This window comes from Malania oleifera, chromosome 4 (assembly GCF_029873635.1).
Source record: "Malania oleifera isolate guangnan ecotype guangnan chromosome 4, ASM2987363v1, whole genome shotgun sequence".
Classification (NCBI taxonomy): Eukaryota; Viridiplantae; Streptophyta; class Magnoliopsida; order Santalales; family Ximeniaceae; genus Malania; species Malania oleifera.
The window spans coordinates 42,165,537-42,217,979 of record NC_080420.1 but is presented as its reverse complement, the minus strand read 5'-3'; the positions used below and the strand labels follow the sequence as shown (position 1 = coordinate 42,217,979).

The 52,443-nt window shown below is 36.9% G+C and overlaps 1 protein-coding gene across 2 annotated transcripts; it reads right to left on the bottom strand.

Moving 5' to 3' along the window:
- Positions 1 to 24,208: 24,208 nt before the first annotated feature.
- LOC131154432 (amino-acid permease BAT1 homolog) lies at positions 24,209 to 30,172 on the bottom strand. Of its 2 annotated transcripts, none has more exons than XM_058107201.1 (8): positions 29,508 to 30,172; positions 29,113 to 29,373; positions 27,136 to 27,154; positions 26,789 to 27,008; positions 26,513 to 26,694; positions 25,784 to 26,073; positions 25,556 to 25,685; positions 24,209 to 24,652 (listed from the first exon to the last, which is right to left on the bottom strand). In XM_058107201.1, exons 1-8 carry the CDS (start codon positions 29,633 to 29,635, stop codon positions 24,305 to 24,307), a joined length of 1,578 nt encoding a protein of 525 aa, XP_057963184.1. In that variant the 5' UTR covers positions 29,636 to 30,172; the 3' UTR covers positions 24,209 to 24,304. The 2 variants fall into 2 exon arrangements, with proteins under 2 accessions (XP_057963184.1, XP_057963185.1); XM_058107202.1 differs by having other exon boundaries at positions 29,113 to 29,299; positions 29,508 to 29,639.
- Positions 30,173 to 52,443: the final 22,271 nt, after the last annotated feature.

Genomic DNA, 52,443 nt, shown 5'->3' with positions numbered 1-52,443 from the left:
ACCAGGGTATTCCACGAGTACTTAGATTAGTTCGTTGTGGTATTCTGTTAGCCTAATAAGGCTTTCACCTCTTGTTTTGATGATAACAAATGATGAATAAGGTTAATGACATTATGTGTTCAAGTAATGATGTTTTCAGGAATCTGAAAAAGCCAAAACTCAACAAAGCTTCGAAAGATCACTATCAAACTTAAATATGTATGGTGTGTCAAGAAGTGATCAAAACAAGAAGCACGAAGACATCTGAAGATGAAATGAACCTAAAGCTTCAAGATGATCATGAAGTTTCAAAGAACAAAAAATGTTCATATTGTTAGGAAATCTTCATGTAAGTACTTCAAAGTTAAAAATGTCATTGTGAATGAAATGAAGCTCAATAGTGGATAAATATGGACTTAGAGGCTTTATTTTAATATCCGAAAAAATGCTTTTCAAAAGTAAGAAAGCAAAGAAACTAAATATCTTTGAAAAAGAAAAAGGAAAGTATTTTTATACTGTCCATGCGACTGAGGATAAATCCTTAGGCAACAGAAGATTTTACTGAAGCAAATAAACAAGATAGTGTACCTTCAGGCGCCTGACCCTATGTCATTAGGCTCTTGAACATACCTCAGGCTACTGAGGTTGCACTTTAGGCAACCGAAGTACGGCAACAGGCAGATTTTTTAAACTTCTCTTTTTCAAATCTAATTGACTTGCGCCCTAATATTTTTGGAGACTTTGAGGGCACTCCAAGTAAACTTGGGGAGCACGAATGAAAGTGTTTTTGAAGCCTATATATACATGGTTTATGAGAATCAAAATATACCAAGCATTGAAAATTCCTTCAAGATATCTTTCACTCAAAGCCTCTTACTATTTGTTTTAAAAGCTCTGAATTGCTGTGAAAATTCTAAGAAATCTCTGAACTTTTACAACTTCTCTCAAGAATCTGATTTAAGTTCTTGATCCTCATCAAAGAGAAGTAATCTGGTGATATTTACATAGAGCTTCTTACTTCATTCTTTTGATATTTTGAATTTGAAGTATATTAGTTTCTAAAGTGTACTAATCAACTCTTTGTGTGAGCATTATTTGTACACATCTATTTGAATTATTTCTTATAGATTGACGATTCCAAGGGTTGTTTGGATCGTTGGCTAAGCAAGGGGATATTGCTTAGAGAGGTGGGCTCTAGCCTAGTTAAGGAGTGACCGGATGAGGGGATATCGTTTGGAGAAGGCAGGCTTTAGCCTTACTCAAGGAGTGTTGTAAAGGTTTGTTCCACCCGTCAACGGAACAGGTTTTTAGTGAATCCTTTGGTGGTTTGCCAAAGGCGAGGATGTAGGCTGGGTATACGCGAACCTCGTAAAAATCCCCGTCTCACTCTCTCTTTCCCTATTCTTTATTTTCAGTACATATACAACTGCGTGGATGTTTTAAATATCTAAATTATACATACTATGTATATTTGGAAATCAAGTAAACTTAAAGTCTAATTTTGATTTGGATTGCGGAAACCGAAAGGGAGTACGTTGGTTACACCATATATTGCGGAAACCATACGAGAGTACGTTACTTGGTTAACATCCCAAAGATAAATTTACCAAGAGTTTATTTGAATTCTAAATATTTGGAAAGAGTGATTGGATTCATTTATACAGGGCTTTATATCAGCAAGCATAAATTCTCATTCACTACAGGGTTTGGTTCAAATTTGGCTAATATCAACAAACAACCATTTTAACTTTTTATATTACATAAGTGTTGTGTATTGGTTTGTTTGTTTGCTTTCTAATTATAGTTGATTGGTTTGGTTGAATGATTGGATGTTTGTATGGTTAAGGATTAAATAAAGAAACTAAGTTCTTGAGTGCTTAACAAATAAAACAAATAAGTCATGAATTGGTTAAAAGAAAAGTTTAAGAATTCTAAAAAGGAATTAAAAGAAATTTTTAAAAGCCAATTCACCCCCCCCCTCTTGGGAAGCTATTCCTATTTTCATATTCATTGATGACATCCTAGTTTATTCGAGGAGTCCCAAGGAGCATGCAACTCATTTGAGATTGGTACTCTAGGTACTTAGAGAAAAGAAGTTGTTTGCGAAGTTCAAGAAATGCGAATTCTGGTTAAAGTAAGTGGCATTTATAGGATATGTAATGTCCAGGGAAGATGTTTTAGTGGAGCCGAGTAAGATAGAAGCAGTAGTTGATTGGGCGAGACTGAAGAATGTGCATAAGGTTAGAAGTTTCTTGGGTCTGACAGGATATAACCTCCAGTTCATAGCAGGTTTTTCTAGATTATCAGGTCCACTGGTACGGCTCACGAGGAAGAACATGAAGTTCAAATGGTCTGATGAGTGCGATATGAGTTTTCAGGAACTGAAGCAGTGGCTAGTTATTGCCCCAGTATTGACCATTCCATTAGAAGATGGTGGATTTTTTTATCTATAGTGACGCATCTCAGAAAAGACTCGGGTGTGTCTTAATGCAGTGGGGAAAGGTTATTACGTACGCTTCTCGCCAACTCAAGGAGTATGGGAAGAACTATTCGACACACGACTTGGAATTGGCAACAGTAGTCTATGCATTAAAGGCTAGAGGCACTACCTGTATGATGAAAGATGCAGGATTTTCATTAATCACAAGAGTCTTAAGTACTTTTTCACTCAAAAGGAGTTAAACATGAGGCAACAGAAATAGCTTAAATTAATAAAGGACTATGACTGTACTATTAGTTACCACCCAGGAAAAGCTAATGTGGTAGCTGATGCTTTGAGTTGGAAGTCAGTGGTTGCGTCAGTTTTAGCAGTTGGAGTTCAGCATCGGATCAGAATGGATCTGAAAAGGTTGGGTCTAGAGTTAGTGGAAGGAAATCACCAGGCATTCATTGCTAGCTTAGTTGTGCAACCGACCTTACGGGAAAGGAACAGGATAGCTTAGATGAAAGATGCAGAGTTGGTAAAGATTGTGAGTGGAATACATGATGGGTTAAATGCAGATTTCAATGTCTCAAATGACGGGGTGTTGAGATTTCACACCAAGATATGCTACCGAATGATGCTGAGAGTAAACGAACCATCCTGGAAAAGGCACATCACTCTTTATATACAACTCTACACTGAAAGCCACATTGACTATCTATCTCTCACCCCCTTTACTAGTAGGGGCGGTTAGCACAAGTTTGAACATAATAATCTGATCTGTACAACTACGGTACCGTACTCCTATAACTGAACTAAACTATCATCCGGGTTCTGATAATATATAATACATGATAATATACAGTTTAACATAAATAGATTGATAACATTTTCTGTAATAACATAATACATACGGCCTTGCGCCGATTACTTTCATATGCGTGGCCTTGCGCCAAATTCATACATATACATACAGCCTTGCGCCGAAATCATACATCGTACATGGCCTTGCGCTGGCTATGAATCATGGCCTTGCGCCGAAAATTTCATAAATATAATTCTAAATAAATAAATCATTTATCATATATTTTGAAATTATAATGTACTGCAGTATTTCATAATCTCTGGAAACATACTTTATTCGTAAAACTTCCATAACATAACACTTTTCATATGAAATAATATTCATACCACACAACGCTGAATAAAACCATACATTTTATTCTAAAATCATATTTTCTGGCATTTCATACTAATATATATACATTTCAACATAATAGCAGTATTTTCCCAAACATGGATTTTCTAAAAAATATTTAAAAATATTACATGCCTTTCTGAACATAACTCTTCTAATAATTTAATAATAAATTTCATGGAAAATAATTGTTTTAGTTTATTCCCTTACCTGATTATTGGAAAGAAACCCCCTCTAAAATATGCTCGTCCTGCATCCACAGGATTCCCCGTTCAACACCCTGAATCCAACAATTTCCAGAACTAAACTTCAGTAATTTTTCATGAATATCATTTTTTATAACTATGGAAAGACCAAATTTTGCATAAAAAGTCTTACCTTAAACCAGAGATGAATTTCAACTCTGCCCCACCAACGATCTGTTCTGGCAGACTTGGAGAGAACTTCCTTAGGAGCGTCGTGGTGGCCTCAGATCGTCGATCCGATGAACGTCGGAGCCAAAATTGATGAGAGAGGAGAGAGAAATCATAGAGAGGAGAGAGAGTGAGGATTTTTCTTATTTTTTGCGTAAAAATCCGATGTTTGGGCTATTTATACTATAGGTTTCATCGACGAGCCACATCACCTCATCGACGAATCGACGAGGTTAAGAGGAAATTCGTCGATGAACTCTTCCCTTCATCGATGAAATTCAGAGTCGCCCAAAACATCCTCTCGATATCTTCTCGTTGACGAAGCATGCCTTTGTCGACGAGCATATGCTGCCACGTCGTCGACGAAGTCTATTGCGCCCTTTTTTCTATTCCCATTTTCCTCTCTCTTTATTATTTAAATACCATTATTCTTTGGGTCATTACAACTACGATTAAAGATGTCCTTTTACCACAAAGGATAAGGCTAAACTTGCTTGTTTTTTCTTCTAAAATATTTTTTTAAGGCTAGATTCTGACAACTCGTAGTGAGGCAATATGCCAATATGTAATGCCTAGGTCAGCATTTCATGTATGCCTTGCTAAGTTTCATTAGTATCATTTAACTTAATTTGGATTATAAATATAATTGCACAAAACAATAAGTGGGACCACATAATCTTCCAAAAGATGAAACAACTTAAAGATGATAAAAAAGAAGCCTACTTTGGAAGTGCACCAAAAGTAGGATAATCCAACATGCTGTGAATCTTTCAGTAGACATACTCAATTTTAGTGAGACTTATATGCAAAAGTTTGTAGCATGTGGAATCTCCGATGAGGCTTGGACATGATGTTAGGCAATATTGGCAGAATTTGATGGGAAAGTGAAGCAATTCTACAAACAAAAAGTTCAATCTTGGAGATGATGTTAGGTAGTGTTGGTCGATCTAACTGAACAACCTTGATGGCAGAGTGAAGCAATCTCAATGGCATAGCACATGACGACCCGAAAAATTTTACTCTAAAATTCTCTGATACCACTTGTAATAACCTGAATATTTCATATTATAATATTCACTGATGCAGACAACGAAAAACCTTAAATACAAATTACCAGAGTACTAAACTATCCCAATATAACAATATCCATCCCATTATCACAAATAAGATTTGAACTCATTTAAAAACATAAATAAAATAATACAATTCTACACACGACCTTCTATCACACCCACACTTCACTGCACTACTCTGATCACTGTTGTACTCCACATGGCATCTGAAACGGAATAAATTATTATCAGTGTGTGACAACATGAGTTTTAGTGTAGTACACATATCTATCAATTTATCAACTTTACTGAGAAATCGTGTAAATTTATGCTCACACACACACACACACATATATATAGAATACATACTGTTCTCAAAACATACTCTGTTATAATAAATTGTTCTGTGTACGTAAATTATCATATATATACTCATGAGGAATTTCCCTGAATGGACAATCACATAACCATCATGTAATAACCCTACATGATCAGGTTATGCGGCCCGAAGGCGGGACTTAGCAATGACCGGCCTACCAAGCTAAGTCAAACTTTACCTAGTCTGTAGTACGATTTGCCTACCCAATTAGTCCAGACTCCTGAGGGTAACTCTGTTCTTCACAGGCCAAATCGACTTCCATTATCAACACTCTCTGAATATTGTGGTTGCATTGACATATTGTACTAGCAACGATACTGTGCTCTCAATTTGAACCAGTCCATTAGGGTTCTATTACCATATAATACATTTCATATAATCAAACTGCAACATTATCACATTTTCATAAATTTGTATAAAATCTGTTATTTCATAACTATTTATAAAACCATTATTTCATAACTCGACACACAACCACCTATAATTGGCACACAACTATCTGTAATCGGCACACAACCATCTGTACTCGGCACACAGTCGTCTATAATCGGGACACGACCATCTATACTCATATCATAATTCCACAATTTTTACAACATTTTCTAAAATTAGTATATACTCATGCCACACAATTTGAGTTAATATTTCATAATATAATAATCATAAAAATCTCAACATGCTTATTTATGCTTTAAATAAATAAAACTCATGCCATACAATTTATACAATAATTAAAATTCATAAATTATTTGGAAAATTCTTATAAATATATACTCGATAAATTCCATAAAAAAAAGAAGTCAAGTACGATCCACTTCCTATATTTAAATTTAATTTCTAACATATTTAAAAACACAAATAGGATCAAATCCCCGCAGTTTAATCTAATTCCAAAATATCCCTAAACCTACACATATATTTAAATCACAAAAATATAATTAAATTCATATATTCAGATTTAATCGAGAATATTTTAAAATATGTCTAACATAATCTATTCCCCTTATCTTAACTCTAGAGTGGTGTCTACGACGTTCCAACGACGAATTCACTCCGATTAACGTGTTCAGGAGCGAAACTGGGGACCTGGATATGGTGTTTGTTTTTCAATCTAGTCAAGCAATGCCAAGAAATTGAAGAGAGAGAGAGAGAGAGAGAGAGAGAGAGAGAGAGAGAAAGACGAGAGAGGCGGTGAGAGAGAGAGTTGAGCGCAGATAGAGAGAGTGGGGGTTTGCTTCTTAGGAAAAGTTTCCTAAAGGATCTTTGACCCTTCATGTTACTTAACATGTATATATATATATAATATTATAATATTATATTATATTAATATATTATTATATAATATTATATTATTTAATTAATAATTAATATTTATTTATTTAATTTTTTTTAGGATTACACTTACACACATATTATTTTTGGGGTCATTCCATGAGTTTTTTTTTACCAAAATATTAATAAAAAAAATAAAAAGCACAATAATGAATGAATTGGGAAAAAATTACAAAATTATACCCAACTGATTTTTGGAAAGTCGGTTTGGACTTAAAAAAAAAAAAAAAAAACAGTCGGGTGAGTTGGAGTCCTCGTTGTCAGCAATAATAATAATAAAATGAGGCTTGTCAGGCCATTGATGAGGGAAAAGAGGAGAGAGAGGGGAGGGGGGGTAGTTCGCAAGGGGGGGTGGGGGGTTCTGATTGCAAGCATAAAAAAAAATAAAGGGGTGAAGGATAGGTGGTGTCAAGAGGGGGAGAGAGGAGAGAGAGAAGATGGGGTAGTCACTCGGGTTAAAGGGAAGATGGGAGAGAGAGAGAGGATGAGATGGATGCAGAAAAAAAAATTTATTTATTATTGTCAGAAAATGTTTTTTTTTTTAAAGATAGGACAGGAGAGAGGAGAGAGAGGGGAGGGGGGCTAGCTCTACATGCATGGCACAACCGTGCGTACGTAGCAGGGGTGTAATATATATATATTTTAAAAAGTGAGCAAACTAACTTTTCAAAAGTCGGTTTGGTAAAACTTTTAAAAATATTTTTTTAAAGGATGAGACGGTTGCATGCGTGGGTGTGTGAATATTGTCCAAACCGACTTTTGAAAAGTCAAATTGGTATTAAAAAATCTCTTTCCATGCATGCATGGACGTACGTGAATAGTGTAACTGACTTTTGGAAAGTCGGTTTGGTATTAAGAAATTAATTCCGTTGTCCAAACTGACTTTTGGAAAGTTGGTTTGGTATTAAAAAAACACGTAAAAAAATCAAAATTGACTTTCCAAAAGTCGGTTTGGTTATGCATGCCCCCTATATATTCGTTCATCATCTCTCGGCCATCACTTAAGCTTTCTCTTTTTTCATTTATTCCTTGATCTTCTAACCTCCTTCACCACCTCTTGCTAATAAATTTTTTTTTTTGAGAAGTCATAATGATGTCAAATTCATCAGCTAACAAAGTGACGGTCTTAGTATACATTGACGGTGAGATTATTCATGGATCGACTGTTATTGAGTACAACACTGGGGCAACGAAAGCCATTCGAGTTCGAAGGAGGATGAAGTTAGGAAGTTTGAAACGCAAAATATATGAATGCTTAGATATTGATACAAATGAGTACATGTTAGAACTGACATCGACATCGAGATATCCACAACGAGGGAGTGGTGGAAATTTTGTGTACATTGACGTCCCAATAAAAATTGATGCAGACGTCTTAATTGCGTTGGACTCGTAGAGTTCTTGTCCGGACGTATATGTAGTTGAGATTTTTGTTAAATGCATTCCTTGTGTTGACCTTACGTGTCACGCCCGGTTTTGATTATGACAAATACTCATTGTATCTAATGGGTAATTGAGTTTTTGTGCAGGAATCAAGAATGACAAGATCAAGATGTGCACAAAGCAAGAAAGGCTTGAAGACAGTTTCATAAACTCTTAATTGAAATATTTTCCAGTGAAATTGTCTGTAATAGTAATTAGGGTTTTTCGGTTTGTAATAAGCTCACACACATCACATGAATGATTTACTTTGTAAGCTCAAACCGAACCATAGAAAGACCTTAGAGTGTACCTTCGGGCGACCGAAGGTCGACCGACACCGGACTTTTTCGGTGTCTTCAAAATTAGACCCCAAGTGACCTTAGGACACACACATATGCACATATGTTTATTAGGCACTTGAAATAGACTTATTTGGGTCAATTTGGGACCGAATTGCACACTTTGTGCACCTTCGGTCGACCGACCATTTCAGTTCAAATTGGTCCGGTCGACCGAAACCGGTCCGGGTCAACTATTTGACCCTGGCCCGGTCGACCGAGCCCTTATAGGTCATTTGACCTCGGTCGACCGAACCACCTGGGAGTCAACCGTTTGACCTCCCGGTCGACCGACCACTCTTGTACTCCAACTACCTGGTCGACCGAAGGGTCTTGGGAGAATTCCCAGCGGTCTGGTCGACCGAGCATTTCAGTTCAAAAGTCCCCCGGTCGACCGAACCTCGGAAGTTTGGGAAATTTCCCTTTCCGGTCGACCGAGCCATGTAGTTCAAAAAGTGCCCGGTCGACCGAACCTCGGAATATTGAAAAATCGCCCCTGCCCGGTCGACCGATCCCTTAGTTCAAAATGCCCCCGGTCGACCGAGCTACTTGAGTCCCGGTCGACCGAACCACTTTTGGTCGACCGGACCTCTCGGGTTGCTCCTATTTTTACCGTGGTTAATACTTTTCTAAACAGGGTTAAAATGCACTAAACTTCATTAAACTTTTCTGATAATACCCTATAGGTCCCCAACGGTTATATTTTCTCCCTTGCCTATATATATGCCTTCATTTGCAAAGATTAAATTTTGATTAGCCACCTTGATTAGGGAAAAATTCTTTGAAAAACCAAAACCCTATAATACTCATTTTATTACTCAAACCACTCATACTTGCCTTCTAGCATTGCCTACATATTTTGTAAGTTGATTGAGTGTTTTGCTTAATAGGTTTGCTCTCCTTGTGTTACTCGTTTGATTTTCTTGAGAGCCAAACCTTAGGATTCTTAGGAGGCTTTTGCTAATAAAGCATTTCCTAAGAAGACCTTGTTAGATCTTCTAAGCTTGCACCTTCATTGCAAGATCTTGAGAAGAGTGTATTTGCTTTTGTCTGCAAAAAGTTTTCAAAACACTTTCAAATATCTATTGTACTTTTATGTTGCAAAATACTTTGAAGAGATATTTGCATGTGTGATTGTAATCTTTGTTGCAACATTCTTTCACTCATATATCATTTGCTGAATACAAAGATTACACGTCTTTTGCAAATTAAGCATATACATCGTTTAATACTTACATGCTTGAAATATCTAAATGATCGAAATATACAAGACTTGACATCTTTGTGTGAACCTATTTATTGAACATATCTTGTGATACAAAGACTGTTAGTTCGACACTCTCACGTACACATTACACTGATAGAATATACTTTGAGAGTTGAACCATATTGACCACATTGAGCTTACAAATTATTTCATATTTGTGGTGTATATTATTGTGCGAATTTGGGTACATATCTGCTTTACTTAAAAGCACAATCACTGTACCAGTTCATTGTAATACACTTTGATTGTATTTCCAGGCACGGGCCTGAAGAGGGAGACTAGCCCTGGAATAGTCCCGGATTGGCTTAGACCCGGTTAGGAAAGCTAGGTGCGTCGTCCTATTAAGGCGTGTAGGTTGAGGTCAGCCCCGCTAATTGACCTGGTTAAGGTTGAGGTCAGCCCTGTGTTAATTTGACCTGGTTGTAAACGGTGCCGCTCCACCCTTAAGTGAGCTCTTAGTGGAATCCTCTAGCTTGCGAGCTTGAGGCGGGGACGTAGGCACGGTTGGCCGAACCCCGATAACATATCGTGTGTTCATTTATATTTCCGCACTTTATATTAGCCGCACATGTATGTTATGGGTGAATGATGCGTATGACTTAAATTTCACATTATACTTATCTACGCATTTGGAAATTGAATAGGCAGACCCTAGGTTGTGTATATACTGCTGTTTATCCGGCTTAACCTAGGTGATAAATTTTAAAATTCCAATTCACCCCCCCTCTTGGGAATACACCAATTCTAACAATTGGTATCAGAGCCTCGTTGCACTTGACTTAAACGTTTTTGTAAAAGATCGCAATGGCTCACATTGGTGTATCCCCATTCGTTGAGGGACAGTCACTTTCCAGCCCTCCAGTATTTTGTGGTGTCAACTATACCATGTGGAAAGTTAAAATGACCATATTCTTGAAATCTATTGACTGAAGGGTCTGGCTTGTAACTGCCAAAGGAAGATGTGCACAAATACATGAAAATGATTTTAATATGATTAGTTCTAATGCCATGAACATGTTACATCTTGCTTTAGATTCTGATATCTTTGTTGAGTTTGTGGCATATCAAAGTGCACAAGAAATCTGGGATAAACTGGAAAAGAAATATGGAAAATCCCAGGAATTAGAAATGGTAACTCCTCCAGATGCTCCAAGCTTAAATGATCAAGAGGAGGTAATTCATGAGTTAGACATCAAAGATGAGGTATATGATTCTTACTCTAGCCCTCCTGATGATTTATGTAATGAATGCTGTATTGGGTCATATACTGAATCATCTGTTGATAATGCTGTGAATGGTTCATGCGATATTTACTATGAAAAATCCTGCGATGAATCATATGGTTGTTTTTGTGACATATCAAATGCTGGACCATCTGTTGAAAATCATGATAATTTTAATAGTGATGTTTGTGATGATTCATATATTGAATGTTGTAGTCTATTAAGGAATGAATCATCTCTTGTGCCTCGTGATAGTCCTATTGAGCATGCATATAGTGATTCATATGAAGACCGTTGTAATTCTCTTGATGAATCATGTATTGATTTGAATATTAAAAGCATGCTATCACATGAAGAACTAGAAAAGACCTTATTGAAAATGCACAAGTTTCTAGTTGGAACTTCTAAGCATGAAATACGCCTAAAGAATGAGAACAAAAGAATAGCAAATCAATTAAAAGGGCTAAAAATTTTTCATGCTATTCTTGAAAAGAAAAAGGTTGAGAAGATACTGAATATTGCATGCTTAGATGAAGAAACAAATGATTATTCGAAAGTTGCTCCTGAGATTAATACGAATAATCATGATAAACCCTTTGGATCTAAAAAGAAAACTCATTTTAAAAGGGGTTCGGGTTGCTCACATAGAACGAATAATCCAGTCTCACCAAAGAAAGATGGAATAAACAAGCACAACCCTTCACATATATGCCATGCTTGTTTATTTTGCAAATTTGTGTGGCATACGTGGCTTAACTGCTTACTAAGCAGCGAGAGAGGACTTGAAAAGGAAATGAGATGGATAATCAGCGAAGCAAATCTTGTAGAACTCAAGGAAAAGCAAATTCAAATCGAGAATACATTCTTGACATATTTCCTTAGTTCCAAGGCTCACATTTAAAATGTTGTGATGACGATAGGATTGAAAAGCGGTCATTGGGTATAGTGATAATCGTGGTACACGCACTCACCTATCCCTTTCATAGGTAGCCCTCACCAAAACCGCGAGTCATACTCGGTGAGTCTTAACTCGTTCTTGGTTCGTATCCCTACTCCTTCATGTCATCATCTCTATAGGACACTATCCAATCACCTTTGAGTCCAAGTTAAGAAAAGCGTCATACTCCGTAGTGCCCGGTATCTAAAATAGATTGATAGAGTCATTTCTTGGTACACACCTCACTTGAGCGATATTTCTTCACCAAGAACCCCTAAGAATCATGGTTATGCTATTACACATCAAATCTGGACCTTAGGGAGAACTCTGGATCAAAAATCAAGAAAAACTGGGAAATTTAACTGTGCTCGGTCGACCGAACACTGTAGTTATAAAATGCCTCGGTCGACCGGACCATGTTGACTTTGACCCTTCACGGTCGACCGAACCTTCATGAACAAAATGTCTCGGTCGACCGAAAGTCTCGGTTTCCCCCTGGTCGACCGAAACCTGGCACAATACACCCTTACGGTCGACCGACCATTCTAGTTCATTTTTGCCTCGGTCGACCGAAAGGTGTCGGTACCTGGGGAATTTCAAGCGTCGGTCGACCGTATCTACTCCTGGTCGACCGAGCTGCGATATATATGTTGAATCTCTTCATTTTCACCTCATTTGCACGAGAAATCTTGAGAGATCCTTCCCCATTTCCTAGCAAACCTAGTACACTAGCCTCACATCATCATTCCCATGGCTCACATTGAAGCTCACGATCTTGCACATGCCGAGGATGAGTACTTTCTCTCAGACAGATGCAAGATACGGTACATACGGGAGTTCCGTCCCAAGGAGGCTATACTTGGTAAGATACTCGACTTAGTTTTTATGGGTCAATATTTTCAGAATATATTGGATATGTTCGAGTATCAGGGGTGGAGATCCTTTATCTCCTACCAGCCTGGGGGACATTACCCGACGTTCGTTAGGATGTTCTATGCCAACCTTGGCAATGATGAGAACGGGTATTTCTCTCGTGTTCTGAGGACAGATGTGCGTTTTGATGCACAATATATCTTTGAAGTCCTCGACATTGGCCGTGGTGATTTTCAGTGCCCCGAGGTGGGTAACTCTTGGATCCTTGATCAGGGATTTACCGTAGCCACATTCGCCAATCTGACCATGTCTGACCCTGGCACAGCTAGCCAGATCCATCCTCCCCAGTACAGACAGTTTAGCCTAGAGGCTAAGATCGTGCACCATCTGATCACATATAATATCCTGCCCAAGGCGGGATCTAGAGTGCACGTCTCCTTTTTGGATTGCTTCGTCATGTGGTGCCTCTTTGCTCGGAAGAAATTGGACCTGCCGAGTTTGATTATCCGGTGGATGATGGCCAAGACGATTGGCCACCGAGTGATCATGCCATATGGGGGAATCCTGAACAAGCTGTTTAGGAATATTGGAGTCACAAGGACGAATGTGGCTTCACTAAAGAGGAAACGACCAGCGGACATCTTCTCTGGAGTGACCCTTAGACTGATGGGGTATGAGCTCGTAGGGAACGTTTGGGCGTCCTCTAGAGTAGCACATGTTGGGGCCCCACAGGAGCCACCACAGCCTCCACAGCCATCGATGGTGGATCTCATGGCTGCTATCTCCGGCTTGTCAGACATGTTCATACAGTTTCGAGGATCAGTACAGTCTGACTTGCAGGATCTTGCATCGTCATCTACTGCACTTCGGCAGGAGTTCCAACAGCACTCCATCTCCACTGATAGCCGCCTTACAGACTTGGAGCGGACTATGACAGCTGGCTTCAGTGAGCTGAGTGATCGCATTCAGGAGATGCAGGAGGAGAGAGATCGGATGACGATGGATTTTGATTTTGATGCCGCCGATGGTGGTGATGGAGGAGAGGATGGAGGAGAAGATGGAGGAGATGATGGAGGGGAGATCTAGACTCCAGAGTTGTCCACAGATCAGATAGCGTGGCCTTGATTCTTTTTGTTGTTTTGTTATATCATCTGATCTGTATTAAATAAAACAGCTCTTTCGCTTTATCTTGTACTCTTATGATATTATTGACATACTGCCTTGGTTATTTATGATATATACATATATGCGTCTGAAGTATCTTGACTTGCATGCTCTTGTGATTAATTGTGTATGGTATTGAAATGCATTTGTTGAGATTTGCCTGCTGGTAGATGATAGGTTCTCGTGTGCCTTACTTTTATAATACTGGTTGTTTGAGATCGTTTTTGTGCAGGTAATATTTGGGAAATATCTTATTTACAGCCGGCATGCTGCCGAATTTTCTATAGACATTTGCCCAAATAATTGAAACATTACTTGTGTGTGTCAAATGTATATACATACATGTGAAGTATTTGTTTCATAATTTGCATACATTTAGGGGGAGCATCTAAAACAAATATTCATCTTGTCTTGCTCACAAAATACACTGGGATTGGGTGTACTTTAAATCAAGTGTGGCTTGTGCTTAAATAGAATGAAATATGTTCATATTGCCACTGCTACTTGATTTGCCATATGATCATGCATGTAAATCATAAATTTTTGGATCACTATGGTTATGATTTTTCTGGTTATAAATGAGTATGCGCATAATTGACAAACCATAAAAGGTTCTCTTCTTTTCAAGCAACTTCCCCAATTCTTTTTGCATATATTTAAGGGGAATATATATATACATATATATATATATATATATATATATATATGCATATCTATATCCAGTTATAAAAGCAAGAACTGAACTCATATTGGATATATCATATGTCTTGCTAGTGTGCTTACTTGTCTACATGACTTGTTCTTTCCATGCATTAAAATTTTATGTCATATCTTAAGGGTGGTGCGCTATATAACTGGCTTATTGAAAACATGTGAAAATGCATGTGAATCAGTTAGACTGCATTTATGCTCAAACCTTATTTTTACTATCATATGCCTTGTGCCCTTAACTCAAATCTTCCACGGGTTTTATGATATGTCCCATTGTTCAAAGGTTTTTGTATATTTCTGGCTTAATTATGGTTGCTATGACATCTACATCTTGAAATCACCAGTTATATTGATTGTGCACACTTTATACCTTCATTGCACAAACTGTCCAATTTATGTTTAATATCTCACTTACTAAAAATTGGACCATACTGAACTGTTTGAGTAGTTGCGGATTAATTGTTAGAAGATTTAAACTCAAACAGGTCATACTTATACAGGATATCTTTTGGAAAGTCCAATTTACAAACGACACTCTGCCAAAATTTTTCCAATATCTTTCCAAAATCCATCACGTATAAGTATACTAGTCACCCATTGCCTAGGATTTTCAATTCAAATAGCCCTTTTTACTGTTGCCAAAAGGGGGAGATGGAAAGGCAAAAATAATGGTCTTATTCATTTAAATACATTTGATGCATATTGTGAGGGGGAGCCTTCTTAGGCTTAACCATATATTTTGAGCCTTCTTAGGCTTAACCCTATATTTTTGCTTGTCGTATTTGTCATCATAAAAAAGGGGGAGATTGTTGACCTTACGTGTCATGCCCGGTTTTGATTATGACAAATACTCATTGTATCTAATGGGTAATTGAGTTTTTGTGCAGGAATCAAGAATGACAAGATCAAGATGTGCACAAAGCAAGAAAGGCTTGAAGACAGTTTCATAAACTCTTAATTGAAATATTTTCCAGTGAAATTGTCTGTAATAGTAATTAGGGTTTTTCGGTTTGTAATAAGCTCACACACATCACATGAATGATTTACTTTGTAAGCTCAAACCGAACCATAGAAAGACGTTAGAGTGTACCTTCGGGCGACCGAAGGTCGACTGACACCGGACTTTTTCGGTGTCTTCAAAATTAGACCCCAAGTGACCTTAGGACACACACATATGCACATATGTTTATTAGGCACTTGAAATAGACTTATTTGGGTCAATTTGGGACCGAATTGCACACTTTGTGCACCTTCGGTCGACCGACCATTTCAGTTCAAATTGGTCCGGTCGACCGAAACCGGTCCGGGTCAACTATTTGACCCTGGCCCGGTCGACCGAGCCCTTATAGGTCATTTGACCTCGGTCGACCGAACCACCTGGGAGTCAACCGTTTGACCTCCCGGTCGATCGACCACTCTTGTACTCCAACTACCTGGTCGACCGAAGGGTCTTGGGAGAATTCCCAGCGGTCTGGTCGACCGAGCATTTCAGTTCAAAAGTCCCCCGGTCGACCGAACCTCGGAAGTTTGGGAAATTTCCCTTTCCGGTCGACCGAGCCATGTAGTTCAAAAAGTGCCCGGTCGACCGAACCTCGGAATATTGAAAAATCGCCCCTGCCCGGTCGACCGATCCCTTAGTTCAAAATGCCCCCGGTCGACCGAGCTACTTGAGTCCCGGTCGTCCGAACCACTTTTGGTCGACCGGACCTCTCGGGTTGCTCCTATTTTTACCGTGGTTAATACTTTTCTAAACAGGGTTAAAATGCACTAAACTTCATTAAACTTTTCTGATAATACCCTATAGATCCCCAACGGTTATATTTTCTCCCTTGCCTATATATATGCCTTCATTTGCAAAGATTAAATTTTGATTAGCCACCTTGATTAGGGAAAAATTCTTTGAAAAACCAAAACCCTATAATACTCATTTTATTACTCAAACCACTCATACTTGCCTTCTAGCATTGCCTACATATTTTGTAAGTTGATTGAGTGTTTTGCTTAATAGGTTTGCTCTCCTTGTGTTACTCGTTTGATTTTCTTGAGAGCCAAACCTTAGGATTCTTAGGAGGCTTTTGCTAATAAAGCATTTCCTAAGAAGACCTTGTTAGATCTTCTAAGCTTGCACCTTCATTGCAAGATCTTGAGAAGAGTGTATTTGCTTTTGTCTGCAAAAAGTTTTCAAAACACTTTCAAATATCTATTGTACTTTTATGTTGCAAAATACTTTGAAGAGATATTTGCATGTGTGATTGTAATCGTTGTTGCAACATTCTTTCACTCATATATCATTTGCTGAATACAAAGATTACACGTCTTTTGCAAATCAAGCATATACATCGTTTAATACTTACATGCTTGAAATATCTAAATGATCGAAATATACAAGATTGACATCTTTGTGTGAACCTATTTATTGAACATATCTTGTGATACAAAGACTGTTAGTTCGACACTCTCACGTACACATTACACTGATAGAATATACTTTGAGAGTTGAACCATATTGACCACATTGAGCTTACAAATTATTTCATATTTGTGGTGTATATTATTGTGCGAATTTGGGTACATATCTGCTTTACTTAAAAGCACAATCACTGTACCAGTTCATTGTAATACACTTTGATTGTATTTCCAGGCACGGGCCTGAAGAGGGAGACTAGCCCTGGAATAGTCCCGGATTGGCTTAGATCCGGTTAGGAAAGCTAGGTGCGTCGTCCTGTTAAGGCGTGTAGGTTGAGGTCAGCCTCGCTAATTGACCTGGTTAAGGTTGAGGTCAGCCCTGTGTTAATTTGACCTGGTTGTAAACGGTGCCGCTCCACCCTTAAGTGAGCTCTTAGTGGAATCCTCTAGCTTGCGAGCTTGAGGCGGGGACGTAGGCACGGTTGGCCGAACCCCGATAACATATCGTGTGTTCATTTATATTTCCGCACTTTATATTAGCCGCACATGTATGTTATGGGTGAATGATGCCTATGACTTAAATTTCACATTATACTTATCTACGCATTTGGAAATTGAATAGGCAGACCCTAGGTTGTGTATATACTGCTGTTTATCCGGCTTAACCTAGGTGATAAATTTTAAAATTCCAATTCACCCCCCCTCTTGGGAATACACCAATTCTAACACCTTGTAGTAGCAGTATGGGCTGAGCCCCAAGTTTGTAGGGTGAAGCATTCATCCATTCTCAACCATACACCAAATATGATACCGGTGAGACGAGTAGACTATTTGATAATTTTTCACAGGTGACTGCAGCATTAGATTTGAATGACGTCCTCGATACATCATTTCAGTCGGAATTCTTGTCAATCGAGATCCGAGGTGAGCAATCTACTTTGCAAGGATTCAATGTGGGAAGCAATTATCATCACAAACCACAACCATCAACAGAGTATAGGCATGACCGAAGTTCAACTGGAGTTGTCCCCATACCATACTTCCAAATGGTTCCACCTATTGTCATGAATGAGAGGGGGGCATACACGGTCCAGCCAATGAAACCTGATATGGACTGTGACTATGAATTAGAGGATGACGAGGATTTAGAAGAGAATTTTGAAGAGACAGACCAAGGGGTAGATGATGCCGGTGCACAAACTGCATATGAGGTTCACTATGAAGAAGTTGTCATGCCTCCTCAGAGCACACCTGTCGGTCACAGGAGGGTACACGACGTGCCGCCGTTAGCATACATGGTCGATCTCGAAGCCGGTCATATCAGAACTGAAGTTGAAAGTTCACTTGAGGGCATACGATGGGATGGTGTCTTGGAATTTGGGAAAGGTATGATTTTCGACACGAAGGATGACCTCATGCACTCCGTGTGCATCCGCCATGCGCAAACACACCACAATTTTAAGGTGGTGCAATCCACCCTAACAACGTGGATGGTTAGGTGTAGTGCAGAAGAGAGCTGTGTTTGGCAGTTGCGTGCAACTCAACGCAAAAAAACATGAGATGTTTGAAATTACACAATATAAAAAGGCCACATATATGCACAAATGAGACTCTCTCGCAAGACCACTCGCAGCTGAAGTCCAGCTTAGTAGCAAACGAAATCGTAGAAATTATCAAAAGTGATGCTGGCACTTCCATTGTAGCTTTGCAAGCACACTTGAGGTCAAAGTATCAATACCGTGTAAGGTATGGCTCAGGAAGCAAATGACAGTTGCAAGGGTGTTTGGAGATTGGAATATTTCATATCAAATTCTTCCAAAGTGGATACATGCTATGTGTGAAACAAATCCCAGTACAAAGGTGAAGTGGGCGTGGACAAAAATCCCTGATGCTAACAACGTTGCCATTTTGACATGTGTGTTTTGGTCATTCGCAGCATCAATAGAGGGATTTCGTCATTGTCCTCCAGTTCTCTGTGTGGACAGACGCACTTGTACGGAAAATATAAAGGTAAATTGTTAATTGAAATGGTCCCTGATGCAAATTAACAAATTTTTACTGTAGCGTTTGCCATCGTTGAGGAGGAGAGCACGCGCACATGGTCCTGGTTCCTTAAGCGCATTCGGGATGAAGTGACTGATCGCAATAATTTGTGTCTTATATCAGATAGACATGGTGGTATTCTTGCTGCTGTTCGTCCAAAACGATGACTGGAAACCGCCACGTGCGCACCATCAGTTTTTCTTGCGCCACATTGTTAACAACTTCAACCAGAGGGTGCACAATACGATGCTTAAGAGGATGGTTGAAATAGCTGGTAGGGAGCACCAAGTTAGGAAATTGAATAGTAGGATGGAAAGAATCCTAAGAGAGGGTGGGCTAATTGCAAAGTCCTTTTTTGAAGAGATCCCTCCTCACATGTGGACGCAATGTCATGATGGTGGCGTCAGGTACGGAAACATGATCGCGAATCTTGTTGAATGTTTTAATAGCGTCCTGAAAGAAGCTCGCAATCTATCGATAACGACCATTGTCCAGATGACATTTTATCGCATTGCGCAGTACTTTAGTGCCCGATGGGAGGCATCTCGCCAAGCAATGGAGTCGGGGAATGGTTACATGCCACATATGTTGTTGCAAATGTAGAGGAGAGAAATGGCATATGATGGACATGAGGTTATCAACTTCAACATTGAAAGGGGGTTGTTTAGTATTCAAACTGCATCGCGACCACCAAATAAGGGTCAAAATATTTAAACAGTTGACATAAAGGGGTGCTAGTGTACGTGTGGGAAGTGGCAAAATCTACACTACCCTTGTTCTCACTTGTTAGCTGTCTGCGGTGTTAGGAGATTGGGGTATAGTGGCTATATTGACTCTTGTTTCACGGTGCAGGAGCATTATGTGACATATACGATGGACTTCATCCCAATCCTCCATGAACAATATTGGATGGATTCAGTGGTGCCAACATTATACGGTAATCGAAAGTTGCTTAGGAAGAAAGGACGCCCCAAAAGTTCGAGGCTGCGTAACGAAATGGATGCACAAGGGGGGGGGGGTCGGAGGATACGGTGCGGGTTTTGCCACGAAGAGGGTCACAACCACAATTGGTGTCCAAGGTTGCTTTGGAGGTCATGACCATGCTAGACTATCATAATAACTTCAAAATATGTACTTAATGTGTATTGTACTTGAAATTTATGAGTTACCATTAAGCCTTTTAGCTTTTCAAAATAGTGAGTTGTACTCGAGTTCTATTCCGCAGTTCTATTTCGTTTTTAATTTATGAGTTGTGCTCAATTTATAATTATAAATTTATAAGAATTTCATATAGAAAATATAAATACATTTTTTTTTGGTTAAATATGCTTATTTATTATTCATTGCTTAAAAAAAAAAAAAACATTAAAGTATACATGGTCACTAAGTCCCATATGGTCTTTGGTCACTAAGTCCCACATAGTCGCGCTCTCCTCTATTTGGGCAGCTGTTGGTGTCATTCTTGCAGCGGTTGACGTAGCCTTCTGCGATGTCCAGCTGGCCCTTCTACACCATCGTTATCTTCAGTTGTTGGTGGGATATGTTCCTCCAGTCCAGCATCAACCGACCCTCCATCAACGAAAAGATCAAATGGGATCAGAGATGAGCTCGGGAATTGGTGGTATTGCTGTTGTTCCCGATACATTGTGGGTGGGTCGCTTTGTGTGGACTGCAGAGCCTCCGGCTGGTATGGTGTACTGGTGGATGCCCTGTACTGATGCTAATACCCCCCCATATGACATATGGGAAGAAGAAGCCTCTACGTTCCAGATGGAGGTCTGTGCCGGTGTGAACTGCGGTGTTGATGCTCCCTAATCACCTTGCGTCCACTGGGATGGTTAGGTGGGAGGCCCCCCCTCAACTCGAACACAACCCCCCACGGCTCCGGCAAGGTCCACCGCGACCTCTTCTATGCGATGCCTGCTCAGAAGCTACAACATCATCATTTGATTCGAGGCCCTCTGCGTCGGCACGGGGAGACCTATGAATTGATCGACAAGCTTCCTCGATGACAAACTGCATACACGCCTCCACAATCAGTCTAGAGGGACATGTTGGGACACAGTCTGACAAGTGGATGCTCCCCATTATGTGCTCTTACAATAAAATATGTTTTGAAAGTACCAATAAGTTAATGATAAAGTCGGGGTCTATTCCATACATGCGTTCAATAATTTTTTCACTCACCACTGTCATGTGTAAACAGGCGGTTCTACTCACGTAGCGAATCGTGATGGACCAATACCAGTCATTATATCCGTCTTCCGCCCATGGATGCCTAGAAAGTGGTAGCTCCCTAAGTATGTAGATGACATTGTCCAGTCTGTTTTACCACATTTGGACGGTACGCTCGTACTTATTGCACCAGTTGATTTGATGAATGTCGCGCTAGTCATAGTCATGTAGATCCGAATTATGGTTGTCGCGATCGTAACCTATTTGAGCTAGATGAGGGATCTGCTGCCTCAGCCCAAACTACCACATTATACCGTTCGGCAAGTGCCACTCCATGATTTGAAAGCAAATCATAGGAGTACGAACTAGCCAAACTTGTACACCTATGAGGCATATAGGGGCTAGATTCACGTAGACATCCGTAGTGTACAACATCCATATAAACTAATAGCAATGAATTTAGGTCATAAAATTATTACGAATAGTAAATGTTCCGAACCCATATTGAACAATTCAAATGCAATAAATACGATATTACCTGATCCTTACTCATCATATCAATGTCATATCGATATGACCGCAGAGTATGCTGAGGGATGTGCGCGACATAAAATGAAGCTTGCCATCTGATCGCAAGTGGGAACAGGTCATTGTCGACATCAGCAGGCAGATGTGGCAGGCCAACTCTAATTGGAGCAAGAAAGGGCATGCAATCCCATGCCCAAACTTGCAGAAGGAATAGTGCACCTCCAACTAATTGCACCTACCCACGACCAACCTGACACATCTCTCTATACAACCATGCAAGTGCAGCGCTACCCCAGTTATACGTCAACGCCCTCTCCAAGTCACTCAGGAGCGGAAGGAATATCAGTGACGTATAGTATTGCGACTTGTTCATGAACAACAAGTCGCACATTAGACGTAATATGTACCCTCGAGTGTACTGCAATACAACCTCCTCAGATGCTTTATCAGTAAGATTAGGTAAGTTCCCATCCATCCATGTCATAGACAAGGACGTGCTGTTTCGTCCGCTCCGGCTAGTGGGGGGGTTGCATCCAAGTAGGCTTTGACACAACATCTCCCAGTTTTGCTGCATCGTGCTTGTAACAGCATCGCCATCAACGGGTAATCCCGTGATGATTGTGACATCCTACAACATTATCGTCACCTTGCCGCAAGGAAAATGAAATGTGTGCATTTCATGCCTCTAACGCTCCAACAATGCACTAATTAAGTGATGGTCTAATCGAATGTATCGAATCTGGTACAGTGATAGAATCTTGCTCGTTGAATCCACGAAATGCTTCTAAGATGTGCATGCCACATATTCTCTAATGTACGCACACACTGACGCCCTTTAAAGGCATCCGAGTGATCCTCCTCCTATGCCCTCTACGAAGTATGTATAGTCCCCAATGTCAATATAGATGAATCAAGTTGATCAAATTCCATCTCTATGTGTTAAATATAGTGCGGAGTGTGCAGACAGAATAAATATTTATCAGTTGGAGAGCAGTTTGAGGATGATATGAATTAAATCAGTTGGAGGATGATATGAATATATATAGACAAAAAAATTTACCATACCGACTTTTCAAAATTCGATTTGGCCACTTTTAATTTTTTTTTAAAAAAATTTTGCCAAACAGACTTTTCAAAAGTCAATTTACTTACTTTTTTTTAAAAAAAAAAAAAAAAGAAAATTTTACGTATGCATGGTCGTGCCATGCATGGAGAACCTACCCCCTCTCCCTTCTCCTGACAGCATTAAAGAATCATCACCTCATCCCCCCTTTTTATTTCCTACACATGCAGACATCCCCTCCCCCCATCCCCTCTCTCTCCTCTCTCCCTGCCCCTCCCACTAATCGGCTCCCCCCTCTTTTTTTTTTTTCTCTTGCACATCACTTTGACACCACACCCCCCCCCCCCCCGGTTTTTGTTTTTTCCATCTAACACGCCCCCCTTACGAGAAGAATCCCCCTCCCCTCTCCCTCCACTCTCCCATCTCTCCATTACGTCTTGTCCCCCGCCCCTTGTTTTCTTTTTTGGTTTTAATTGCTTCTGACACGGCATCTAACGAGCAACGACGACCCGACTGATTTTTTTATTTATTTATAATTTTTTAAGCCCAAACTGACCTTCAGAAAGTCGGTCGGATATATTTTCATCATATTTCCCCATTTCCTCTATTTTTGTGTTTTTTGTTTTTTTTTTCTTTAACATTTTGGTTAAAAACATGTCCTCCTATAGCAAGATTCTTCTTTCAGTGAATTTCAGAAAAGAGCCTTGTTATGGAAATTTAGTGATACAATGTAGTGTGATATTGCTGTCAAGTGTAACAGCAAGTTCCTCATACAACTAGAACAGTGAGAAGCAAGCTGGCTAGTCTAACTAAGAAAACGTCTAAGGTACCGAGTGTTTGACAAATGACTTCCTAGTTGTGGTGCAAAACCAATGCGGAGCATAAAGAGAAATTGCTTAAGGCTTATTCCATGCATGCTTGGAGTAGAACAGATTACCTTCTAGATAAATAATCGCTCTTACACAGAAAGTTTGTTTGATTTGAGTGTTTCCCTCGAGTTTAAAAAAGAGAACATATGCCTAAATGCATATGGTCATCTCTTTCTCAACAAGTTCCTTCTGAACGAATCAGTAATTTAATTTTGTTAAATTAGAGTTGTCAACCCACAGAATCCCCATACATATACAAGTCTATCTACGGTGTAAAGTTCAAAATTCTATATATCAACCAATTTTACTTTTTTTTATTTGTTTCATTGCTTCTCTCCATGGTGATGCTTATAATGATTTCATTTTAGAATTTAGAATTACTAGTACATAACTACAGATATCAAACACAAAGAGGAACATAAAATTATGAGACTCTGTTACTACAAAAAAAAAAAAAACATACAATTATTGCTTCTGAAAAAATGAGTATTATTGTATACATATACAATTTCAGATGTCTATGTTGGTAATGGGACCTTTAAACCAGTGCCGAGCACTCAAGATCCAAGAAGAAACAATAAGAATGAGAAGCCCGCCAACTGCAACAGGAGTGTAGTTGAGAGTCTCCTCAGTAATAGGGTATGCTACAGGCAAAGAGAAAAGGACTGATATGGTTGCTACCCAAAGAACTGCAATCCAACCAACAAGAACCCCATAACGGCCCAAGTTGAATGGTCCTGGAATGAAAGAATTGTGAGCCAAAGTCACCCTAAAAAATATTGGCAGGGCATATGCAATGTAGAGTCCAATAGTTGCTATTGATACCATGGCCTCAAATGCTACTAAGCTTCCGAGAGACTGCAAAACAAGTATTTAAAAAGTCAATGCTTAAAATTGGGCATGACAAGAAGATAAGAAAGATGCAATTTGTTGCATGAGGATATAATGACTTAGGGTATGAGTGACTTCTACATCCTAGCTGAATCTACTTGGACCTTAATAAGGTCCATGCTATAGTTGTAAATCATTGCAATCTTTTTTCCTGGAGGACAGACACATTTAGAATATACATTTCAAAATTTATAACAAAATAAAAAAAAATCACTAATAAAAGATGAAAGAATGTATAAATCAACCGCCACTGAGCCTTTATCCCGAATATGAATTTGGGTTTTGCTACATAGTTCCTTTTCACCAAATTTGATCTAAAGCCATCCCTTAAGTGAAAACTAGGTTCTATTAATCATTTTTAATTGTCTTGATGTATGCTTCTTTTTGGTTTCCCTCTTGAATCAACAATGCCTTCACCTTCTGCCTCACCCAAATCACTCTTCCTCACTGCAGCATCTAATGACCTCAGATGCCCATATATGTCTAAACCATCTTAAACAATTTTCTATCATCTTTTGCACAAAGATGAAAGAATATAAGAATGATAAAAAGGAGTCAAAACCACTTTTGGAAAAATATTATAACATTCTTTCTTCAATATCTTATTATGAATACTATTTATGTGAAAATGGAAAACAGATGCTACCAACTACAAAATAGATACACAACATACATAATGATAATTATATAAATGGCTGATGCAGCTCCCATTTCCTGTCTTGTTAAATTATATCATTAATATCTGCAAATACTCACAACATTGGCTTCGCCTATTATTTGGAAGATGATCTAAAAGCATGGTTGAAAGGCAAGCCTCATCTATGGTCAGACAATTATGATAATCCAAGTGAATTAAAAATGATTACGTACTGTCAAAGCCATGCAAAATGATATGAAAGCAGAGAGCCAGACTGCATTAATGGGAACCTCCTGATTGTTCACTCTATGCCAAAATGTTGAAAATGGCATGGCTCCATCTCTAGAGAATGCATAAGCCATCCTGCAAATGAAATTTTACCACTCTAATTAGCTCGAAGGAAATAAAACTCCACTAACTAAAAATTTTTTAATAAGAAATAAGCAAAGAAGCTTGTTCACCTGGAGTTGCTCGTAACTGAACTCATACCACAGAAAAATATAGCGATCGCAATCACCCCCAAACAAATAATTCCACCAGTTCCATTACCATATCTACTCTTAAATGCTTGGTAAAACACTTCAGCAATGGCGTAACCACCGGCATCATTGTCGCTACTCAACAGGTAAGGGATGTTGGTAACACAAAAGGTGATGCCAAGTAGGTAGCCCCATCCAACGATTATAGATATGCCAATGGAACTTATTATTCCTCTTGGTCCATTTTTATCAGCACTCTTGGTTTCCTCTGTCTGCAAACGGAAATTCAAAGGAATCAGAATGGTTTATTTTTAGTTGTCAGATTATGCACAATGTAGGCAACACAAAGGTAAAGGGCTACAAAATAGGGGAAAAAAACGTAAGTTTCAGAATCACGTTGGATTTTCATTTTATTGGTTAGAAGTAAATGTTATGAATATTAACTTCTGTAGTGGAACTAATTATCATGCAGGTAAATATACAGCCAGCAGAGTATGCGGCCTAGGACATGTTTCAACATTTTAGTGTTAAGAACAAGTAGCTAATAACAGGAACCTAAATGTGTTGAGTAATAAACAAAGACAAAAGATTCCAAAAAGTTTCCTGTATCACAGAGAATTCCTACAAATATACAGGCATCATACTTCACTCACACATTTGAAGGCAATCAATTTACTTGGGAGGGCAATAAGAGAGACAAAATAAACTAACCATATGAGCAGATGCATCATACCCAGTTAAGGTATACTGACTCATTAGGAGTCCCAGAAAAAATATGTAAACTCTACTGTTGATCCCATCACCATTATCAGTGTTGAAGTGAGTGAAAACAAACTTGGTAGTAGCCCTCTCTGTTGAAACCATGGGAATAAGAACCATAAGGACAAAAACACCTGAAAACAGAGAGACGCATGAGATGTCAAACAAAGGGAACACCTCAAACAACATAAAATGAAAAACTGAAACGAAGATATGGCATCTTCATACCCACAAGATTCCATGCAGCAGCAAGCTGTCCAAAGAAGGATAGCCAAAATATGGGAAGACTGTTTATGATAGCATGAATGAGCAGAATTCCCCCATGGAAGCAAATAACAATGTATTTAGATGCCATGTATCCACCACCATTTTTCCCACCTGTGCTAAGGAGAATTATTACCTGAATCAGCTGTGCAAGTGAAAAATCTACACTGGTCGTCACGGCCCACTGCAAATGAAAAAGGTCTTTCACATCATAAAGCTTATAATCGAGAATATGACAACCAGGTAAAGCTTGGTCTCCAACAACTTATTGATGGTTTTCAAACTTCAAGATAATTGAACTCTATAACTACCTGACCAACAATGTTAAACCTGCAAAAAATACATAAATAAATAAAATTACTTACCATGCATCATATGTCATTGCAAGAATACAAGAGATGCTTTAATTTACAACTAAAATTTTCCAATATTATAAGCATTACGGTTGCATGATAAAAAAAACAAAAGGCATCTCAAGTCACAAGGCTTGCTGCTTTGCGAGGGTAGGGGGAGGATCGCCATGATGAACCCAGCCTTACCCCTGCTTTTAGGCAAAGAGGCTGTTTCCTTGGACTCAATCTGTGACCAACCCAACTGGTCCTAGAGCAGCAACCTTAATATTGATCCAAGGCCCGTCCTCACTACAATTGCATGATCTAACTTAAAAAAAACTAGGGCAGCACATTGAACATAGAAATTGTGTTTTGGAGAAGGTTATAATGTGGAAGAACATAAACAGGTCAAGAACAATTCATGTTCCACAATGGTTAGATGCTGTGTACAATCCTAATAGTATGGTTACTCCAATCAAAAGCATCCCATTTTCTACCTCCATTTTTGCCTTCCGTTTTCTTTAAATTTTGTCTCTGTTTTCAGGTTTTCTTGGGTGAACAGAGAGAAATGAAACCAAGATCTTTTGTCTGGTTCATCATTTAATGAAACTAAGATATTTTGAGAGAGAGAGAAACTAGCCTTCAGAAGTTCGAAGTTCATTGTTCACTACAATAAACCTGAAGTAAGAGAGGAAGTGACAGTAAATTTCATATTTCTAGTTCTCCTCATCATACCTGTCCAATGTACCATAGAACCTATAATCAGTACTGACATTACAATGTAACCCTAGACAAGAATTGTCATGAAAAACAAAACCGTAATATTAATGCAAGGCCACTGATCTTGGAACCAACCAACACTTGGAACCAAGTAGACAAAGCATATAAGGTTATTTGGATCACAGGCTTGGAAGATGATAACCAAATATTCAAATGGGAGATTGGATTTTGCCCCAGTCAACAGCAAAGGATTAATAGAAACAGTAAAATGCACAATTTCTCCAGCTACCGTCAGAAGCTAGTGCAATAATAATGTGATCATAAAATATTTAGGTTCAACATTACACAATTAATATAATATGGAGATCTTTTTTATTGCATTAAATGGTTTTGTAAAGGACCTTATGGAGTAACAAATTAACATTATTTGTGTGTTGTGTTCTTCCTCATCTCTTGAGATTCTTGAATTCCAGTTTGGAACAAGGCATATCATGTTTTTGGACACGCAATCCCAACTGAAGATCATTAGTTCGCAATTTATTTGTCATATCAATGATGTGACAGAACAATACAATAGGCAGCACCAAACTCTTGCCTAACAAGAAAGTTGAAGGCATCGCCTCTTATCAACTCATTTTAACTGCATGGAATTATTGAATCCACTTAAAAACTCCAACCGGTCCCTAAGAAGTCAACTCAAAGGGAACACAATAAAAATTTAAAATCTGATAATTATTGTGAAAAATAAAAAAATAAAAATTCCCGCTTTGTGAAGCTTATATTTCTAGCAAAGAAACCAACAACACCAGAAAAAAGCAATCCAATTGCCAATATCTTTGGCCATTGTAGACCCCAAGCTGCTAAACTTCAATTCCCAAGATTGTTTTAAATCCTCAAAAAGTGGAGGCTCAAGCAAAGTTCTGACCAAAGTATGTTTTTCCTGGTTGGAAGTCAGGGTAGTGAAGTGTGAATGAAGATGAATATCAACTCGAATTGGGCACTACTAAATTAAGAAACTTAGCTTAGAGTTGTTTAATTACCAGCGGCCAGACCGAGTTGGTGGGGGTATCATCAATATTCAATAGGGTGTCCAAAGAATATCTAAATAAACCAAAATATGGGGACTTACGCGAAGATGTGAAATGTGAAGTAAACAAAATCCATTTGAAAAAGGAAACTGAGCGAAAATGCAAGCTACCTGAACATGAAACTGAGAAAATGAGAAAAATGATTTACCAGCCAGTCAACCATGAGGCAAAAGGTGCCCAACTTGGGCCAGCAAGCTTGGCACTCCAATAGTAGAGACCCCCAGAAGTTGGATAAGAGGAACAAATCTCAGCCATGGACAAACCAACAAACATGGTGAAGATGCCAGCTACAAACCATCCATAAACCATAACAACAGGGCCCCCAAACTTCAGCCCTGTGTTGTAAAGGGTAGTGATTCCAGTAAGCACAGATATGATTGAGAATGAAAACGCAAAATTCGAAAACATCCTGCAATTTCGAACAATACCCATCAACCAAACACCTCAAACATAACATTTCTTCTAAAACCTGAATTGGGCCTTCGAAAAATCAACAGAAATAAGCAAACAGAGAACCAAGAGAAGGGGTTTAGAGCAATTTACGAGAGATCCCGCTTGAGTTCCTGCTTGTACCCAAGCTCGTGGAGACGGGAATGGCCGGAATCCACCGAAACACCGCCGTTTTCAACTCCGGATGGCGTACCCATTTCTTCCCCACTACCCCAAACCATCTCACGACACACGCACACGCACACGCACACAGACGCACGCAGAGAGAGAGAGAGAGATTTGCTTCCTCAATAGTCGAACATCAAAATTCTTCCAAAATCCTTCTTTGAATTTTAATATTTCGATCTCCAGTCCGTGTGGGAATTTTTTCTTCCGTGGATTCTTTGATGATTCACAACAAAATATCTAACTTCTTACAAGCACTGGAGCTGCCTAATCCAATCATCTCTCCCTGATGTTAAGCTCCGAAGAGGGAAGGCTGTCATTGGCTGTCCTTCTATAACAATAATGCACATGACGCACGGTGAAGATGGAAGAAGGTGATTTGATGGCGATGCCCATCGGGGTTTGAACTTTCCACTCTCCCTCTATTATTAAATGCTCTTTGAAAATGGCGAATTACTTTAGTTATGATGACATATGGTTTACGACTCAGATGAGTCTCAATAAACAAAGAAGAAGAAGGAAAAAGAGAAAGTGTGGTTCCATGAAAGCTGCGCAACGGACGGCTGTAGAGATTGCGTACAGACTGTAATTTTAGTAGCAGATACGCTTCAGCTGTTTCCATTTACGCTGCTTTGAAGGAGAGACAAATTTTGGGATTCCCACATGCACTATTTTGACAATAAAGTCACTCAAAGTTTTATTAGCTAATGGTGATTCACTATTATTTTGGATTCTTTGCCATGGACTGTGTGACTCTAAGAATGAACAGGAGAGACGGTTTTTTTTTTTTAAGAAGGGCGGTACCCCACATTTATTTATTGATAAATCCTTACTTTTTACGGAAGAATACCGTGATTACAAGATAATGAGAGAAACAAAAGACAAAACTTTAAAGGGTTCCCAAATAACAACACTAACATTCAGTCAAAACATAATTATAAGGACCTACAAAACTAATATTACGCAACAAAATAAACAAAACATAAATAACATAAAACTTATACCAAAACTAACAGGAAAATCAGTTAAATATACCTCATATAAGTCGTACCCATCTTCTCCAATTTATACATTCTATTGATAACTTTAGGGAGTTGACTACTATTTGTAAATACCCTATTCCTCCCCTTAGCACATTGACAAGTCAAGGCATCTACTACTTTATTTCATTCTCTATACCAATGTTTTATCGAAAAGTCTACTCCCTCCAATAAAGCAATCAGTTGCTCCCAAAAATTCCACAAATACTACAAGGAGCACATACTTGATCTTATCCAATTTACAATAATCTCCGAATCACATTCAATATCAATACTAGTATGACCCAAATATTTGCAAATCTTTGTTCCCTCCAACACAGCTCTCAATTCAGCTTCATTATTTGAACAAGAACCAAAATATTTTGAAAAACCAAACACAAAAGAACCTGTATAGTTTCTAAGGATGCCACCACCACCCGTCGGCCCTGGGTTCCTCAAACTGCTCTCGTCCAAATTTTGTTTCAACCTCCCTTGCCTCGATTTTAGTAATCTCACACATTGCATAGTTTTAATTTTTTTATTCACAATTTACACTTCTAGATTCTGCAATATCCAAAAATCAGTATCCTTTAACTAAGTCAATCCTGTCATGTTCCTACTCAAAACCCTACCCAATACTTAATGGACAGCCACACATCTATACTACTCTCCAATTTTCCCTCCATTCTAACCACACATCTCCTTCTCCACAGCCTCCAAACAACTAAAAAAAGAATCAAACCCATCAATGATCCCAATTGAGAAAATCTGGAAGCCCTATTAAACCACATTTAGACTCTTTTTTTTCCAACTTTGTTGTCTAAGGAAATGAACACCAACCTCCGCCGACACCTTCCTCCAAACCTCAGTAGCAAGGTCTCCCTTATTTAACACATGCTTCATATCTTCTGACTGCCTCATCTCATAGCAATTACACGCCGAAGCCAGCGAAACCCCCACCCTTCTCACCTTTTCATCAACACTTAAGCACTCAAAAGCGGCATTCGACATGCAGATAACAATTTTCTTCGATAGCCATTTATTCCAAACCCACTTTGCCCACTCAAACTTTGGAACTCTAACTCTGATAACATTCCATGCGGACTTTGTATTAAAGCAGCTATCCTTTTTCGGGATCCATAGCAGCAAGTTTGAAGAGTTTCTAAGATTTCCCACCTTTTCCATCACTTCTTCCGCTTGATTATACCCCAGAATCCTCTACAAATTTTTCACATCCCACACATTATTGATAACCAAATCTTTTAATCTGATATATGAATGTGCACCATATGGACACTCTGCAAACAAAGGTCCTGAATTTAGAAACTTATTATACCACAAATTTACATCTCCTTCTCTAACCTGCCACTTAGATTTACTTAACAGTTTAGGCATACCCTGTAGAACTTTCCTCCAAAAGGAAGAATCCGATGCATGAGGTCTGCAAAGAGCAATATGTCCTCTTTCACATATTTAGTTCTTAAAAATCTAGCTCATAAAGAATTTTGAGTTAATAAATGCCAACCAAACTTCATGAACAAAGACCGTTGCATTTCTGAAATGTCCCTTACTCATATGCCCCCCCTCCTCTACAGGAACACATAATTTCTTCCAAGCCCTTCATTTCATTTTTTTCTTTTATATCCTTAAAACCCCAGAAAAAAGAAGCAAACATACCTTGTATCTTTTTTATCACCAGTTTCGGGGCATTTAAAACAGCTAACAGATGCAATGACATACTCGACAACACATGTCTCAACAAAACAAGATGACCTCCTTGAGACAACCGTCTACTTTTCCAGCCCTCAACTCTCTTACTTATTTTTTGAATTAAAGGATCAAAATGACAACCCTTCAATTTACCATCCACTATTGGCACACCCAAATACGTAAAAAGAAATTTACCTTCACTAAAACCAATTTCGTGAAGAATTTCTCCTTTCCTCAGAACACCCAACTTCTTTGAGAAAAAAATAACTGATTTATCTTTATTCACCCTTTGGCCAGTCCAGTTTTCATATTCCTTAATCACCTCCATTATCTGTCTAACAGATTTTTTTTCCAGCATTAGCAAATATAACAACATCATCCGCGTACATTAAATGTGATATAATAGGTGTACCACACGGATGTATGAACGGTAAAATTCGCTTCTCAGACATCTTTTTTTGAACTAATTTAGAAAAAACTTCTTCCATGATGATGAAAATATATGGCGACGACGGATCCTGAAATTAGGATAGCTTCCTAAGAGGGGGGTGAATTGGGATTTTAAAAACTTTCTTTTAATTCCTTTTAAGAATACTTAACTTTTTTTATTATTTAACCAATTCTTTGACTTGTTTATTTAATTTTTCAAACACACAATAACTTGGTTTCTTTTATACAATCAATAACACAACTAATTAAACATCTAATCTTCAACCACACTATCCAAACCAATCAAACACAATTGGAAAGTAAAACAACCAAGTCAAGATTAAGATAACTGCATCACTATTTAAATTGATGAAATCATTCAAGATTTAAGACTCTTGGAATATAAAACAAATTTTTATACCATCCAATCACAATCAATATAATATATGTAACTTTCAACTTTTGATGTTTTCAGCCCTATGGTGAATGTGAGTTTTAAACAAAACCCTGTATATATGAAATTTCTTCTTCAATATGATGTTCAATATAAAATCCAATTACTCTTTCCAAACTTTAGAATTCAATAAACTCTTAAGTTAATTTATCTTTGGGATGTTTAGCCAAGTAACTTACTCTCGTATGGTTTCCACAAAGAATGGTTCAACTAGCGTACTCCCTTTTGGTTTCCGCAACCCAAATCAAAATCAAACTTTAAGGTTTACTTGATTTCCAAATATACGTAGTTTATATGATTTTAAATTTAAACCATCCACGCAATTTAAATATATACTGAAAATAAAGAATAGGGAAAGAGAGAGGAACACAAGATTTTATGAGGTTCGGCTTCAACACAGCCTACATCCTTGCCCTTGGCAAACCACCAAAGGATTCACTAAACCTGTTCCGTTAACGGGTGGAACAAACCTTTACACACTCATTTGTTAAGGCTAGAGCCCGCCTTCTCCAAGTGATATCCCCTCACTTGGTCACTCCTTCAAATAGGCTAAAGCCCGCCTCTCTAAACAATATCCTCTTGCTTAGCCAATGATTCAAACAATCCTTGGATTCGTCAATCAACAGGATAAAAATCAAATAGATGTGTACAAAGAGCTTGCTCCTCAAAGAACTGATTAGTACAATTTACAAACTAGTATACTTCAAAGTAAATAATAATTTAGAATTTTAACTTGAAGCTCAAGGAAGTATATCACCGATTAATTCTTTCAATGATTGAAAGAATTAGAATTTGTAACACGATTCTGGTGGAAGAAGATCAGCAAAATCTCATGGAATTAGGAATAGCTTCCCAATAGGGGGGTGAATTGGATTCTTTTTTATTTTAATAATTTTTTAGCTTTTGCTTATGACACCAAGAAAAACACAATTAATAACTGATAATCTCGCTTGAAAATATTGAAATTTAAATTCACAAGCCAATCAATGAAACCAAAGCAATTCAACCACTCAACTAAGAATATTAGTACTTTTGACAATTTCCCTGTGAATGTTTACCACCTTCTTTGAGTAAACTCTTCGTATGCACTTCTCTTAATCAAGATTTCCGCAGATTAACCAACGTACTCCCTTTTGGGTTTTCGCAAACGGTTAATCAAAACTTACTTTCTAAATATCAAGAGTCTTTGTTTATGTCTAACTTTAAAACCTACAACCTGCACTTTAAATCACACAACAACAGCAAGTACAGAAAATAGAAAGTAAAGAAGAGAGAAAGACACAAGGTTTTTACGAGGTTCGGCTTCAACACAGCCTACGTCCTTGCCCTTGGCAAAACACCGAAGGGTTAAACTATAGCAGTTCCATTACCGGGTGGAACAGCGCCTGTTTACAATCACTCATTGGCCAAGGCTAGAGCCCATCTTCTCCAAACAATATACCCTTGTTTGGTCAACGATCCAACAGCCTAGAATCGTCCAAAATCTTTGAGAGAGATATCAAAATGCTAGTGTACAAGAGATGCTCACACAAAGAGCATATTAGTACAAATTGAAACTATGTACTTCAAAAGATAAATATCAAGAAAGAAATACACTTTTGAAGCTTAACAGGGATTTCACCAAATTCCTTTTCTCCATATGAGAAATCAGTAATCTTTCTTCAGGAATTGATGAGCAAGAATATCAGAATCACAATACTTTCAGCTTGCAAGAGATTGATCAAGGTGAGACTTTGAGAGCAAGAGAGCTTGAGAGATTTTCAATGCTTGGTGTATTTTTGATTTACAAAAACCATGTATTTATAGGCTTTCAAAACAAGTTTCCTTGTTGCAAGAGTTTCCTTAAGGAGTTTCCCAAGTTATTAGAAAAATTGGAGCTCAAACGGTTATATTTTAAAATATCAAAATTTAAAAATTTTTCCCGTTGAACAGTGTTCAGATGTCTGAAGATTCGAGTTCAGATGTCTGAAGCTCCTGAAACCCTTTAAAAATTGAACTGGACACAGGGTTAGAAGTCTGAAGAGAGGGTTTAGACGTCTGAGGTGTAGGGTTCAGATGTCTGAAGTATCGAGTTCAGAAGTCTGAACTGCTACTGCCCGTTTCTATTTTGATCCATAAAATTTACAGACGTCTGCACTTAATCTTCAGACGTCTGAAGTAATTCTTCAGATGTCTGAACATGAAGTTCAGTCATCTGAAGTTGCCACTTCAGACATCTGAACTGAAAAGTTCAGTCATCTGGTCTGCCAAGAACCTGTTTTAGAAAATATTTTTCTTTAAAACTGATTTGCTCTCTTATTTAGATTTTTACAAGACTTATTTTAGAAATCTTAAATAGGTCTTTAAGTCCTCATAATCTCTTGGAAGAGCTTCAAAACATATTTCAAACAATATTTTAGCTTTTGAAATACTTACAAATTGTTTCCTAAGCCTTTATATCTCATTCTTGAATTTTTTCTCATTCGTTGCTCTTGAAGTTCTTTGAAAATTTGCTTGAGCTAACTTTATCTGCAAATGTCTTAGTTTCTCCTTGGATCATTGATTAGTTGACCCATACTTGATTCATACTTGATCTTTACTTGAATCACACTTGATCTTTACTTGAATCACACTTGATCTTTACTTGAACCATATTTGATCCTTATTTCCTGAAACACAAAAACTCAACCTTCCAAGTTAAATAGTCCTTTGTTTGTTATCACCAAAACCAATTGAAAGACCTTGTTAGGCCAACAATCTCCCCCTTTTGATGATGACAAACAAGGGGTAAAGATAAAGGTTTTATGAAACATTAATAAGCAAGCCATGTAAAATGAAATGAAGTACTCCCCCTTACTATGAGCATTAATAAGCAAGCCATAGAATAAAATGAAATGAAGTACTCCCCCTTACTATGAGCATTAATAAGCAAGTCATAGAAAGTTAATCATATATCCATATTAGTTTAAATTCCATTCATCAAGTTTTCATGTGTGTCCATATATGTTAAGATTCATAGTGTGTCCATATATGTTAAGATTCATATAGTTCATCAAGATCTCTATTTATTTTATCTTTACTAAGTACTCTCTCCCCCTTTGTCATTAGTCAAAAAGAGTAACAAGATTATGACAAACCATCAAGCGTCATATTTTTAAAAATACTCCTCCCTTTCACAAAAGCACCTTGTTCTAAAAATATTAAATCACCCATTACCAACGAAAGCTTACCAATAAGGGTTTTGGAGAAAATTTTATTGATTACGTTACAAAGGCTTATCGTCTAAAATTTATCAAAAGATTGAGGATCCTTTACTTTAGGAATAAGCACTATGTAAGAGGAACAAAAATACCGAGGCAACTTATCACCTCTGAAGAATTCTCTTATCGTATCCATCACATTATTTTTAATAATCCTCCAACAGGTAATATAGAAAGAAGACCCAAACCCATCCGGACCCGGGCTACTATTCACAGAATTAGAAGAAATAACTTCATAAACCTCCCCCTCAGTCGGTCTTTCCCTCAACCGACCTATAGACTCCTCAGAAAGCATCGAATGGATAAGACCATCTAGATTTGACCTTTGCATTGAACTATTTTGCCTCAAGAATTGCTCAAAATAATTCACAGCCTCATCATGGGCCATTTGCATATTTTCCAATACCGAACCATCGGGAAGCACCATTGAATTTTACTAAGAGTTAGGCCTTTTTTGCGTAATCACAGCATGAAGAAACTTTGAATTCTGATTCCCGTCAATCAACATTTCAACTTTGTTTGCTTTGCCAACCTAGCCTCTTCCTTTTTATATCAAACATCCATTTTAGCCTTAGAAACAAGGAACTCTTCTTCAACTGATTATGAGTACTCTGTCTATAGTAAATTCTCATATTTTTCCACCTTTTCCTCCCACTCTTGAATAAAACCACCAACACACCCAAAAGTCTGTTTATTCCACACCCTGAGTCTTTGTTTTAGTCTTTTCAATTTACTTGCCAATTTACAAAATCCTGAATCCGCCACAATGTGTTCTCTCCAAGATGATTCAACCATTTCCAAAAAATCCCCATGCGACATCCACATGTTTTGAAACCTAAAAGACGTTGGCCCATACCTCTCCATACTCGCACACAGCTATAAAATGATAGGAGAATGATCTGAAGTATTTTCTTTTCAACAAAGATGTCTTAGCTTCACCATATTTTATAGAAAAAAACATTATTAATCAGCACCCTATCCAGTTTCACCCAACTTCTCATCAGACTTTATTGGCCGTTACACCATGAAAATTGACTTCCTTCGAATTTGAGGTCCAATAAACCACATCTATTAATACAACCATTGAATTCAGCCATAGACGAACCCAAGCGAGGTATACCTCCTACCCTTTCCTTATCTGACCGAATTACATTAAAATCCCTCATAACAACCCAAGCCACATCAAAACTTGACAGCCACTGAAGCTGTTCCCATAAATCTCTTCTCTTAATATGATAACATTTAGCATATACAAAAGTAAGAAGAAAAGAGCCTCTATCCTATGTTGACAAAACTGTCACACATTGATTAGAGACACCCACCCAATCCACTTGAACATCATCTTTCCAGAATAGCCAAATCTTCCCACCTTCCTCTACATTGAGCAAAAGTTAGTAAATTGCAAATACACTGCCCACCTTCTTATCTTTTCTATATCTTGAAAAGGTTCCAAAATTGCCAAAATCGAAACTTTCTGATCTTTCACAATTTGTTTCAATCTTCTCTTCGACGTGCCCAACCCTCTTAAATTCCAAAACATAATTTTGTCCATCATAAGTCTAACTTTTGAGGCACTGCCTTAGCCCTCTTAGACTTTCTCAATGACCATCGTCTTTATTTCTTCCTTCTGACTCACCCATTGTCACATTACCTGGATTAGAGTGATATTCTTTTTTAGTATCAATGCAAACCTCCATATCTCCCTCAAAAAACACATCATAATTATCCCTACACCCTACACCCTCCACCCCTAACTTTTGGTCTTGACAACGATTGACTTTCTCTCCACTATTTTGCTCTACCAAATTAACTCATCCACTTTTTGAGTGCCCACATTATTAACCTCACTCACAATTTCTTTATTTTTCTCAATCCCATTCGACATACCACTCACGTTTCCATCCTTCTTCTCCTCCACCCTCTGATCCTGAATCTTCAAAATAGGACCTTCCTCTTCAACTATCATATTCTCTTTTCTATCCACTTCTTTCCAAACCATCTCATATCCCTCCTTCCTCATACCTACCTTCCTTTTATCTCTAGGCTTAACTCCAAATTGGCATACTTAAGTGTGACCTTGTCTACGATATTTATTATAATAGAAACCGCTCTTCTCATATATTACCCTTTGCCAATTCTTCTTTTGTCCTACCACAAATGGAAAACCCTCCACAGGATCTTTCTGCAAGTCCACTTCAACACATAATCTCGCACCAGTGGCTTGTGTTCTATATAATGTGGCATTATCCGTCCCCAGGAATCTACCAAACCTAGTGGCCAAACTTTGCAAATAGTCCATTTTATATAGATGTAAAGGCAAACCTGGTAGGAAAATCCACTGAGGTGCGATCGATGGCTCCTTGTTTACGTCAAAATTCACAGACCAGTTAAAAAGCCGAAATTGGCACCCTGCCACCCATCTTCCTTCTTGTGCCCATGCATAAATGTAATCCTTTTTATTTACCAAATGCAATAGAACATGATAGTTGTCCATAAAACTTATCATTGGGACTTCAGAGAGACCCCAGGATTGGATAATATGCCTCCAAATGAAACATCAATAGGCGACCTTGCTGAAAGAAATTTAAGAACCAATGCAAACTTTAGATCCTCAACAGCCTTTTCCATCTTCACATTCGAGAAAACAAAATCTAATTCTCCATTAATAAGTTTCGGTTTCCTCAACGGGATTTTGAATTTTGAAGATGGAATTGGCCTCTTCAACGCTTCCGCAAACGATTTTACCCCAGCGAAACCTTCCCCCTTTTCAACCTTATTATCCCCCGAACCACTCCCCTCAACCCATAAACTAGTGTCGACACCTCCCCTCAACCCTCTGGTAACAGCTACTGTAGACGGCGTGGTTATGTCTAACAACTATTCCATATTGAACACCAAAAAACAAAATAAAAAAAAACAAAAATAAAAAACCAAACCTGCGATAGACCTATGTCTTCCATCACCGTATGTCGCCGACACGTTTGCCGTCACCACTTCGTCATTATTGCCATCTCAGATTCCCGCAGCCCAGAAGCCTTTGCTGCTCTTCGACAAGTACTGCTGCCACTACAACCTGCAACGGAGATGGCGACATTGCTGAGGTGGAGATGGTGGAGCTGGCGAGCAACTCCTCCTTTCCTGGAACTGCATGAGAGTCAGTCCCAACTCCACCACTGGCCGCCAAAAACACCGATGATGACTCCCCACGCCGTCAGGGGCAACGGAGCCTCGCCGAAGTCCAGAGGCAAAGCTCCAAAGGCTGTCGTCGTGGTTTCTTGTTGTGACGGCAACAAGAGTTTCACAACAACCACGCGGGCTCTGAAAGGATCCCTAAATGCCTTTTGGGATGACAGATCCAACACATGCATCCGGAGAAGACGAAACTTTCTGTCGCCATTAGCAACGGCGGCTAGAAACAACACCTCGCAGCTCGTCTTCTTCCTTATCGCGAAACTCTCCAACTCCGTCATCGTTCTCGAAGGTGGCTAGAGAATAGAGAACAACACCTCACGGCGACAGTGACGCCGGAGAAGGACACCCAACAGCCATCGCCATTGTCACGGAACAGCGCTCCAAGCCATCATCGTCTTCCTCATTGTGACGGCGGCTAGGGTTTCACTAGAAACGACCTAGAAGAGAAGAGAGGTTAAAATCATTGTTGTTAGAGATACTAAGACAAGATACAAATAGTTTGATTAAGAAATTAAGATACATTAATAGAAGTTTTATTCAGTTTCAAACTTCTCTTAAGTCTTTTATTCCACTTAAACACTATTGTGTGAAGGTTGAAGTTCTAAGGAAGCCTAAAGAAGCTCATTAACGAGTGTTCATAGAGGTTCCATCTAGACACCAAGCATAATAGTGAGATTCAAAAGATTACCTGATACAACCTCGTACAGGGTTGAAAGAGAAGTATCAAGGTAATAAACTTTTATCAATTAATTCTTCTTTCCTTCTATTTTTTTTGTGACTTGATGGTCCTACTCCTACAGGTCCACCTCTTGCATATCCTTTACTAGTTTTTGCAAGAATTTTTTCAACACTGGCTAATTTCTTAGCTTTGAGATCTTCTACCTCATTTAACTTATTATTGATTCTTCTTTAAATCTCTAAGACTTCATTATCTGTACATTTTTCTCTATGTAAAAGCTTATCCAACTCATCCTGAGCTTTCTGGATATCCTCCGTTATATTTGATAGGACTTTAGTTTCGTCTATATCTCTTAAGGCACTCTGAACTTCTTATTCTTGTGTTTCCTCATAGTCTCTAGCTGTATATCTTCCTGATATACTGCTTCTGACTTCTTGAGACGAATGTTCTCTTCTATTAAGAGTTTCTAACTCAGTTATCCTATCTTCATAACTTCTCATTATTTCTCTAATTCTATTTGTAATGGACTTATTTTTAGTCATCTTTGAAGATTAATGAGATCTTGGCCATTTGATTTTGATCCTAAAGTTCTGTGAAGTTGTTCTAACTGCCACTCATACTGCCTAATTCTAGATTGATAGAGACTTATCTGCTCCTCAATCCTTAGTTGTGATTCTAGACCCGTTTTTACTCTTTTTACTATAGGATCTGACTCGAAATTGACTCTAGAAGAAGGTAGTTTAAAATATTTTTCTCTCCACACCTCTTCTATTAAGTTCTCATAAAATCTTATATTCGACTTTATTGAAGCTAAAAAGTAAGGTGTAGTCCCAAGAGGGGGGGCGGGTGAATTGGATTAAAAAATTTCTTTTAATTCCTTTTAAGAATCCTTAACCTTCTTCTATTTTTTTGAGCTAATTCTTGACTTGTTTGATTAATTCTTTAATCAATCAAGAACTTAGTTCTTTTAATTCAATCAATTAACACAACTATGTAAACAACCAAGCAACCAAACCAATCATTCAAGTAACCAAGCCAATCATCCACAATTTGAAAACAAACAACCAAATGATTTGCCAAGCACAAGTTACCTGTAACACAATTTAGATTGATGGAAATTTGCAAGATTCAACACTCTTTGAAATATAAACACAAACTACTCAATATCAAATTTTAAATCATTCAATCATAATATAACTTTTGTTGTCAGCCCTGGATATAAATTTGAATTAAGCCCTATAGTGAATAATAATTTGTGTTTGCTGATGTGAAGCCTTGTATTAATTGATTTGCTTAATATGATATGCAATATAAAATCCAACACAATATTCACACTCTTTCCAATATTCAAAATTTAAATAAACTATCAGTTAATTTATCTTTGGGATGTTTAACCAAGTAACGTACTCTTGTATGGTTTCCGCAAGATATGGTTTAACCAACGTACTCCCTTTCGGTTTCCGCAACCCAAAGCAAAATTAAACTTTAAGTTTACTTGATTCCCAAATATACGTAGTATATATGATTTTCAATTTAAACCATCCACGCAATTTAAATATGTACTGAAAATAAAGAATAGGGAAAGAAAGAGTAAGACAAAGATTTTTACGAGGTTCGGCTTATACCTAACCTACGTCCTTGCCTTTGGAAAACCAAAAGATTCACTAAACTTGTTCCTTTGATGGGCGGAACAATACCTTTACAACACTCCTTGGTTAAGGCTAGAGCTCGCCTTCTCCAAATGATGTCCCCTCGTTCGGTCACTCCTTAACTAGGTTATAGCCCGCCTCTCTAAGCAATATCCCCTTGCTTAGCCAATGATCCAAACAATCCTTGGAATCGTCAATCTACAAGATAAAAATCAAATAGATGTGTACAAAGAACTTGCTCCTACAAGAGCTGATTAGTACAACAATTCAGAACTATAATATATTTCAAAGTAAATAACAATATGGAAATTAACTTGAAGCTCAATGAAGTATATCACCGATTAATTATTTCAATGATTGAAAGACTTAGAATTTGTAGCACAATTCCGGTGGAAGAAGATTAACAAAAACTCAGTTGAATTCGTGCAAGTTGAGAGCAAGAGAGAGCCTTGAGAATTTGAGAGCAATTGAGAGAGATTTTGAATTTTTGCTGAATTTGAATTCTTGGTTCATTGATTCAATGATCTTTGAGGCTTATTTATAGACTTTAAAAAGTATGTAACTTGATCCCCAAGTGACTTGGAGTATTCCTTAAGTTTTCACAAGGTTTGAGCCCCAAGCAACCTCATTTAAAAAATTTGACCATTATGAAAAATTCAAAACAGCTGCGTGACAGATGACTGTCCATTTTTGGTAATCATCTGTACAGTTAAATTAAAGGGGCAATATAGTGTCAGTCGTCTGTCCGAACATGCACAGACGTCTCATTTTGCACTGATAGTCATCTGTCATGCTATCAACTTCGAGCACCCTTCAGTATTTTGGTCATAACATTTTCTGTATAACTCCAAATTTGATGATCTTGGTGTCAAATGAAAGCTAAGAGAAAATCATAAAACTTTCATGTCGAACACATTTTAAAATAATTATTTTTTGATGGAGAAAAATGTACATCAATGCAAATGTAGAAAAATTGATAGTAATTGAGAAATCCTCTTTTTGGTGCTTCTCATTCCAAAAATGATTCTAACCTTTTTGAAACAATTCTTGACCTTATAAAAATATTTTCCAAGTATGTTAAAAGGTATCTAGGTCTAATAAATTAACGTAAGAGGTTCATGCATCCATATTGAAATTCTTTGAAGTACTTACATGAAATTTCCTAAACTCTTTCGAATTTTCAATTCTTGAATTCCTTGAGGCTTTTATGCTTGCTTCATCTTTCTTTGAGCTTTCATCAAGTTATCTTTAATCCTCACGCTCTTATGATCTTCAAGTTTTATCTTTAAATCCATTTTTGAATCCATGCTTTAAGTTTCATATAATCATCCTTCTTTGAAGTACAAGCTTTCATGAATTCTTCTAAACACTTGACCTTACATTCATCATAAGTCCCGAAAATAAATCACTTAATCAAAGCATGTTAAGTTCTACTTGTTTGTTAGCATCAAAACAAAATGTTAAGCCTTGTAAGGCCAACGGAAGCCTTTTGATAAAAAAGTGACCCTTGTTCTCTTGCTTTTCTATTGATCATAGCCCTAAGGCTCTGATACCAAATTTTTCACGAATCCCTATTGGACTCAAATAAAGCATTGAATATGACTCTTGTCACTAGATTTTTCATCTTTTCTAGATGAACTTCCTTTCTTCATCTGACTTTGTTCTAGAACTGGAACTGGACGTTCTCTCTTCTGAGAAACACTTCCTCTTCCTTTGTTACTTCCTTCTCCCTTTCTGAGGTTGGAAGTTAACTATCTCTATTTGTCAACAAATTTTGTAACTGGGCAATCTGCCACCTTATGTCTTTCTTGACAAATTGCACAATTTAGCTAGCTGGTAATGCTACTGCTATTGCTTTCCATTAGTTTTGGAAGAATTCAAATATCTGGTTAGAATATCAATAATAATATTTTCTCTTCCTTTAATTTGTTATACATTAAAAGAATAATATTGTAATTCATTTCTCCATCTAACCAATCTTGCTTGAGTGCATCGTTTTAAGTTAATTCCCTTGAAGTGCTTTACATAGGAACTATCTGTCCTAACGATGAATGGTTTACTCAAAAAAAGTTCATTAGCCCTAATTCTTTTAAAGACTGCCAATAATTCTTTTTCATGAACTGAGTAATTTAATTCTGCTCCATTAAAACATCTACTCCAATACTTGCTGAGGTGTTCCGTGTTGTCAATTTTTCTAATTTTTAAAACACAACCCCGTGCAATATCTGAAGTATCGGTTTCTAAAATTATATCTAACTTTGTACCATCTGGATATTCTAATTTTAGTAGATTCTGAACTTCTTTTTTCAAAGCTTTTACTTTGATATCTATTAGAGCAATACAATCTATCTTACAATCTTCCTAAGATTTTGATTTGTAATATCATAACATTAACATGAATTAAATGACATGGGATTATTTAAATTAAATTAAAATCTTAGGTATGTAATTACATTCTTATAATTAAAGATTAAATCTTTTATGAATTTTAAGAATTGTTACTAACTAGTAAGAGTATATAATGAGATATTGTTGATCTTTGTTATAGCCGATATTCAAAGTATGAGTTATTAATTTTTTTTTTTTTAAAAAATTCAATATGCAACAAATATAAGAGATCTAGAGTTAATTATCATTTCTCCTATGAAAAAATAGAACAAAAACTTAAAATATTATGCACTCTTTGTTTTGGGAAAAAAATATTGTCTTCCTTATTATTCTAAGTTTATAAAAAAAAAAATGATAAAAATGCTTTTCTATTTTTAATATTTGTATGAAAATTTTGACAAACATCTTCAACTAATTAAGAAAAAAATAGGTAATTTTAATTAATATTTTTTCTTCTCATCATTTTTAAAAGGAAAATAGTTAACAAACCTAAGTGATTATAAATTTACGTGATAACAGGAGAATGAGATAGAGTGGAGCCTACCTACTCCTGGTATTGTCAAGTGAATCCGTGATGATCACAAAGTTAATGATATTACTTTTACTTTTCTTAAAATGTCATTAACTTTAGAACTATTATTTTATAAAAATATTTAGACTACAAATTAATAAAAGAATTTCAAACGTTGAATTTTGAAGATATCTTTCTTTTCTTTTTATTAAAAATCTATACTTACTCTTTCATTTTGTATAATTTTTTTTATTTATTTCTAAGATAAAAACTTAAAACTTTTAACATAAAAATATCATATTCTTGATATTTTGAGGGAATGCTGCATCATGACCTCTCTCTCTCTCTCTCTCTCTCTCTCTCTCTCTCCATCTTTTGAGGGAATGAATTTCTAATTTATAAAATATAAAAATATCATAAAATAATATTATTATCAACAATAATTAAAAATATTGTTAATTGGAAAATAATAATTATATATCATTTTATGTGATAGAAAATATTTAAAATATTGATTAAAATACTAATTAGAAAAACTAATTAAAAATATTAATATAATTTAATAATCATATATTATTTTCTTATGTATTATAGAGTAAAAATTATATATTGCAATATAATAATAGTACTCATACCATGAAATATACTCAAACAACATTTAGAATCAAAATTAGCATCTAAACGGCTCTTTTTTATGAGTATTTAATTTTTTTATTTCAATAATTACTATCAACAATAATCAAAATTAGCAATTTTTTTTCCAGAAAAAATACTTTTGTGTGACATTTGATTAATTGCAATAAGAGCTGAAAAATTACAGTTTCCATCCTGATTCTACTATGTTATCTGATTGCATGAAGTATAGTATTCAATATTTAATATAATTTAATAAAAGAAGAAAAGAAATGTAAATAATAATTATTTCACACACTACTTTTATATATTTTCAACCACCATTTTGTTGAAGTATATATTTAAAAATAAATAAATAAAATTGATAAAATAAGTTCGTCCATGTATTATTACATAAAATTTATTTGATTATTAAAGATTTATATGTGTACTTTATAGCAATAATTTCTTCTTCTCATTTTATACAAATGTATGTTAGGTGATCAATAGTAATTTGCTTTTTATTTCTCGTCAAATATGTTAATGTCATAGCTATAGTTTAGATGACAATTTAACAATATGAAATTAGTGAGTATTACAAGTCCTTAATTATATTAATTAAAAATATAAAATTAAAATAAAATTTACTTAATAATCATAGCTAGTCTAACTCATATTTTCATTCTAAATGTAATAACATGAAATCAACCAATCATGGTCAATTCTTATTTCTACAAAAATAGATCCTATGCTATTTTAATTAAAGGCCTCTTTGAATTTATCAAAAGAAATGGTCCATGATCGCATAAATTGGCGGAAAAGGGTTCATATAGCCGACCCCACTTAGTGGGATTAAGGCTTGGTTTTGTTTTTGTATGTATGGAAATTTGGACATGAGCCTATGCTTGACCGTGAACAAAAGCAGAAAAAAACAAAAAAGAAAGTTGACTTGTATGTATTGAAACAAGAGGAAAAGACAAAAAAATAAAATAAAAATAGTTGACACATTAAAGAAGAGATGCTTTTTGAATAATGCACCTAATCCTATATGAAATCTAGACCCTTTAAAACAATTTTTGAAAGAACACGGTTGAGATTTTCAATTTTATTTTTCAAACTTTCCAATTTCAACTCATTTAAAGAAGAATTAGACATAAATCTTAGCTTTCAAATTTTCATTTTCCTTTTTCAAAAGCATGTTTGCATTTGCCAAAAGATTTAATTTTCTCTTGAGCTCTTTGTATTTAAAACTGAAGCTTTCAAAATTCTCATTCATAGGAGGGTTGCTTACTTTGAATGGAATTTACCTCCATATTCTTCTTTGCTTCTTCTTTATCTTCATGACTATGGGGCAATGAGTTGAAGTTTTAACTTCTTCCTTACCTCTTGTCTCCATTTCAAACATGTCACATTGATGAACAAAAAGTTAGCATTTTCATCATTATATAACATTTCAAGGGCATGCCAAATTTCCTTAATTGAATCATAGGTAGATATTTTATCATATTCACTACAGTTTAAGGCACAAAACAAGGTAGTCCATAGCATTGACATTCACTGCGTGGAAAAATCTTTCATTTTTATCACATATACGTATAGGTTTAGGCTTTTCATACTATTTTCAACTATTGTTGGAAGACTATATCCATTTTGGATAATATCCCATATTTCAAAATCAAGAGTTTAAAGGAATATACCCATCCTTGTTTTTTTTTTTTTTTAAAAAAAAACATAATCTTTTTCATTGAAAAATGTTGGTCTAATGGTAGAAGGGCCCTTAAATCCAAATGAAAAAAAGTGTTGGTTACCATGGATCCTCTAAGACGGTTAAGTGAAAAATTAGAACCTGGCTCTAATACTAATTGTTGGCCCAAGTGGCGATCCTAGATGGGGGGTGAATTGAGTTTAATAAAATCAAATGCTTGATTACACAATTTAAAGCTAATTACACAAACCAAGCCAATACACAAATATAAAGCAATAAAATCAAAAGAGAGCAGGGAAGAGAGATGAAAATATAGTGTTCAAGAACTGGCTTATTTACACTCTCTTAAGGCAAACCACCTTTAAGTTTTCATTATTTTCCTTGTTCTAACGAACCAATACACCTATTGTCATTTGGAGATGAGAAAACCAATTTACTCCCCTTATTTTCTACGGAGACAAGAAAACCAAAAATAACTTACAGTAGAAAATTTCCTTACAAAGAAGATATATGATTTGAAGCTCACAAAAGAAACCCTTAAAGAATATGCAAGATTATGGCACAAGTGATTCTAGAATTTCTCTCAAAGATGAGTGATTTAGAGTACAAAAAGAATAAGAGTGAATTTAAGGTTTGCATACTTGGAAATTTAGTATGGATATCTTCTCTAACGTTCTCCAAGATTTAGAGAGCATATACATACAAATTGGAGAAAAAACTAGTCATTGTATGCCAGTTGGAGACTTTTTGTTGGTCAGTTTGGTTGACCACTTACTAGGCCCAGCCGACCGCTTGCTAGCCATTAGAGGGAAAGACATAACCTTTGCAGGCAAAACTTGCTAGACTGGTCAACTGCCTTTAAGGATCAGTCAACCATCTTCCAATTTTCTAGTTTAAGTCCCTTTGTGTCATGCCTTATGTATTCTTAAAGTTTTATAAGTTAAAACACAACAATTGAGATATTAAAAGTACAAATAAATAGAACTTTACGTCTTCAAATCTTCTTTTAATTCTTCAACTTCAATATATTAATCTTGTTGAAAACAACTTAAGCACAAAACTATTAGTCCAGAATAGCTTGTTATCATAAAAAATAGGTTAATGAAACCTTAGGGCTAATAGCCATAGTCACCAGCTGCCAACAAACAACATTCTAGGTCATTTCCTAACATGTGGCAATGACTAGGAGACTTGGCACACCCAGACTCATAAACCAATTAAATAAAAAATATTCAAAATTTGAAATTTAATTGAACCGGTTGGCTGCCTTATGGAGGCTAATCAACCAATTTTGAGGTGGTGCCAAAAAGCTTCACATATGCGCGAAAAAAATTGGGAGAAAGAGGGCTAATTGACCCTCAGTAAGTGGTTGGTCGACCGCCCTATACAAATTTTCTTCACTTCTTGTTTGAATTTAATTTTTCAAATATACATTCAACTAAGTTATGAAATTATTTGGGAAAAAAATGACTATTGACAAATACAATTAGCTTTGCTTACTTTTATCGTTACCAAATGAAGGTCTAAATATCTAATTGGAAGTTTACCCCTTAAATCTCCAATAGTATCAAGAATACTTTTCTTTCAATAGATAAAAAAATCCATAAAGGCAAATAATTTTGATTTTTAGGGGTGAATGAAGGCTTGATCACATAAAAAAACTTAAATCATTTTTAAATACTTTTTTTTGTTGCAAAGCTAGAGTCACAATGGCCAAAGATTGGTAAATAATATAAAACATACTTTGGCTATCATCATTTTATGACATTTGTATTGTAGTTAAATTGACCATAGAAACAAAATTTTGCAAAACTCAGGTAAAGACTTCCATTAATACAATAGAGTAGGTGAGATGGTCATGGACACTTGCGACAGGATCTCCTAACCAATCACATTCTTGTGATATTTTGAAGAATTTTAACTTTATGAGTTGAAATCAAGGTTCATTAAAAGGAATCTTGCCTTGGCACCAAGTGGCATTGTAGAGTCACCATCCCCACTTGGAGATATGTTGATTGGAATGCTAAATTAGTCCATTAGAGTTATAAAGCCAACATGCATGTAATAATCATCTAACTAATAGTGACCACTAATTACCATTGAGGTGGTGTCCTAGTTTTATACCTATTTAATTTTCCATGTCTCCAAGGTAAGGGGATGGTAAGGACTAGGATTGTGTTGGGTCATAAGTTGAAACATCTCATGGGGGTAGTACCTAACCCCAAGATGTGCAGAAGGGCTTTTGGGCCTACAAAACTTCGGTGGGGTTGTGCTGATAGGCTTGAATTTTAGGCCAAGTAACCACAACTCAAACTATACACATTCCATAGCCAGTGGAGCTTAATGGTTATGTTTAGGGGGTAGCTACGTTGGTCACTGCCTTCCACCCATTTCACCTTAACAAAGAAAATAAGGGCACTAATTGATTAAGTATTTTAGTTTTTTCTGTGTAAGGACTTGCTGAATAACCCTAAGATTCGATTGTAGGGCATATAGATAACAAAATAATAATAATAATAATAATAATAATAATAATAATAATAATAATAATAATAATAATAATAATAATCAAATCATGCAATCCCTAATTACGTGATTAGGATTATACCTGCAAGATCTGTCTAGTTTGATCCCGAATCTGCAAGTACGAAAATAAACTCTTGAAGATGACTAGGAATCTTCTACTATATTCCTTGAACACACCTTACTCTTGAGAGAGTGGACTTGTAAGCGCCTGCTAGGGTTTTCTTCTCTCACAAAAACGCCTGCCTCTGTGAGAGTGTTTTTTTTCACCTAGCTATTGAATGGAGCACGTGTAGGCTACAGTGGGCACCTTTGGGAAAATATGACTAGGGCTTCCTACATAATTAAGAATTCCTAATCCGATCCAAATTCATCCTTAATTACGTTAATTATAATTCATACCACTAAAGAATTATAATTGCACTCCCTGTCATATTCAAAATTAAATTTCAAGCTCCTATTATTAAATGCTTATTTATCTCCCCATGTAAAGATTACAGATACCCGTCAAATAAATTAAATTACTGACAATTTAATTAATTGACATATTCATTCCCCGAGACCTTCCACTTAACTTATTTGATGTGTCGGATTTAAAATCCATTTGCAGGGTTTGACACAATCAAAACTTATAAGCTTCCTCAAGGGGGTATCATCAATCCCGATACCGGGACGTAGATTCCATCAATAATTAATGTTCACCATACACATAATGTCATCACCCAACTCATTGAGTATTTTTACCCATAAAGAATTTACTCTTCTATGAATCAAAGTAATAAACACTATATGCGCATGTTTAATAATCATATCAGGATTAAGAGCATAAGCACACATAATAACCATGAGGTATTAATTGTTTTATATAGTCAGTACAAAAACAATTACTCCAAGACGGTCCTGTTCAATACACGCAAAGTGTACTAGCACAAGGAGTTGAAATTGTACCATTCCCAATAGTCAAGACAGACTTATTAAAACCTCGTGCTACATTCCTTGTTGACCCTATGGGTTATATCCTGTTTTGATTATAACAAATACTCAGGTATTTAATGACTGCCGAGTTGATGTGTAGTTTTATCTTGGTAGTATTCTATGATGGCACTCGGAGACCCGGAGGAAAACGAAGACTTTGAAGACCCTAGATATAATTTATTTGTTGTAATTTATATTCGGGTCTATAATATTTAGGTCGGAAAGGTTTGTAATAGTAAATAGGGATTGGTTTGTAATAAGCTCACACACATCACATATATGATTTTTTACGTAAGCTCAAACAAACCATAAATGAGAAATGACCTTAGAAAGACCTTAGGGTGTACCCTTCGGTCGACCGACACTGGACTTTTTCGGTGTCTTCAAATTGGACCCCAAGTGACCTTAGGACACACACATTCACACATATGTTTGTTAGGCACTTGAATAAGGCTTGTTTGTTTCGAAATGGGACCGAAATGCACATATGGTGCACTTTCGGTTGACCAGCCAAGATAGTTCAAAAGGCCCTAGTCGACCGAAACCTCCTTGGGTCAAAAGTTTGACCACCTGATCGACCGAGCCAGATTGTTAATAGAGACTCGGTCATCCGAAACCCTTTTTGGTCAACTTTTTGACCACCTGGTCGATCAAACCAGGTAGTTCAAAAGGCCCTGGTCGACCGAAACCTCCCTGGGTCAATGTTTGACCATCTGGTCGACCGAACCAGGTAGTTCAAAAAGCCTTGGTATACCGAAACCTCTCTGGGTCAAAAGTTTGACCACCTGGTCGACCGAAAGAGGTTGTTCAAATAGACCTAGTCGACCGAAACCCTCCTTGGTCAACATTTGACCATCTGGTCAACCGAGAACTTTTGTTTTCCAACTACCTGGTCAGCCGGAGGGTCCTCGGGAGATTTCCCAGCAGTCTGGTCGACCGAACCTGCCAGTTTAAAATGGCCTAGTCAACTGAACCTCAAAAAATTGGGAAATCTCCTTCTCCTAGTCGACCGAGACCTTAGTTCAAAAGTTCCCTAGTCGACCGAACCATATGAGACTTGGTCGACCGAACCTATTCTGGTCAACCGGACCTCTCGGGTTGCCCTGATTTTTTTACCGCAGTTAATATTTTTAAACAAGGTTAAAATGCTTTAAACATCATTAAACTTTCCTAATAATACCCAATAGGTCCCTAATGGTCATATTTTCTCTCATGTCCATATATATGAGTTCATTTGATAAAATTAAGTGAGATTAGCCACTTTGATTAGGGAAGAATTCTCTGAAAAATAAAAACCCTATACTACCCATTTTCTTACTTAAATCACTCATACTTCCTTCTATCATTGCCTACATCATTTGTAAGTGGATTGAGTGTATTTGGAAAGGTTTGCTCTCCTTGTTCTATTTTCTTGGTACGATCTTATTTGAGAGCAAAATCTAAGGATTCTTAGGGGACTTTGTTGATAAGTCTACCCTAAGAAGACTTTGTTGGATCTTCCAAGCTTGCACCTTCATTGCAATATCCTGAGAAGATCTTATAGTATTTTGTTTGCAAAATCTTTTCAAAATCATTTTCAAATATTTAGTGTGCTTTATATTGATAAATATATTTGAAGAGATATTTGTTTATGAGATAGTGGTCTTTGTTGCAATATTCTTTCACTCATATATTATTTGCTGAATACAAAGATTACGCATCTTTTGCAAACCGAGCATATACTTTATTTGATACTCACATGCTTAAAATATCCTGCTGATTGAAATACTTGAGACTAGA

Excerpts from the sequence above, each read along its gene's own strand:
- LOC131154432 (XM_058107201.1), bottom strand. The coding sequence starts at position 29,635 with ATGGTTTGGGGTAGTGGGGAAGAAATGGGTACGCCATCCGGAGTTGAA. Across the intron at positions 26,074-26,512 it reads ATGATGCATCTGCTCATATG|ACAGAGGAAACCAAGAGTGC; the intron begins GTTAGTTTATTT and ends TTCCGTTTGCAG. Across the intron at positions 25,686-25,783 it reads TCAGTTACGAGCAACTCCAG|GATGGCTTATGCATTCTCTA; the intron begins GTGAACAAGCTT and ends TTTCATTTGCAG.